The sequence below is a fragment of the Talpa europaea genome, assembly GCF_964194135.1.
Source record: "Talpa europaea genome assembly, chromosome: 4".
NCBI classification, from domain to species: Eukaryota; Metazoa; Chordata; class Mammalia; order Eulipotyphla; family Talpidae; genus Talpa; species Talpa europaea.
In genome coordinates, this window is record NC_140070.1 from 42,302,893 (window position 1) to 42,374,981 (window position 72,089).

Sequence of the window (72,089 nt, forward strand, 5' to 3'; positions counted from 1 at the left end):
TACCTATGCCCACACCCTATTCCAGGTGCCTGCCATCAGGCATGCATTCAGGACAAGGATCCATCATCTATCCTGATGGCGGAAGGGCAGAAAAGCCTGATATTTTCTTTACCCTACAAAGACCAAGTATATTCACTAGTGTATATTAAGTGAGCATCTACTATGTGTTCATAGGTAAGTCATGGTATCCTGTGCTGGGAACCTCACATAGATTATGAGAGCTAATTCCCACAATGCTTTGGGAGATGGGCACTAGGTATCCCATACTAACCATAGGGGTATTTATATGTGCCCCTGGATGTACCTCTTCTGTTTCCCTGTGCTTGATTAAAAAGCAAAATGCTTATATATAATAGAAGTTAAGTATAGATGGATGGAGGAATACAGAAAGGAAGGTGTAGGGTAAAGAAAAAATGTCAGGCTTTTCTGCCCTCCCACCATCAGGATAGATGATGGATCCTTGCGGTCCTGAATGCATGCCTGATGGTGGGCACCTGGAGTAGGGTGTGGACATAGGTAGATGGGATTCACCTGGGCTGAGACTGGGCTTTTAAGGGCGGCGTCACGGGGATGCCAGCAGAAGCCAAAAGAGAAGCCGAAAAAGCAGCAGCAGCAGAAGAGAGAGAAAGAGAGAGAGAGAGATTGAACGCTGGAGAGCCCATATAGAGTGAAGACTTGATGGGGGCTGGGAGGCCTACCAGCCTCCCGCCCCCCCCAGTGCCCCTGCCTGCTGTGTACCTGGTAAACCCCAATAAAAGCCTGCAAAAAGCCACTGAGGACTCTGACTTCTCCTTTACCCGGTCTACATGGGATCCTAGAAAACCTGCTCAGTGTCCATTCCTGACTTTACAGAAGGGTAGATTAGAAATTTAGGTAGTTTTCATTGTTGTGTTAACATTGACCTTTATTGTGATAGGGAAGATAAGTAAAAGCCAGTTTTCCTAACTCAACATACTTTTTACATTCCCATCAGCAATATATGTATGATAATTTAATTCCTACATTCTCATTAAAATTTGGTGCTAACCAATTAATAAATGTTCTTAACCATTCGGAAAAATCTGAAGTGGCATCTCATTCCTGTTCCTCTTGTCTCTAGGAAAAATGAAATTGATGCTATGAGACAGGGATATAGAGACAGAGGTGAATACTAGTCAACCTTTTAAAAAAAGACATCTTCCCATTTGGGACAGCATGGATGAAACTGGAGAATATTATGCTAAGAAGAATAAGGCAAATACTGTATCATCTCAATTATATATGGAATCTCATAAGGTCAATCTCATCAAATTAGAGCAGAGATGTGATTGCCAAGACTTGACTGTAGGGGAAGTGGGAAGTGTTGATCAAATGGTACATGAATAAACAAAACAAAGGAACAGACAATACTAAGCATAGAAATGTGACTGCAAATAGTGATAGTTTGACTTCTTTCCCTATTTGGATTCCTCGTATGTCTTTCGCTTGCCTTATTGCCTTGGCTAGGACCTCCAGTGTTATATTGAAGAGCAGTGGTGAGAGAGGACATCCTTGTCTTGTTCCTAATCTTAAAGGAAAGGCCTTCATCTTTTCACCATTGAAAATAATGTTAGCAGTGGGTTTGTCGTATATGGTCTTTATGAGGCTGAGGTATGTTCCTTCTAACCCGAGAATTTCAAGGGCCTTCATCATGAATGGATGTTGAACTTTTTGAATGCTTTCTCAGCATCTATTGATATGATCATATGGTTTTTATTTTTCTTTTTGTTGATGTGTTGGATTACGCTGATGGATTTTCGTATGTTGAACCATACTTGTTGCCCCTGGGGTGAATCCCACTTGATCGTGGTGTACTATTCCTTTGATGCATTGTTGGATTCTGTTGGCAAGGATTTTGTTGAGGATTTTTGCATCAGTGTTCATTACGGAGATTAGCCTGTAATTTTCCTTTTTTGTGCTGTCTTTGTTTGGTTTTGGTATTAGTGTAATGTTGGCTTTGTAGAATGTATTTCGTAGTATTCCTTCTTTTTCAATTTTTTAAAGAGTTTGTGTAGGATAGGCACTAATTCACTGCTGAACATTTGGTAGAATTCATTTGTGAAGCCATCTGAACCTGGGCTTTTGTTTTTGGGGAGTGCCCTGATTTCTGCCTCAATTTCACTGCTTGTAATTGGTCTGTTCTTTCTTCTTTGTCCAGCTTTGGATGATTATATTGTTCTAGGAATTTGTCCATCTCTTCTAGGTTGTTGAATTTGTTTGCATATAAGTGTTCATAGTAATCTCTGATTATTCTTTTGACTTTTATTGAGTCTGCTGTGATTTCTCCTCTTTCATTTATAATCCTATTTATGTGTTTTCTCCCTTTTTTTCTTTGTGAGCCTGGCTAGAGGTTTGTCTATTTTTTCAAAGAACCAACTTTTGGTTTCATTGATCTTTTGGATTTTTTTAAAATTTCCATTTGGTTTATTACTGCTTTGATTTTTATTATTTCCTTTCGTCTACTGGATTTAAGGGTTTTTTGTTGTTCTTTTTCTAGCTCTTTGATTGTGAGATTAGGTTGTTCTTTGAGTTCTTTCTTGTTTCCTGATGTGAGCCTGTATTGCTATATATTTTCCTCTTATTACTGCTTTTGCTGCATCCCATACATTCTGGAAAGTGGTATCCTCCTTGTCATTCAACTTTCAAAGTAGTTTTTCATTTCTTCTTTGATCTCCCCATTAGTCCAGTGATCTTCTAGTAGTGTGGATTTCAATCTCCATGAAGTAGGAAGGTTCCTTGTTTTCTTTTCATGATTTATTTTCAGTTTCATGCCTTTATGCTCAGAGAAGATAGTTGGAATGATTTTGATCTTCATGTATCTGTTGATGTTTGTCTTGTGGCCCAGTATGTGATCAATTCTGGAGAATAATTGTGCACACTTGAGGAAAATGTGTACTTGGACTTTTTTGGGTGCAGTGTCCTATAGATGTCTGTTAAGTCCATGAATTCTATGACTTTATTTAGGGCTCTAGTTTCTTTGTTTATTTTTTGTCTCATTGATCTGTCCATTTGTGAGAGTAGGGTTTTGAAGTCTCTCACTATATATGTATTTTATTTAATGTCTGTTTTCAGAGCTGATAATAATTATCTAATATATTTTGGCATTCCTTCATTTGGTGAGTATATGTTGATGAGTGTTATTTCTTCCTGGTGTATTGTCCCCTTGATCATAATGTAGTGTCTGTCTTTGTCTCTTTTTACATTTTTTAATTTGAAACCTATTTCATCTGATATAAGTATAGCTGTTTCTGCCTTCTTTTTCAGTGCATTTGCTTGTAGGATTGTTTTCCAACCTTTTACTTTCAGTCTATGTTTAATCCTACAAAGCATCAAAGGGATAATACACCACGATCAAGTGGGAGTCATCCCAGGGGCACAAGGATGGTTCAACATAGGAAAATCAATCAGCGTAATCCAATACATCAACAAAAAGAAAAATAAAAACCATATGATCACATCAATAGATGCTGAGAAAGCATTCAACAAAGTCCAACATCCATTCATGATGAAGTCCCCTGAAATTCTCAGGATAAAAGGAACATACCTTACCATGATAAAAGCCATATATGACAAACCCACTGCCAATATTATTTTCAATGGTGAAAAGCTGAAGGCCTTTCCTTTAAGATCAGAAACAAGACAAGGATGTCCTCTTTCACCACTGCTCTTCATTATAATACTGGAGGTCCTAGCCAGGGCAATAAGACGAGAGAAAGACATATGAGGAATCCAAATTGGGAAAAAAGAAGTAAAACTATCACTATTTGCAGACAATATGATAATATATGTAGAGAATCCTGAAAACTCCACAGAAAAACTACTCGAAATAATCAACCAGTTCAGTAAAGTGGCAGGATACAAAATCAACACACAAAAATCCTTCTGAAGAAGAAGAAATCAAGAAAACCATCCCTTTTATAATTGAAACAAAAAAAATCAAATACTTGGGAATAAACCTAACAAAAGAGGGGAAAGACCTATACAAAGAAAATTATAAAATACTATTAGAAGAAATAGAAGACACAAAGAAATGGAAAGACATCCCCTGATCATGGATTGGAAGAATTAACATTATTAAAATGGCCATCCTACCAAAAGCAATATACAGATTGAATGCTATTCCAGTAAAAATCTCAATGACATTTTTCAAAGAAATAGAGCAAATACTGGGCCTCCCCGGTGGCGCAGCGGTAGAGCGCTGGGTTGCGAAGCTGCCCGCGGCCTCTGCGGCGCCGGTTCAATCCCCGGCTGCTCCCCGGCCACCAAAGGAGGGTCCCACATGGCGCGCAGATCTCTCCTGCCGCCCGCTGCTCCCCTCAGCAGTGTACTTCAGTCCTTCTGCCTGCTCTGCTTCCCGCTCTGGCTCTGGTGAATTCTCTCACCCTCCCGCGCTTCTGACTGTACCCAGTGCATGTATAAACAAAACAAACAAACAAATAAATAAATGAAAACATGCCTCTATTAAAAAAAAAAAAAAGAAATAGAGCAAATACTGATGAAATTCATATGAAACCACAAAAAAATCACAAATAGCCAAAACCCTACTGAGGAAAACAAAGGAGAAAGGAGGTATCACACCTACAAACTTCAAGCTATACTACAAAACCATAATAATTAAAACAGTTTGGTACTGGAACAAAAACAGACACATAGACCAATGGAACCGAATAGAGAGCCCAGAAATAATACCACACTTATATGGACAACTGATCTTTGACAGAGGAGCAAAGAACATGCAATGGAACATGGACAGTTTGTTCAATACCTGATGCTGGGAAAACTGGACTACCTCATGCAAAAAAATGAAACTAGACCACTACCTCTCACCATACACAAAAATCAACTCAACATGGATAAGGGAACTGGACATAAGACCTGAAACCATAAAATATATAGAAGAAAATATAGGTAAAACACTACAAGACATACATCGCAATAACATCTTTAAAGACTCAACACCCTAAGCAAAGATAGTCAAGGAAAAGATAAATACCTGGGATTACATCAAATTGAAAAGCTTCTGTTCAGCCAAAGAGACATTAACCAAAACAGAGAGACATCCCACTGATTGGGAAAAAAAAATCTTTGCACTCCATTCAACGGATAAGGGACTGATCGCAAAGATATATAAAGAACTCACATGACTCAACAAAAAACAGAATAAACAATCCAGTCAAGAAATGGGTAGAAAAACTTAAAGGACATTTCTCCAAAGAGGAAATGCAAATGGCCAAAAGGCATATGAAAAAATGTTCAACATCCCTTATAATCAGGGAAATGCAAATCAAAACTACATTGAGATACCACCTTACACCAGTAAGAATGGCACATATCACAAAAACAAGCAACAACAAATGTTGGTGAGGATGTGGTGAAAAAGGAACTCTCCTACATTGCTGGTGGGAGTGCAAACTGGTCCAATCATTACAGAAAGCTGTCTGGTGGTTCCTCAGTCTACTAAAAATGGAGCTACCATATGACCCACAATTTCACTCCTAGGGATCTACCCAAAGGACACAAAAACATTGATTCAAAGATCATCTATACACCTATGTTTATTGCAGCACTATTTACAGTAGGTAAAATCTGGAAACAACCCAAATGCCCCATAATAGATGACTGGATCAAGAAGATGTGGTTTATACACACAATGGAATATTATCCAGCAATCAAAAAAGATAAACTCATGCCATTGGCCTTGCCCACTGCTCCCCTCAGCAGTGTCCTTGGTCGGTCTGCCTGTTCTGTTCCCTGCTCTGTCTCTGGTGAATTCTCTCACCCTCCCACTCCTCTGACCTATACCCCAGTTATTTTATAAATAAATAAATCTTTTAAAAAATGTGACTACAGAGTTGAGGGAGAAAGTGGGGGTCGGGTCGGGAGTTAAGGGGGAGGAAGCACATGATCTGTGGTGGTGAATTATAGGTGGTGGGTGTGATGTGACAACACACATCTAAAGTAGTGCTGTAAGCCAACGTTGCCTCAATTAAAAAAAAGTCACAAAAATAAATATTTATGGGGCCTCCCCTGATGGCGCAGTGATTGAGCTCTGGGCTGCGAAGCTGCCCACAGCCTCTGCAGCACAGGTTCAATCCCTGGCCACCGGCGAGGGTCCCACATAGTGCGACAGACCTCTCCTGCTGCGCCTGCTGCTCCCCTCAGCAGTGTATTTCATCAGTCTGCCTGTTCTGTTCCCCTCTCTGACTCTGGTGGGTTCTCTCACCCTCTCATGCTTCTGACTATACCCAGTGCTTGTATAAATAAATAAATAAATCTTTAAATAAATCTTTAAATAAATAAATAAATATGGTAAAAATAAATAGAAAGTAACAAATGTTACAACAAACATTTAGACAAATGTTTAAAATGTTACAACAAAAAAAGACATAACAGTGAAGGGCAAAATGACAAATTAAAGTAAAATTAAGATCTCATCAAAATTTCAAGTGGTAGAACTAGAGGGAGAGAGGAAAGACAAGCTCTTGTTTCTGGCACAAAGAACTAAAATTATTAAGAATTACTAAGAAAAAGATATACTTCACAGCAGAAAAAACAGGCAAAATAACTAATATATACTTCATATGAAAAAGGGTATGCAATGGCTAATGCCTAATTCCATAGTAACAGGAAGTAACAGGAAAAAACAAATAAAACCACAACATGGTAACATCACATGCCAACCACAAAGCAAAGAGAAATATGACAGTAGTTGCTGAGTTTCAGTAAGTATGTGGATAATTCGGAATCCTCTACACTGCTGGTGGGTGTGAAAATTAGCACAAAGATTTCTGAAAACTGGTAATACGGACTAAAGCTGAACATATGTAAAAATAACTACCAACAATGTTGCTCCTACATGTATGTATGTCCAGCAGAAATGGGTGCATGCTACACCCAGAGTCGAGTTCTAGACCTTACATAATACTACTATTTATAATAGCCCAGTGTGAAAACCACTCAGGAGTATCATAACAGTAGAATGATAAAACCAGTTGCTTGATTCTCCCACAAGGGACTTACATGCAGCAATTCTAATGAATGACTCTCAATGGGTGTGCACTAACACAGGTAAATTCACAAATAATGTATGGAAAGGATTGATGCAAAACACGAAGCAATCCTTGTTGCAAGATTACATCTACAGAAGTACAAACACAGTGAGAGAAGTCTATTGCCTTAGACGTTAACACAGTGCTGACATTTGGAAAGAGTTACTGTGAGGAGTCTGGACAGCAGTTATTTCTGATTTAGGCCTTGTAAAGCAACCAACCCATTCCGGGCAGGTTTATGAACGGTTCTAGCAGCCACATGCTCTTCGCCGTTGTTTGTGGTCGCTGTACTCCTCTGTACACTCCACTTCTCCACCCTCAACACCGCACTACCACCACACCGCACTCTGCTGCACCACCCTTATAAATCAGTCTCTTAGCTCAGGTGTACCCACCTACGCATGCCCACACCCTACTCCAGGTGCCCGCCATCAGGCATGCGCTCAGGACCGCAGGGTTCCGTCATCTATCCTAATGGCGGGAGGGCAGAAAAGCCTGATACCTTTTACCTACCCTACAGGCCTCTAGGTAAGGTGACCATTCTATGCCCCCAAAAGGACAGGGAAGGGTATTGGAAGCCCTGCCTGACTGCCACGCATACCTCCAGCCCCATGCCCTTTGGAAATCTGGGTGGCCACAGAGTACATCCTGCAGCCCCTCGGGGCAGGGAGCAAAGCCAGAGCATTGACCTTGAGCCCAGCCTGGGGAAGCCTGCAGCAGTAGACACCAGCCTGCAGACCTGCCCTTTAGTTGAATACAACCTTGGGCTTCCATGTTCAGGGCGTCCATCCCAATCACTGAGCCCAGCAGCAGCCCCACCTAACCAGGGAGCTGATGGTGATAGCTTGGGAGACATTTAAGAGACCAGTGTTGCCAAAGGACACAGCTCTGGCCACTCTGTGAGCATAGGAAATGAAGATGCATCCAAAATGATGGAGAAAATATTTCAAGTAAAAGCTGTCATGAGCTCTTGGTTTCCATTAGAAAGAATAACCAATATTGGCTATATTCCCGTAACTGAGAATAAGACCTGAGCATCTTAGGCTGGTTCCGCTTAACTAAATGACAAGATAATGAGATAAGAATGAGAAACTGCTGGATTTCACTGAAAACCTGGACCAATTTTCAAATCCACAGAGGCCATTCTGTTTTTTTCCAGGATTCAATATTCACATCAGAGGATTAAACATGGCATCATGAATTGTGGGCTACCTTTTCCATGAAAAATAAAATCCAACGTTTTCCTTTAAGTCTGCTGTGTTCTCTATATCATGTTTACAATGTTTCTCTCTAATGCTTTATCTGTTGAACATGTCTAATGTCACAATTCTGTGCATTGGGACTACAAGTATTTTCATTTTCCTAACAAGGATGATTTAGTTAAAATGAGGTTACTGCCTCCTCTAAATGTTGGCCAAGTTTTGGTCCTGGCTACGCCACATCAACAAGAGGGACTCAGGTCAAACCTCCTCCCCCAAGAAGACCTGTTTTGGGGTTCTTTCACTCCATAACACTCAGAGGTTCACAGAGACCAGGACTCCATGGTCTGAGACTTAAATTTAAGTTCCAGCCCAGGCCGCACATGTATGACCAAATGGATTACTCTGCAGCTCAGTCCACAGATGAAGCCACTTTGACAGCCCAGTAACCAGGACCGGAGTTCACTGACAGCTGCTCACTGATATACTCATCAGCACATCCTCAGCACCCACTCTGCTGATACCCTCGCAGGTGGCAATTATAAATGTGCCCTTAGCCCTTGGTTCCCATAGCTGGGTACCTTGGCAGCCACCCTTGGTATCTGAAAATTTGTAAGGAAGAAAAATTGTTGGGCTGAAGTAGAACCACTAATTCATAGCACCGAGGAAGGGTCTAGCAATCCCTGATTTTACCATCTCTCCAAGTGATTTTGATGTTATGCAAAATTTGATCACCTCTGCAGTAACTAAGTCACAGTCCATTCCTGAATTATCATCAGAAAAGTCGCTCTTGGAAACCCTGTATGCGTCAGTTGATATCAGTGTTGTGATTAAAAAACACATTAGGTAGGTAGGTAGATAGATAGATAGATAGATAGATAGATAGATAGATAGATAGATAGAATAAAAATAGCCCTGACTCTAAATGTAGTCTTTCTTGGCTTTCTCTCTTCGTCTCACATCTCTCACTAGCCTCCTTGTGCTTCCTGGGATCACTCCCCAAATATACCACTTCCCCTCACATTTTTGCATCAGCATATTTAAATTTAAAACAAAGTGGAATTTATTTAAATATTTTATCAAGTAAGTTATGAAACACATGGCAGAAAATTAACAGATGCTATATTTGATAATGGAGTCGAATATGCCATTCTCAGTATCGTATTGTGCTTAACCATTTTTTCCATAAATTCATAAGTGACATAATTGTATGTGTAAACAGCACTTTATTCTCACCTTGAAAGACAAAGAACTCTATTTGCATATGGTATGAAATTTGTATGAATTGTGAATACCAGCACCAAATTGAGGGTTATTTCACAACAGCTTTCGGAGCACAGGGGATGACCTTGGATCAAATTTGGTGGAACAGTTTAGGTACTGGCAGTCATTATCAATGTCTTCTGAAGTGTCCCTCTATGTGACACAAATGCTTTCACTTTGGGTTACCATATACCAGACTTCTAGTCAGTGAGAGATAGAGAGCAGTGCTTGAGAAGGTGGCCTTGCCGAAACTGAAAAGAAACGTCTATCCTATCAGCTGCACCCTGCCTTCTTGCTGCATGGCACATGGTTTGATGCCTGGCAGAGCGGCAGCCATCTTAAGGCCATGAGGGAAAAGACATGGGTTTGCTACCTGCCTTAGACACTGTAAGAGAGAAGCAATGAAAAATACAGGGGTCCTCATAGCGCTTCAGAGCCACTTTTGTCAGCCATGTGCTTCTGCCTGGGTACTTGGTCCACAGGACAAAAAAGACATGTTTTCGGTAAGTAGGTATCAGTCCTTCTGGGAATAGCTAAATATAAGCTGACAGCTGCTGAGAGTCTCATTATTATATTTCAACTGTAGCTATGTGAATAGAGCATAACCTGCTTCTCTGCTTCATTATATCAGTTCCACAACAGGGAAAAAATTCTTTCTGCTTGTGATGGGACAGGCGAAAGGACAGCAGGGGCTGTAAAAGAGCTGGTGGACTTCTATCCTGAAAACGGGATAGATTGTTTCAAACAGAAATGCTCACTGCCTCTGACGGGCCAACTGCTCCCCCAACCTCCTCAGAGCTTTCACAGGCCAAGACTATATGACTAGATTCATCACCGTGCCGAAGGGAAGTGAGGGAGCTCCCTCAGGTCACTGTCTACTCCCTTGAAGGTCACCATCTACAGAGCTAGAGGAGTTATATTCCTGGGACGGGACGAGGCTTGTGTGTAACCACACGCAGAATGTGCTGATTGTGCCTTTTACAGTGTCAGAAGTCTCTTTATACCCAACATCTACTCTACCATGTGACATTTAAAGTTTGTCCACAAAACTTACTTCATCCAACACCTACCTCTCCATTGCATCGCCTGATCTAGGCTGGGAAGTGCAACAATCTCAATCTAAAAACAGCACCTGCTCCTCCATATTGCCCAGTAATTCATTCAAATCCAGTTTTATGCAAATTTCAATGCAGCATATATTTTCTCCATGTCTGGAATCTCCATCTGTAATCTCTAATAGCACACTTGAATAGTAAGCCTTTCTTGTTAATATAGCAGGCGGCTCCGTTCTAATTGCTCTTCTTTTTTAGAACATTGAGTTTTTCTGGCCCATTAGTGCCATCCTGCTTAATGTGTGTTTTCTTTATTCTGTTGCACAGAACTGATGTTGCATCTATAAGAAACCCAGAATCTCCATTTCCCCCTTCTTCACTCTTACCTGAACATTTACCCAACCCTGGTAGGGATCTTGGATATCAACACCTCATGTTGCTCTGTCACAAAGGGAATCTTTTCAATAGTTGAAGGTAATTAATTCATGGTGAGACTTTTTTACGCCATGTAGAAATTCTGCAATCCGAAAACGGAGAATTAGCTGTGGGATACATGGGAAACAGAGAAAGACCTTGGTAATCACAAGAAGAAAAGGGAGGCAGCAGTTCTTCTGCCTACCTGTGACTATGCAGGTGCTCCTTTTCATCAACTCTCTCCCTCCACAGGGCAGCGGCCTATGTGCCTGCCGTGACTTGCACCAGGCCGGGGCTTCTCTTCGCTGACCTTCCTCAGCAAAGGCCGCGCTCCTCAAGGCCGCCCACCTGTGACCATGCAGACCTCTTTTAGCAAACCTGTCCCTTTCGGGGCAGCTCTTTCTGTCCACTTGCTTCTATGCAGTGTCCTTTATTCTTCTCCCTTTTTTTTAATAATAAACCCGCCCTTTCAGGTTAAAAAACAAAGGGAGGAAAGGAAATATTGACCCATACTAGGAACATCAGGAGTAGAGGTCAAGTTTGCAAGTTGTAGCTCTATTTCAGGAGCAAGAGCTGACACAGACCCTTACCCTGGACTGGACATTTACCTGAGAACAAGTCATATCCTCCTCTTCCTCCTCCTGCTCTCATTTCTTTCTCAGGAAATACTATCTCAAGGAATCCTCTGCATCTTGAGGGATATCCCTTCAAAGGTGTCAGCACAGCCACTTCACCTGCTCCCAACCCCACCCACAGACAGAAGGACTTTGAGCTGCACAAAAGTCCACCTTACCCTGTCCTTTGTCTAGGAGAGATTCACAGGCAAGTTCCTGCAGGGAATTCAAACTGTCTATTTCTCCTTCCCTTTTTTCTGGTGCTCTCTGCTCTCACAGAGGGTCACATTCTTCTACAGATGGGGAAAGTGGGCTGCACTGACCTGCCTCTACTAACTCATAGAGAGAGCAGACCCTGTTCCCCTTCAACCCAAACTTGTACTCCACTCACACAAATAATCCCGGAGTCCTCTGCTCATTCCTGGCTTGTTAGAATCACCTGAAGAGCTTAAAGTGTCTGTGCTTCTGCCCAGACCAGTGGACAGTCTGTGAGGGAGGGCTCAGGTGTAGGTAGTTTTTAAAACTCACCTGTGGGACTTTATTGTATTGGAAGAGATTACTTAGGAAGCTGATGTGTTGGGATGTAATGTGCACACAAATCTTTTGATGTTTCAGGCCCCACTGAAGAAATTGTGCTTCTACAAAAGAGGACTGAGGCCCATGAATTGGCATTTTTTAACATGTTCCCTGTTCATGCTGATGTTGCACCCCAAATCCATTTTAGTAGCAGTATAGTAGAGGAAGCAGGCACAGCACACTGAGCCCCTCACACCCACCATCTTATTTTCGTACAACTACTGTTGGTTCCCAGTAAAGGCCACCATCACAGTCCTGAAGTCACTTGCTTTTCTGGCTCTTTAAAGTTTACAGAAGACTAGTAAGGACAGCAATGTCTGAAGTTTTCTATTTGTAAAACCACATATACATGTTCATTGCAGCAGTGTTTCCTGAGCATCTACTATGTGTTCACAAGTCTGTGAGGACGCCCTGTGCTGGGAGCCTCACAAACACCATTGGAGTTAATTCTCATAACACACTGGTTGTAGATATCCCATAATAACCATGGGGTATACATCCTGCCTTTCTATCTTGTCTTCCATTTTGCTATCATCGATTAAAAAAAAAATTGTACACAATAGGTGGTGAATATGGTAGCATATTACAGAAAGAAAAGTTACACTAAACATTCAAAGAGTTTTCATTCCTGTATTTGCATTTGTCTTTATTGTAATAAGGTAGTTCAAAGTCCAAATTTGATGAGCAGTTTTCCTAACTGGATGTATTTTTTATATTTCCGTCATCAATATATGATTGTTTAAATTCCTCTACGTTTTCACTAAAATTTGATATTACCATTTTTCTTTTATTTAGCCATCCTAGAAATCTATAAAGTTCATTTCATTATTGCTTCTCGGGTGTCTAGGAAAAAATGAATAAAGAAAATGAACACATAAATAAGTATAAATTTATATTTATGTCATGAATGCAGAGCCAAAAATGGAGAGCTTGCTGGTTTAGTTAAAAAAAATTCCTCCAATAAATGGACAAAAGATTAAATGAAGGCACAGGCAAGGAGGCCGGGGTCTCTGCTATGATGTTTTCCCCAAGACAAACCCAGTGGGAACTAGTTGTTTACTCTGTTGCCAAGCTACTAGCTGTAAGGATTCACTCTGACAATTGGGTATTAGTAGTGATTTTTTTATGGATTTAAATCTAAAGGTAATTTGAGGAGGAGTTCACCTTCTGTTCATTTTGAGTGCTGAAACTACCAGGCCCAAAGTACCTGCATTTCTGTAGCTGACTGGTGCATAGATGCAGCTGATGTGAAGACGGGTAGAGACTGGAGTGATGTCCCCGCGCACCAAGGGGTGTCAGCAACCAGCAGAAGGTGAATGAAACAAGGAATGGATTTTCCCCTAAAGTTTTTGGAAAGAATGGCCCCAGCTGGTATCTCATTTTAGCCTGGAGACGGATTTTGCTCATCTAACCTCCAGTACTAGAAGTGAAAACATTACTGTGGTCTTAAGCCACCAAGTTCTTTTGTCGTCATTTGTTTTGGTGGACATAGAAAATGAGAACAAGTAGGTATTCATTAAACATCAATGAAATAAGGGAACAAGATGTAGATTTTATGTCCATATAACTGATATTTAAACTGGAAATTGATGTATCTGGTCCAAGTGCACTGTCCATGTTTACTGAAAGGGAAACCCAGGTCCAGTGATTCAGTGGTTTTCACCCCAAATTCACATTTGAACCATCAAACTGGGCTGTGGAGCTGATGCATGTCATGTTTGAAGAAGTTCCTCAGGTGATACTAATGTGCAGCTAGGGTTGAAAGCTGCCCAGTCCATGCAGTCTCTTCATAGATCCTGGCTGAGCCTCATGATGAACCCCAGGGGTTTACATGTGTGAGTGGCTTCAGAGTTTGCAAAGTCCAGCTGATCCTTTAACATCGCCCCCATCCCTGCTCCATGACACCCAAATGCTGGGAAGCTGCAATGCCTTAGAATCAGTCCTCTCTGCAGGTTCAACTTTCATTGATTCAATTTAATCTGCATTCTATTGAATTTATATGAAATATATGTTAACTAATTAAACCAAAATCTGTGTTAATTGTTATTCTATCAGTAAGTTTCCCTGTCAACAGTAGGCTGGTACATGCTTAATTTGGAGGGAGTTAAATTGTGCAGAGGTCAACATCCCCAAACTCCAAGCTGTGCAGGGCTTTTACTTGACCTGTTAATCTTACTGGTTTCCTTTTATATGGTATCTTCTAGTCTTTTATACAAATGGTTAATTTGAGTTATGCTTTTTCACACATTAGTCTCCCTCATCATTTTTAATGACTGCACAATACACATTTAAGTTTCTTCCATTTGTTACCATTAGCGGACCCTGGTTGTTTTCAAGTTTTTGCTGTTCTAGAAACATAATACTCTTAAGGTAATTCTTCCAACATGAGATTGGTCAAAGGGTATGAACCTTCTGATGATTCTTGACACACGTGTAGCAAAATTATTTTCTACAGTTTGTTCCTAGTTCACACTGCTCCCAAGACTATAGGGCTGATTCTGGTTTGACTGTCTCACCATCTTAATGAGGAACTTAAAAACAAGTTCATTATAGCTGTAAGCGGCACCCCCATGTGTAAAGCCTGCTACATCAGGGAGTCAAGTCAATCATTTCTAGACCCTTCACACATCAATGTACTTAGATGTTTTATAACTGGATGTGGCAGCACATTAAAGCCAGATTGCTTACGTTCAAAGTCTGCTTCACCAGATATTAGCTGTGTAAATCCTTTGACAAATTATTTAACCACTTAAGTGTTCCAGTTTCCTCATCAAGGTGAGCAACTACTCTTGAGAGTAGGATTCCAAAGGATTTTTCTGCGTCTTGAATGTGGTACTTTCCACATTTTGAAATTATTTTCTTTTCCATATCCTAAGTTGTGACAAAACTTAGGACACATTTAATGTTGGTGACAGCCAAAAGTTCTGTAAGCAAGCTCATTTAAGCTGGGCCATGTCTTATCTACAAAAAAATGTTTAGCATTTTTAAAATATTGGCAATTAAACAAGTCATAGGAAGAAAATTCCTATCAAGTCCTTGTCATTGACTCAGTCATTTGCTGTACATCGATGCCAGGCAATATGAGTTATAGCTGTTTTGTCTGTCCTTAGTTCACCTGTGTAAGTTTAACTTATTCTCTTCATTAAATGGATGAATATAGTACCTAAGAAAGCAAGTAGAATATTTTATTAGCCTTGAGCTCCAGGGAAATTACTTGTATATGTATTTAATTCTTCTTTAATTCCTCTCCTAAAGAAAGAGCTATTACATAGATGTTAAAACTTTGACTTCTTCCATGTCTCAGAGATTTCTCCTCATACTTTAATGATGTCTGAACTGTGCTCTGGAGGACCAACTCAACCCCACACCCCACAACTTACTCATTTGCATTCATTTCTTTGACTCATATATTTACTTTTATGATTTATTCATTGAGCCAACAAACTTTTATTGACTGCGTCTATGGTACCAGGGACTAGATGAAAAAAAAAATTGGGGGTATTCCCAACTTTTAGAATTGCACATTCTTAAATCTGATTAAATTTTAGTGTTTCCCTTCTGTTTCTATGATTTGCCTATTCATCTTTGTCATTTGGGATCCCTGTTCATTCTTTTGGGGTTGCTAGTTCAGTCACAGGCTGCCTACCTTTGTTGATTTTGGGGGAATGCCAGGACACACTGCCACATGGGTGGGCTAGAGATTCTTTGTGCATGTGGGCTCACCATCTAACAGGGACCTGTCTTTATGGGTCTGTGGGTCTTGTCTGGGCCAGTGCCCACATTCATTGTTTTGGCCTGAGTTGAACAACTGCTGGTGTGGCCTGATGCCCAACCCACGTTTAGGAGAGGCCGCATGGTCCAGAATGTTGAGTGTAACCTCCCCAAGGAATTCTCCAGGATTTTTTCCAAGACCCTTTCCTAGTTTGGGTCTTTCCTCTGGTCATTTCTATAAAGTCATATTTTCTTCTGATTTATATTGGGGCCCATTTCCGTCCTCAAAAGCACTGGTCACTCAACACTTCTGGTTTCTCAATACTATTAGATTTCATTTTCTTTATTGCCATTAAGGCAAAGAATTTGCTCAGTTTGACCAGCTTTAGCTAATCTCTCATTTATTTCAATTCTGTTAAGTGTTCAGCTTGTGTCTTGGAATTTAAATCAGGAGTTTTATGTGTTTAATTTAGCTATCATCTGTAAGTGCCATAAAGAAAGTACAAGTGCTATAGAGTTCAGAGTTCTAGCTAAGAGACAATATTGGATTTGGATCTTAACAAAAGAACTGACCCCATGGAGACAGGTGTAGGATAAAAGAAGAATGATGGTTACTTTGATCTGAAGTGTTGGAACTCATGATAGTACCTGGTTGCTTAAAGTAGTAAGAAGAAAAATCTGCCATTTTTTTTTTTTTTTTGATAAACTATAAAGAAGGTACAATAGGAAAAATGTGTCCAGAGCTTTTAAAAAACCAATAAACGATAATTACAGAGACCACATATCACATTAGGGTCAAATGATAGAGCCCATGAATTTTCATTACTATATGCATGTCTATGCAGAGGGACCATGTAATGCTCAGTGTGTAGGCACATACATTACAGATGTGGATTCAGCACCAGCTAATGCCAATTGCCATCTGATATATAGATATATATATATCTATTTTGAGAACTACATAGGTAAAGTCTTCATTTATACTACCCATATACTACTTAACAAGCACTTAAAAGCTTTTTATTAGGGGCTTTTGAAGAATGGCCCATTTTTGAAATGATGCTTTTTGCAAAACTATTTAACAGATAGATTTTCAATTAGCTTTATTTGTAGGGGCAAAGGGTGGTCTTCAAGGCAATTATTTTTTAATACATTTTTATAAAATGTTCAATATTAATTCATTTATATTGAAAATTCTAGCTGGGAAAGGGGTTGAAATGGTCAAGTCTGTTGAACCACGAGGAGTCTCAAATGGGGGTAGCAGTGAAGAATTTTATCTTTATCCTACAGGGACATGGATTTTTAAAAGGCTGAAAAAAAAAAAAAACACTTTAAAGAATAGTTTGAAGACCTAGCACCTCCTTAAAAATGCAGTGTTTAGCACAAAAATGACCCAAAAAAGTATTTTAAAAAGTAAAGCTTATGTCTTGTGTCACAAAACAGTGAGTAAGCAGAGTTCATCTTTTCTTTACTCTGTGCAGTATGACTGCTTCATTGATCTGCTTTTAACATGGACCTAAAATTAAAAAAAAAAGTTATGAATTTAGCTTTTATTCAAAATTAAATAAGCAAAAGCAAAAATTTTAAGAAACCTTTACAAATTACTTACATAAAAGAAAGTTAATAGGGACAGTCACAAATTTGCAACAAATAATTACAAAAGTATCTAGGGCAGCATGAATATAAACCATGTCACAGCATGGCCATCTAATTGTGATATGAATAAGGCATAACTAACATTTGCACCAAGACCAGAATTTAAAAATAAAACATACTTTAACAGCTTAGTTCTACATTAAGCTTCTTCTCTTCCTCCATATCCTTAATGGGCTTCTACTATGTAATTTTTTTAAATGAATACATCATGTTAAACTCTAAATTACATAGACGGGCAATTAATGTGTAAAGCCCCCTAAAATGTACAAACTAACTGGTACTGAATTGAGTTTTCCATTTACCTTTATGTACAATTAAATGTAAACCATATTTTCACAGTTTTAAGTGTTTTATGAATAGATGCACAGTACCATGTCAGGTTTGCAATTGTTCCTGAAAACTGGCTCTAGATTCTGCATCCAATGCCTGTTGGCCACTAGGACGCAAGTATTTACATAAATAGGAAACTGTGTCATAGTCAATGGTCAAGACAGTTCAGCAAGAGCAGTGTGCCCAACAAAGACTGATACTTAATACCATAGTTTACATACTTGTGCAAATATAAGCATTAGGACAGATAAATCTGAGGCAAATTCAATTTGCAAAAACTTGTATCGCTACTGTTGTAAACTTGGGCAATAAATGACCCTCGGCAAGTTCTGCTCTCTATGGCTTTTTTTTTTTCTTTTAAAATTTTAAAGCCAGAGAAAATGCACACACACACATGCACACACACACGCTCACACGCACACACACACACATCCTGCACACATACACAGAGTTCTCATTTCATTTTAGAATATGGTACATAGTGCAACTTCATCACAATGTAGAGGTTTAACACACATTCAGTGCGTGTTTTTCTGTGCAAGTTCTTAGTGGTCTAAATCCTAGTTGAAGGTATTCATTTGCAGAACCACATGATTCAGGAGGTTGAAGGAAAAAAAAAAAAAGTTTTGTTACATTTCTCAAACCAGCACTGGATGTGCAAAGGCAGCGGACAACCTGGCTGTCAACACAGCCAGATTTGGGTAACTTTAGAGGAAGATCCAAGCAATTAGTTACTTAGATTGGTCTCTAGAAAAATAGGTCAGTATATGCTGTATCTTTGTCAACCGTTCCTTCAAAGACTTCATTGACAAAACTGATAGCTGATACCGGGGATCTACAGGAAGAACTGCCAGAAGCCACCAACACCATGCGGGTCCATTAGGGGTTGCCTAAAATAAAAAAACAAAAAGACAAAAAAAACCCAGTTTCTTAAAGTATTAATAAAACGAGTATTTATTTGTAACAAAGTAAAAAACCCACCAACAAGCTACTCTTTAATGTGTCAGGCCTATCTCAAATTCTTTTTTAACAATGTCAAGAAAGCTATTATGATGCCCTATTATAAAGTGGGGAAAATGAAACCCAGAAATGTAACACAAACTTTCCAGGACTCTCAGTCATGTGTGGCAGAAAAAGATTCAAATCCAGACTTGGCCCTACAGCCAATGCTCTTTCTACTGCATAGAACCACTTAAAGCAGGGTTTCTCAATCTGAAGCTAACACTTGGGATGCCAGCATTATTTGTTATGGGGACGGTCCTGCGATTAAAACAGGCTTAGCAGCATCAATGACCTCTAGCTACTAAATATCAATTATGCCTACTCAGGTCTAACAATCAACACAGCCAGCACCTCATGGGGGCAAGATCATCCCTAGTTAAGAATTGCCTTCTTAAAAAATATATTTGAAAACATTAGGAAAATTTAACTGATATTAAAAATTTTCTTCAAAGAATTGTGGAATCTCAGGAGAGCTATAAGAAAAGGGTCTTGGCTTCTAGTTTCACTTGAAAAATCTATCTCTAGCAAAAAAACTCTCTCATGGTATAAGGACTGACTACAGGTTATTGAAAAAAGTAGGAGTTTATAATAATATAAAAAAAGTAAGCAACTTTTACTACACATTGAGTTGCTACTGAATCTGTAACATGAAATTTTAGAAGGACTAAAGGAGCAATCACATCAGTGGTGATCACAATAGGATCCTTCTAGAATCAATCTGGATTTCTAAATTTATGTACTGTTTGTTCTCAAAACAGCATTACTGCCACAGGAAGCAGTGGCAGAGGACTACAGAACAGGTGGTGATAAAGTGGTAGAGGACTATAGAAGGGTGGTGATAAAGAAGATGGGGAAGGCACGTCAAACTTTTCTATAAGGTGGCTTGTTAATATCTACAATTTACTTATTCAATTGTGTGCATAATAATGGCCATTTCTACCAAGTTCAATCAGATTAAGGTAGCCAGGATAAAACAAACATGGCAAGTGATAATATGAAAGACACAAAGTGACTACTCAATTTGGAGAAGGTCTGATGTTGAAATTTCAAGTTCAGGTGAAAGATTCAAAGGGGGTTCAGAGAGATTTAGGCCAACCTTTGAAAACTGGAATGAGAGGCAGTATCCCTCACAGTGGGGTCTATTATCTCTCAATCCTCATATATTTATTTATAACCATTACCTTCTGACCACAAACTTTTTATTCAATTCCAAATGCTAATACCCAAAACTAAGTACTAATACTTAGATGAGTAAAATCATATTTCCAGGAATGGGACCGTTCCTTTATAGGCCCTGCAGTACCTGCTTTCACTGAGAGTGCCTGCTACCCATTACTTACATTTAGCTTAAATGTAAACCCTAAGTACCTGAGCAAGACTATAAGAACAATAGTTTCATGAAGAGTGAAGTTTTAAACATGGAGAGACAAAAATTAACTAAAATAGAAGGACAAAGGGATAAAAGGAGCAGTGAGAAAGGATTTTTAAAAACAGAGAAATGATACAGTTGTCAACTGTCAAAGAATCATAGTAACAGGTGACTGACCCAAAGGCACAGCTGTCTCATAGTCATAATTTCCTAAATGGCACCATGTCTCATTTTTAATATCGTATCCCTCCTTGCAGAAAATCCTCAGTTAAGGACTTATTCCTTCTCTGGCATGCACTCCTATCAGCTTTTCCATCCCCTATATAAAATGCAGTGGACACCACCGCTCTAGAGAAAAAGGTCATGATTTTAAAGACAGAGGCTCAACGAAAATGCTGCAAAAAGGAAACCCAAAAGAAAAACGTCAAAGACTACTAATTTGAGTTTACAAAAAAAGAGAGAAACTTTTGGAAATAATATCAAATCCATCATACCTGAAGGTTTTCTTCCCTCCCAGGCATTGATCCAAAGTGCTGAAGAATTTGGCTTCGAAATCTGACTCGTAAATTCTGAAACCAGCTACAGGCTTGAGAGTATACCAAATCATGAAGCTGTCTGAGATTCTTTATCTCATCTTCATTCTCAACCTAGAAATAGAAGATTCAGTAAAGACTTCTGTGTCTAATTTTCTTGTCCACATCACCAATCCTACAGAAACGATAAATTAAAAACCCATAAAAAGATAGGGACTACCTACTTCAGGGCTGGATCAGAGAGTTCTTTTCATGCTACATACATCATATGTTTCTGCCTTGCACAGTGCCTGTGGGCCAGACTGAAGAAAGACAGTAACAGCTGACCTCCACCTAGTTTTGCTGAGTTAGCCATGCAATACCGCAGAATACCCAACTGAGAGAGGAGGAGGAGAGTAAATTCTTAGACAAAGGGCTATGTGAATCTGGAATTCCTTTTGTCTTTATAGATCAATGGCTTTTGAAAGTAGTGAAACAAAAGAATACAATTGCTACAATAAAAAAAAAAATAGAGGTGTTTAAGAGACCAATGACATGGCACTATAAAAATAGGGACTCGATATTTCAGGACTGCATAGTTACATCTTTTATCAGAAAACTCAGTAAAAAAAAAACAAACAAAAAAACCCAAAATGCAACAAGTGACTTAGTATATAAAGCCAGCATGTGAAAAGTAGAGAATAAATTGTGTAATGATGAACTTGAGCTATGAAGGCCGAAGGCTTGCTGCTACTTCCACCAGCCCTTCATATACCCTTTAGACTACTGATTCACCAAAATGCAAATATAAAATTAATTTATCAGCCTTCTAGCCTAAGATCCAGAGGCATCACATAGAACACAGGTGGGAAGGTAGAAAGTTAACCCGTCCATCGTACTTCTTTAACACACATTTACGTCTGCACACTATGTGCCAGGGAGTGCTCTATTTCAAATGCTTTAATTCATCTGAAAAAACTGCAGGTCTGACTCAGCCTTTCATATTTCAAGGCTGACTAAATATAAAACAACAAAGGGGCTCTAAAACCATTCTGAAATAATAAAAGGTAACACTATAGTATGCAAGAGAAAAGAGAACATACTTTTTACTTTAGGAAGATTTGAAATAAATAAAACACAAGTTTAAAAAAGTATCTGCTTTTTGCATAACATAATTTTACTTAATGCCACTGAAGTATATACTTAAAAGTGGTTAAAATAGTAAACTTCATGTTACATATAAGTCATCATAATAAAAATAAATTTACAAAAAGATAAGAGTGGATCTGCTAATCCTAAGTGGCCCCTGCGGACACCCTTTTTGTTACCTACAATTCTATACTCCTATACAAGATCAGAACTGCCCCGTCAATCAGTTATAGTAGCCCAACCCTGTAAGGTGCCTTTCAAATCAATCAAGATAGAAAGCTTGATCACCCTGGGAAGGCTATGTATCACCAGGTATGACCGGGAACGCCAGGGGGATAGTTGACTGATGTATGACAAGAGACCCCAGAGGCTGATCAGTGGAACGCCTTGGTAAGATTAAGACTATGGCTGGGGATCTAGGACTTCATTTCAATCTTAATACTGAGTCATCAAGAAGATGTGAAGTGCCTGGGGGGGAGGAGGGCGGCAGACTCGTAACCCTTAATGTTATAGATGACATAGCACATTTTCTAGTTCCACCCCTCCCTTTTCTCTTTTTCCTCCTTCTCCACACAACTGATGCTGTATGATTATTCTAAAAATAAAAAGGCCAGGATCTTGCTCTTTCAGCAGCATCCTGCATCCTACAGCTTGCTCCTTGACTCTTGTTTATCAGTGTAGTGTTGTCACTGAACAATAGAGGGCACACACAGTTGAAGATTCTGGTGTTGGAATATTTAGCCCTCTGATAACACATAATGGGCCGGATCTAGGCAAGAAAAAACTCAAGATTTGTTACAATCATCTTTAAAAAAAAAAAGCATTTCCTGTGCTCCCTTATAAAATTCAAGGAAAAAAACCCAGGGTTCTCGTAAACAAGAAATGATAAAAATTATAGGGGTCTGAGATGGAAAAAGGAGTCAGTTAAGAAACAGGCAGAAATTCTTTTGAAAGCAAGCTCTCAGTGCCAAGGAACTTTACTGCAATATAACAGAGCTTAAACCTTCATTAGAAATCACAATCTCCACACAAGAAAAAAAAGACTTTGATATGAAAAACAAATTTGAGAAGATTTTCCAGAATGTTATGAACTTTCCAAGAAGTTTTAATATAGATGAGGACACTTAGATGAAGAAAAATTACTAGAAATTCTTAAGACCAGAAAGACATGGAGAACTCAGTTTCCTAAATATCAAATCTATAATGCTTTTAATAAGCTATTCCATTGCCATGTGTGTATGTCTATAGTCATATGTTTAGCCACATACTCAAGGGACTGTCATTAAATTTGAAAAATGGATCTGATTTATACACTAAAACAGGGTTAGTTTTACAAAGATTATGCCTTTAGCAAATAATTCATCAGGCATGTCTAAGGCACAGACTGTATCAATCAACTCAAACTTTCAATTCCCATAATACTTTTTGGCCTACTACACAAATAAAAGTATCTTTAGCATTTTAATAAGATAGAACAAGCAATATCAGGCTAATCAAATTTATCAGCAGAGAGACAATATGATGACATACTGATAAAGTAGAAAGGCTGGGATCAGAGTCAGCTTTAAATCATTTTTATAACATTACCTATAGGATCTTGGGTAAAATAAGACTTCTAAATTTTATTTTCCACATCTGCTATTTCCTAAGAGTTGTGAGAAGTTATTGAGCTAATGTTTGTAAAAATGCTTAATTCCAACATTTAATAAAAGCTGACTGAAATGAATGGCCCAACCAGACAGACAAGCAAGAGTGTAAGATCTATATTTTTATAGTGCCTTTCCAAAAGTAAATTGCCTTTAATTTGACATTTACTGCATCACAAATCATTTTTCTGGCACATAAGCCAATTGCAGGTGGTAAATCAGGTACTGAAAACATCAAAAGGGACACATTAATCCTATCCAAGAAAGCAACAATAACCCACCCCAGGTAAAACATCACTCATAAGTATACTGACAATGCTTTCTCTGTGATGCCCAACAGTTTGAACACAGCACCCAAGTGTCTAGTTTATCATGATGGTTATCTTTAGAATATCTCAATATAAAGAACAATTCTTTAAGGATTTTACATGTTCACTTTTATATCAAATCTCAACCTGCAGATTACATCAACTTGGACTGCTAATAAATTAAAAAGTGCAAGGATTAGTACTTTCATAACTTAGATGGGTTGGAACTTTCAATTCAGTCAACTCCTATTATTAAGTACCTACCATGCATGTACACACATGCACATGTATACATGTGCACACATATATTCTAGGCATTGTGCTGGTTGAAATGAAGATCTAGGTTCTGGTCTCCCAACTTCTCTTGTAGCTCACAATGATTAAGAGCAAGATTTTTAAAAAGTAACCTGGAGCTAATTCTAGTAAGTATCATTACAGGTCTCTAATAGAAATAACTGGTTTGTGTGCCTAGCAAAATATATCCTGTATGCCTATTAACTGCCTGGGACAGAATATACCAAAGTGTGTTGGAAAAGAGTATGTTTTAATACCTTAACATCTTCCAGATATTCAATGTCTGCGGTGCAATATCCATCTTTCATTCCTCTTTTTAAAACCCTAAACCGCTTTCCTCCAACTGTATCAACCACAGACCTTCCATCAGGTAAGAAATGTACATTTCTAATTTGTAACATACAACCATAATCTGCAAAACTAAAAGAAAGACTGATTATTGTCAAAACTCAAACGAAACGAACACAAATTCTCAACAATATTCAAAGTGAGTTCCTATATAAATAAAAATATTCAGGTACACAGAAAGCATACCTATTTTGTGCATCACTGACACACATCCCAAACTGTTTAGTTCCAGTTTGTATACTTCTTCGAATCATCAGTCTGTATCTTGGCTCAAATACATGAAGAGGGCAAGGCACAGTGGGGTAGGCCATAGTGCAAACAAATATTGGAACATTCTTGGTCAAGCTGAGGAAGAAAAAAGTTTCATTAACATGTTTCAGAACAGGGAAAAAAATGAGGCTTATAACATTACTACATTAACATGAGACAAAAGTAATTAACTCTAAAGAAGGTGATTTTTATTCTTGACAAGAACAAGAGTCAGCTTCCCCTATGTTAAGCTCACGCTGATGCAATATTATTACTAAAAATCCTCATTTATTATAGTAATTCTGAATTCGAGGCACTACATTATCATACAGAGCTAAGTGTCTTAATCAATCAAAAGGCAACAAATTACAATTAGTATTTTATATTAAAAATCTATTTAAAACATTTTGAACCTTTCACCGCTAATACACTTATTACTCTCAGGTAAGAAAATTTTTAACTCCCACAAAAGACTAAAAGTGAATTATTAAAAATTCTCAGGCATTAAAAATATTTTTAAAAACAAGTACTAACATTTTTTCCAGATTATTAAAATGATACAACAATTTCTTCAGTGTCAGACTGGCAGGAAGTAAGAAGGGTAAAGACAATGCCCAGTTTTGGCAAGGGTATGGGAAAAACTGGCAGTGCAGACTATTTAAAACAATACAACCATCCTGAAGGAACATTTGGCAATCAGCGTCAAAACTTAAAAAAAAAAAAAAAACAACTTCATATACTTTGAACAGGCTCACCTTTAGAAATAATTCCACAAGGAGTGTGAGAATGACCACTGCAGTAATGAGTAAAGTAGCTAAAACTCAGAAGCAAAAAGAGGGGACTAGTAAAACTATGAATAAAATGGGATACTATATTTCAACTAAAGATGTTATGTACGTATCATCTTGACTTCAAGAAAATGAAGTCATTTCCAATGAGAAATAGAGATTATAGGATAACATAAGTAAAATGATCCTTTCTTTAAAATATATCCCTAAATACTAAAATTTGGAAGGACATATGCCAAAATACCAATGATGATTCCTGGGGTTATAGAACATGGCTTTTTATCCCCTACTCATATTTTCTAGTTTTTCTTCAAAAAAAAAAAAAAAGTCTAAAAGTTACTTATGTAAAATATTTAATAAAAATGTTTAAAATACAAATACTAGTTCTTCAACTTTACCTATGAGCACTTTACTTATGAAGAACTGAAAGAAAAAACCACCTCAATACAGCTATTAAGTAGCAAAAGTTGTAAGTGCTAGGGCATCAGCTATACCTTAAAAAGAAAGTTCCATAGGTAGGCAACAAGATTCCCTCACACTGCTCTCCTTCTCATTCAGGTTCCATCACATTACTATTCCATCAGACCCGTGAGCTTTCCACTCTCGTGTAGGGGGCCTGCTTGTGTCACTACATGTAAGATTTCAAAGGTGTATTTGTGGCTCTCTCATAGCCAGCTTTTGTCAGTGTTGACCAAATAGGTTCATAATCCTCACATCACAATATTTCCTATCATAAATCACACACTAAAAATATCAATTCTATGAGAACACAAATCTATTCTGTAAAGAAAAGATTGGATCGTAATATTTTCTTCTACTGAAGGCCACTGGAGCAATAAAGACATCTGAAGGACACATATGTTAAAAGAAAAGTCTGTAAGCACAATTAGTTTTTTTCTTGGAAAGTGGGAAATAGAAAATGTTCCATTTATTTTGAATAACAGTAGAAACAACATATAAAAATTAGTTTTGTTCTTTAGTGTGTTCAGTTCAAAGAAAGTGAAAGAAAAGGAGTTAAAAAGCTAAAAACTTATGAAAAAAAAATTTTAAGAGACACAAATGACTGGTGAAGGAGGAAAAGACCTGAAGGGGAGAAGAAAGGAAGAAAACTACAAGGAAGAGAGATACACAGAACAACAAAAACAGGTCCAACATACTACCCAGCCCCAATTAGCTAACATGTGTTGTTAATAGTGGTCCAAACCATTGAATCCCAAAATTACCTCCAGGTTTCTCACCTTCCTGTTACGAACCCAATTCTGCCACCAGTTCATATTTTCACTGATTGAGAATTTGGACACTATCTCATTCCTTCCAATTTCAGTCTAGGCCTCAAGGTCCCCACCCCCTTCTAAATCTCTGATTAGTTAAAACCTCCCGCCCATTGAGGCCCTTCATTTTCAACTCTCCTCCTGCAAGGCCATGATACCTGAGGGGTGCTGTTTCCAGAAGCCAGTTACCAGCTCTATCTCTTTTTCCCCTATTCCACCAAGTGTCTCTGTAGGAAATCCCTTTTACCTAAAATAAAGCTTAGAGCTGATCAATAATTCCCAGAAGATGATCTACCTAGAAGTTATCAAATGAAATAAAAGAAAAATTCTGTCTGCTGAGGACAGGGGATGCTGACCAATATTTGTTCATAATATGCCTATGACTAGACTGGGCTGAATTAAAGACAGGATTCAGCTTGCCTTGCCATGAGGTTTCTCCCTACTATTTTAAAGGGTCATAGTTCATAATTTGATCATGTTAATTTTTATGAGAAGAAACTTACTGTGAGAGTTCAGCAGTTTCTTCATCATATATTTTTTTTCTCTCAGACAGCTCATCAGGCAGATACTTCACTATTAATTCTTCCAACAGCTGTGTGACACAGTACCTCCTATCTGCTAGATACTAAAAGACAATATTATTTTACACCCAGTTTGTTTTCCTACAGTATAAAACAGGCAAAACAGTTTAACTGATATATTAAAGCCTTCATGACATATTTATACAGTCAATTCTGAATTAATTTAGTGAGGGGGAGTATTACAATGGACAATGCTTAACAGGTAAAACCTGTCTGAGGCTCTGCTCAGCAGCGTTAACAGTACATGGCTGCAAATTGAACCAGCACTGATGACCCAAGTATTGCTACGTCACAAATTCTCTCTTAGCACTAGTCAGCCCTGCCCTGCCATCTCTCATACCATAGGCTGATTTACATTTAAGAGCACACAGGTGTCTAAAATGATCATTTTAACTGAGAAATAAAATTAGGGTAAGGAATAAAAAGAAAATGATGCATTTGCCTTATGTAAATTAAATGATTCCTTACTTGTTCCCAATTTCAGTGGCAGTCTCCAAATCATTTTTCTTTCAGATTTTCCTTTCAACATTAGCCTACAATCACTCAAACCCTTATCAAGACCTTACTTTTCCTATAGGGTCACTGCTCGACTCTATTTAAAATGGAACATTTGTACCATTCCCTGATACTATGGAAAACTGCTACCCTCATGTATTTTTGTGTCATTCTCTATTCCAGCTGCCAGAAATTTTCTCTCTCACTCCTGCTTATGAAAGTCCATCAACCCTTCCAGCTCTGGTGCCAATTTTACCTTACTCATAAAACCTCCCTTAATTATTTTTCTGTCTCCCGAGAGCCCCACATTCACTCTCTCTAATATCACATGAGCAAGGACACATTCCATCTCTGTAAAATCTTCACAGGGCTCGGGGCCAGGCCAGAGTGTCCATAGAACTTTGGACAAAGAAAATGCCCAATATGTATTTATTTAATAAAAAATAGTGAGGAAAAAACTCCTGGGCAATAATGACAAGATAAAGAGAAGCCATCCTTTAATCTGTGGGTCCAGCAAAAACAAGTACTCATCTTTATCCAGTGAAGGCTAGATTAGGAAAGTTCCCAACAGGATGGGAAATGGGTTACAGTAGTGGTTTTTAAAGCTGAGCATGTATTTTTAAAGTTTAGCTTGGTAAAATGCAGATTGCTGAGCCCAACCTGAGTTTCTGAGTTGGTCAAGAGTGGGATCAGAGAATTTGTATTTCTAGCAAGTAACCTGGCAAAACTATTTTGCCCAGGCAGGGAAGCGCACTTTGAGAATCACCAACCTCTAGACCTGAGAGACATACCCTTGAACAATTAATATATAGACAGATAACTTAAGTTTACTATAAAGCTAATCAAAATACAGCCATTATAAAAGCAATTTTATTACTATTTTCTATTAAATTTTCTATCAAAAGTATTCATATTAGATTTGGAAAAATACTGGCTTTCTCATATTACTGATAGGGATCTAAATTTGTGCAGCACTACTGGAGTCCTAGACAATTAAAGAACCCTCCAAATATATGGCCTTTGATCCAGTATTTCATTTCTCAAGAATTTATCCTAAGGGAATAGTCAAAGATCAAAGCACAGTACAAAAAAGAGAATAAAACAACTTACATACCCAACAATAGGGAAATATTAAACTATTGGACTACTATATTGCTATGAAAATTGTCTCTAAAATACATTTAAATGAAAAAATGAACAAAATAAAATGACAAGTAGGAAAAGTATAAAAGTGTTATCAATCTTATTTTTTTAAAAAATATATATAAATTTTACCAAGTATTTTATGTAGTGTTTTCAAAATCAAAAAACAGAATAATGTTCTTTTTAAACAGTATGCTCATTATATATTTAAGTCATATGCTTGTTTTGTTTTTCTTAAAACTTCAGGCATTTTTAAGGTGTTACAGCTCTAAATTTAGTGCAATGTTATGTAATTCTTAATCTAAAAATTATGAAAACATAATAAATTAGAGAGGATCCCAAAACTCTGGAAACACAGGCAAATTAGCAAGTTTAGACTTCACCTAAAAATAATGAACATATTAGTTGTAAAAGTAACTCTTTCAAGAATGAGTCTCTCTCTATTTCCTGACTTTATAAACATTCTGTATGTGGCTTTGTGTTTCCATATCAGTTTGTATGTAAGACTTACATCTAATGTTAACAGTACACATCTATGATTATGATATCTGTAAGGAGCTGTGCTTTCTATGTATTTGAAAGATGTTTTTCTTTAAACAATTTTGTCAGAGAGAATCACGCTTCTTGATCAGTGCTACTACCAGGTGGTTGGAGCTCAGAAGGATAAGGCTTTAGCCTCACCTTAGGGCTCTGCCACTCACATGTGATGAAGAGGGTACTATCTTCTATCAGTTACAGAAGATACCCACCTGCAATCTAGGTTTTTTCTTAACACAGGCTTTATCAGTGCTGACTCTGTGAGGAGTGTGGGAAGCTGTGCCTCTCTTCTTTCTAGTCTATCACTTTCTAAAGCTTTGCTGTGCAATGTGCTTGCCACTAGTCACAGTACTTAAATTTAAAGTAATTAACATTTGCAAAATGAAAAATGCAGTTCCTTAAGTCACACTAGCCACATTTCAAATGCTTACTTGCCACATGTGGCTAGTGGCTACCAGCTGGACAGCAGAGATATAGAGTAATTCCACAGGAGAAGAAAGTTCTATTGGACAGAGTTGTTCTAGATGCTAACCAGGCTGAAGAGGCCTGAGATACAGCCTACTATTGGGGGTGGGAAGTGGGGCAGTTGGGTTTCTCCAATACTGATTAAAATCGAACCTATTCCTGACCAGAAACCTGACCACACCTATTTGTTTAAAAAATTAAATATAAGGGACTTGGCCTTTAAGAGTCTCTGCTTTGCCATGCCTCTCTGATCTCACTAAAATGAAGGTAATAAAACATCCATTTGGTCGTTAAGCATATATAATTCACTGTGAATATGATATTCACTGTCTCTATGGCTGAAGAGAAATCAAGTCATGTCATCAAGCTTAAGACCAATAAACAGATAAATATACAAATGCTTACCTCTTTTAAGCTTTCTTTGCAAAGGGGACAATATGGTGTATGATCTAAACAACGCTCGAGACAATTCTTACAGAATGAATGTCCACAAGGGGTTGTTACTGGCTCAAAAAACAACCTGAAATCAACCAACATACATGTTAGTTTCTACATAATCATGGAACCATAACACTGATCTCTACTTAGAAGAGAAAGGAGGCTTTTGAGTAGGATTGAGGGAAGTGGTGGTGATAAATACAATCAGACCCTCCTGAATCTGAAAAGTTCTCCATCAACAGAGGTCCTGCCAAGGACCCAGGGCTGTACTGACACATAGCCACTCACCACAGGTTGCCCCCAAGCCCCTGAAATCTGAGTAGTCCAAATGGAAATGTGGAGTAAATGTAAAATGCACACCAGATTTTAGACTTAGTCCCAAGTAAATAAAGTAAAATATATCATTAATAAATAGTAATTAGCTGTTGTGTCAAATTTTTATTTTGTCCTCCTTTTAAAGTTGATTTTTTTAGTAAGTTTATAGAAGTCCACCTGTATAAAATTAGTTAAAAAGAATAATCCAATAAATACTGTGTTGAATCCTAAAGAAATCTAAGGCTAATACCAGCTATAAAAAACAATACAAAAAAACTATTTTTACTTGTATTGTAATAATTTCCTGAAACATGAGACTTCTGATCTCCCTAGAAAATCAATTGCATAGGCTAACTATAGAAATCAATCATCTGGTCTAATCCCCTCACCTAACTCAATGTTACTTTAACATGACTTTATGGGTAAGATACATAAATAAGACAATCAAATACATACTGAACATAATTATGTAGTCTTTGTATATAATTTTATCTTTATGAGACCATGGATATTGGCTGAACTTATTGTGACAATCATTTCACAATATGCAGAAACCAATTCCTAAAAAAATGTCTATAGCTAAGTTTCAGTAATAATACATTTAACTTCTGTAGTAGTTTATAATTTCCCATATGTTTTTTTATAATTAAGTTACTGTATTCTTATAATACTGCAATATGGACTCTGCAAATACTGACCACACTTTTTTAAGCAAGGAAAACAAAGGGTTCAGAGATTGTTATTTGTCCAAGGTGGGAAAAACCTATGACTATCTTTTGATTTTTAATCCAGTATTCTGTTACATTATATCACCTATTATTACTTTTATCTGGTCTGTAGTTCAATTATATTAATAGAAAATATTCACCTCTTACAAAGTTTCATATACTTACCTCATGCAGAGAGAACACTCAAAATCTGAGACATCTATTAATTCTTCCGGGATGTCACCATAAGTTAATGAAAATGTACAGGTAGTTTCTATTAAAACAAAGATAGGGCTTTCTTTAGGAAAAAGTTTAAAGGTCATTCTAAATAAATAAACATATATAAAAGCAGTGAATTTTTACCTCCTTGTTTTTTAAGTTTATTTCTTCCATCTTCACTTACAATCACATCCTGCTCTACAAGAGACAACTTTCTTTTTAACAGAGCACCTTTTTCTTGAACAGAGAGCAAAGGTTCTGAGGACACTCTTTTCAAACAATCCTCTCTGGCAGGCATTTCTGTTGAGTTTATAGCCTGTGCTGACAGAGCACGGTTTAAGCTTCCTTTGACAGGCTCTGAAGTGACCTCTGGTATTTCTTCATTCTACAAAATTACAATAAAAAAGAGTAACTACATTTCTTTACTATTCCCTATTCTCAATAAGAGTCAAATGGAAACAAAATTTTGATGCCTCATAATGTTCATTTCATAGTTCATTTATCATCATTAACTTTTAATTCTAAACCCAGGCAAGCAAATACTTTTTGCCATCCTTATATAAATCTAGACATCAAGATGGATTATGTTATAATAATGTTTAGAGTTATGCTTACAGTTGTTCCTACTCTAAGGAAACTAAAATAAAATATTCTACATTTTCTTAGAGACTAAAAGTTTTCTGACATTCAAGTGACTTTAAACTATGATTAAAGAACATTTTAAAGATTTTAGTATAAAATAAAAAGTTACAGACAAATCCTATTAAGACAGCACTTACCAGGCTAAAGTTTGTTAGAGGCTAGTACTTGAAATGAGGAAAAGTGAAGATCTTAACTTGTCAAGAACATACACTTGAACCCTTGATAATCTTTTCTCACACCTTACCTGCTCTGAGTTAAGCTCACTGGGAGAATGAGACTCTTCCATTACTAAAGGAAAACCAAAAGGTTTGTTTTTAATACATGATAATGAACTCCAAGAAGAGTCCTTCAGGCCTTCTTTTAAGTTTTCAGGTGATAATAAATCACATAAAATCTGTAAGAGAAATATACAATTAAGGAAAATTAAAATATCTGATTAAGAATAATTTACCTAATGTTTAAGAATTTTTACAAAATCTGTAGCAGTTTTTCATGAACAGGAAAGCAATCAATTATTAAAAATAATATAGAACTGACAAGCTGATTAAAAAATCTTCCAAAACCAAGGTGTGCCGCAATGGTATGATTCATTTCAAAGAAATGATTCAAAAGGAAGGCATGAGAATGGTTAGACTGGTATCCTGGGAAGGTATCCAAGGTAAAGGTTGCCTTTTTTAAAGAAAGATTATAAAAAAAAGGAGAAATCTTAAAAAAAAAGAAAAGAAAAGAAAATATTTATCTTTGAACATCATTGAGTCTTACTCTGTCGAAATAGTTCATGGTTCACTCCAATGTATATTTTAAGAGTGTACTTAGAGTGTTTATGTGAAGCAAAGAACTTAGACCTTTCACTACAAAACTCTAAAATTCCATGTATTTACACTGAATTTAGCTTCAGCGGAACTGTTAACCTGCCCTGGCCATCACCACAGCCCAGCACTTGGTTGGAAGCACCAAATGGCAGTTATTCCAAAAAGATGTAAGTTAAACAGGAAGGTAGCTACTGTTTCAAAATTTCAGGTATACATCTATTACGAGTACATCTAAAACACTTAATGGAACAAAAGATAGGGGCTAGAATGAAACTAGCTAGAATGAAATGAAAGGTATTCAGTGTTTTTTGTTGTCAAATAAGCTGCTAAATTAATACATACAGCACAGCATTTCTTAAAATATAAATTCAGGTTTGGGTTTTCAAATATACTATCTCCAATAAAAAAATCAAAATTATTCATGAATCATTACAATGCAAAGCAAAAGGAAACAAAGACAATGTAATTAAAAGTGTGCATCACTGGTAAGCATTAAAGCACTACATCATTTAATGAACAAATATTTACAAATCTGTAGGTTTTTACTTTTTTGCCAGTTTAAAAAAAAGTATTAAACAGGGGGGTGGGGGGCGGGAGGGGAAGGATTGGGGTCAGAATGGGGCGTTTGCAATTGTATGGGGGAATATAAAAATAAAATTTAATATAAAAAAAAAGAAATATAACAAGGTTGAATTAAACTAAAAAAAAAAAAAAGTATTAAACATACATCTACTCTAGATCCTAGCAACACCACTAGGTTATTTATCAAAGAGATACAGAGCATATGTCCACAAAATGACTTGTAAAAGAATATTCACAGAAGCAGCTAGAAATAATCCAAATGAAAATTACACAATCACTACAAAGTGTGGTAAGTTCATACTATGGAATACGAAGTGAACAGTAAAAAAGAAAAATTGCTAGATGCATCTCAAAAATATGTTGAGCAAAAAAGGCCAGACACAAAGATGCTCACTAGTTGCCTGAAAAGGAGATAAAGGAACATTCTTAAGGTATTGGAAATAGTCTGTATCATTTCATTAGATGTAAATTATATAACAATTTACAAAAAGTGTACTGGAGAAAAACAAGTATTTCAAAGCATGAATTGTTTTGCATTTACCTAGCCTTGTTAACCAACAGACAAATATTTAGGAAAATATAAGAATATCCTGCAGCATGAAAAATGCAAAATTATAAACCCACTCACTAGGGTCATAATACTAACATATACAGAACATTCATAAAACACACAACAATAAACAATTATTTGGTTAAATCAGTAGGCTAGAAGGACCTCCTTGGTGGTACAGGGGTTAAGATGCAACCTATGAAGCTATCTGCAGCACAAGTTCGGCCCCCGGCCAGGAAGCTGACCCACATGGCACAGCAGACCTCTCCTGACTCACCTGCTGCTCCCCTCAGCAGTGTTTTTCAGTCAATCTGCCTGTTCTGTTCCCCACTCTGTCTCTGGTGACTCCTCTCACCCCCCACACCTCTGGCCTGTACCCCAGTTCTTTATGTATAAATAAATAAATCTTTAAAAAAAATCAGTAGGCTAGAATGGCAAATACACCTCACAGAGGACATTCCAATATCAGCTGGATTCATAAAGCATTTGGGTTCTGAGAAAAATTTCAAAGTTCTCATAGTTCAGAGTACATAAGAATCTCCTTCAGTGCTTGTTAAATTATATTATACCTCAATGCCAAAGATTCTGATTTCAAAGGCCTATGGTACGGGCCCAGGAATCTTTCCATTTAGCATGTACAACAAGTGATTCTAACAAAACTCCACAGTCTAAGAAACCAAAAATGTAGTAAAGTGTGGCATATTTTGAAGAGGCTAAGGAGAGTATCATGACTGGGCACTGAAATTGTGTTAAGGTTGATAGTTTCTCCAAAATAAATTCTGAAGACTCTACTCCTTCCAGATGTTCTGTGAACAAGTCTCACAAAAGTTGAATGCATAGCACAGCAAACACTCTTGAGAAGTTCTGAAGAAACCTGTTTAAACCCAATGTTTCCCAAAGTCATTTGATCAGAAAATCCCCTTCCCTGTTTTTAAATTAACACCTACTAACACATCACAAAACAAACTCAGGAAAGTGATAAATGAAATACTGAGAAAAATGAGGCTAAACCGGTTTACTATCAGCAGCTGTGGAGACTAAGCAAAGTTTAGACCTGAAATGAAAGGCAAAAGTCAGGCCAATAAAAATTCCTTAGAAGGCACATCATGACAACAATGTTTAATTAAGGATGATTAGTCTGGCTAGGATCAAACAATTAGGGGACATCTAAATTTAACTAACCAAAACAATACATTCAAATATCTGTGAAGGAATGTTTTGATTTTGGTAAGAATTTCATACACTAAATATATGAACCTGAAAATCACTTTTGAAACTGTGACTAAATTTGACTTATGAACTCCTTATGTTCTTATGCCAACTTTCTAATTAGCATTTTTATTATTATTGCTTTTTCATTTTTTTAGTGTTGTGTTTCTTTTATTGCAAGGCATTGCAAGGTCAGAAGATTCAAGCAATACCCCACTTAACGAACAAACATTTTACCAACTTACAGGTTTTTACATTTCTGCTGAAACTACAAACTGGGCAAATTTCCTTTATCGACTCAAAAAAGGCATTAAAGACAAAGGACTAGAATTTCCCATTACAGCGATATATTCTGTAGTGATTATACTGAAAATAAATGTTGGGCCTCCCCTAGTGGCGCAGCAGTTGAGTGCTGGGCTGCAAAGCTGCCTGCAGCCTCTGCAGCGCTGGTTTGATCCCCAGCGCTGGTTTGATCCCCGGCCGCTGGCGAGGGTCCCACATGGTGTGACAGACCTCTCCTGCCGCGTCCGCTGCTCCCCTCAGCAGTGTATTTCGTCAGTCTGTCTGCTCTGTTCCCCGCTCTGGCTCTGGTGAATTCTCTCACCCTCCCGCACTTCTGACTGTACCCAGTGCTTGTATAAATAAATAAATCTTTAAAAAAAAAAAAAAAATAAATGAAGAAATGTTGACATTTGAGAGAGGATAAAGAGCCCTCAATTAGACATGTACATATATATTTATGATACTCTAAGCAAAAACAAAAAACTCTATATTGTCCAGAAAAACATTATTTAGTATTTTTTTTTAAACTGTTATTTAGCTCTGTCTCAGAGTTAGTAAACTGATTACCTTTTCTACTTCTAGCTTTGCAGGTGCAAAATCTTCATCAAGGGCTAAGCACTGAAGAAACAGTTGTAAGGCATCACCTAAAAAACCAGCATCATGGAGTACTTTTCCTTTCCTGAAGTAGACCTTGAATAAAAAAGCACAGATGCACAACCGTTAGAGACAGAATTGTTTTTTTAAAAATCAATACAAGGATTTAAAAAAAAAAGCCTGCTCAGAAATTGAAACTCTGGGGAGTTTGGACTCTAAGGACCGTAAAGCATTTTAAAGATATATTTACACATTACCCTAGAGAAGCCACCTAGGGGAGAAATGAGGCCCAGAAAATAACTTCAAAACCGTACTTCCAATTATATCACTTCAGTGATTAAGTCCAGAGGGCTCTTTCTTTTTCAAACAGGTTTAAATCTATCTTGACAGATCATCCACTCTCTTAATATATATTTGCCTTACACTAACCAGTCATACCAGCAAGGGACTGATTCAGTTTCCCCATTAATAATTTTTACAGCATCCTTACTATAGTGTTCTCAAAGATACAACCTTGAATGGAGGAATAATTGACATATAAGACTGACTTCCAGTTAAAGAACATGTTACGGGAGATGGAATGATTTGCTTTGGCAAATTTAGGAGCTCTTTTCTTTTCACACATAAACCTCCTCCACTGATGTCCAGTTTGGATCCATCTTAACAGTAGGACAGATGTAACTCCAAGGCCAATTCTGTATAATATTTTTTTCTGCGGCTTGAATTCAGGTTCTTCTTTAGTTATTAAAGAAAACCTTTTCATAATTTAAAATATTGCCACACGATGTTCATCCACCCAAAATATTGACCCCAGATTTCTAGAACTCTGTATTTTATCTAAAGGGTTAACCAACCATTCTGTTAAAACTTAAAGTCATAATTGAATGCATGTTCCTTACAGTTGAAATTTTTAAATTTATGCAAATACAAAACAGTGAATTTACCTCAGGCCAATTTGGCAGTTGAAAGAGAACTGCATTTAAATCTTCTATGGCTGCTTTAAACTCTTGGAGACCAGCATATGATTCAGCTCTGTAAACTTTCAGAGTCAAGTCACTGGGCTCTGAAATATTTCATAAAGATCTGATTATTGATAAAAGACTATTTTCCACAAAATAGATCACACTACATTAATAACTGATTTAGTTAAGGTTGTGAACCAAGTATAGTATATAGGTATAACCCAAGTACATGCTGAATCTTATCTAGAAGTTACATCAAGCCATGAAAAATAGATTATTTTAATGGAGGAAACTGTGTTTTCAAGAATACCTTAATCCAAAAAAAAAAAAACAAAAAAACTTAATCCACTGATCTACTTGTAATGGAAATACTTCTATAACAGTCATTACTTCTAAGAAAACATTTTCTTAAAACAGGGCCCTCTATAAAGATTTAAAAGACATAGTCTTGGGTATTTTGGATTTACTTTTGTACTACAAATTTTAATTTTTCTATATCCTAATTTCTAAATCCCCATAAACAACTGTAAGTTTAACTACTGGCCATGGTATTCCCATGCCAAAAAGACTGACCAGGGCTTGATTTCATGAGGCTATATAGCAGTCTGGAGGAAATGGTTTGGTAAGAATCAGTATTCTTAAGATCTCAGAATTTTAATTACTGCCATTAGCAAGAATTATATTGGATAGTCCCAAACAGACTTAATTTCAAATATTTCTGAGGAGAAATCTTTGATAATCTCACTAACCTCTGCATCTCTACTTGACAAATCATTTAGTATCCAATCTGAGAATTGTAAGCACTAGTTGGCTCACCTATGATACTATAATCAATTACTACAGATAAATAGATTCTGATACTGAAGTCTAAGCCAGAAACTAATGACATCTACAACATTAGCTTGACTCTTCTTTTATTTAAAGCTTTAATCTTTGAAGCCTTTAAAATTGTATGGTTATAATGTACTCCTTGTGAAATGGGTATAAAGACCTGTAATGTCTCATTAACAGGCAGATTAACTGAAATACACTGCTGAGGGGAGCAGCAGGAGAGACAGGAGAGGTCTGCTGCACCATGTGGGTTGCTCCCTGCCCGGGGATCAAACTTGTGCTGCAGTGGCTGTGGACAGCTTCATAGGTTGCGTCTTAACCCCCTGCGCCACCAGGGAGGCCCCTTAAATGACTGTTTTCTAAAGATAACTCTCAATTTAACAATTAGAGAGCCCTCTTTCAACTGCTGGTGCTTAAGAATTGGAATTATATCAAATTTATACTAATGAAAATTTGTAAAGAATGAAATTAACATTTCATGAAAATATTTCTTACTTTCTAAATAAAAAAAGACACGTCAAGAGTATTTTGCCTTTTCTTGGTGTCTATTCCAAAGCAATGTAATTGTAAATCATTATTCCTGAACCAAAAAAGCAGAGAAATTGAAAGTTCAATATGATTAATCAATCAAGAATTAAGAGTTGTAACACAAAGCTAGACTCTAAGTGTTCAAGAGTTCACTTTGATAGTCTTTAAGAAGCTCACAAATCTAAAGATTTTTACTTTATTGTCAAACAGTCATCATGTAATCCTGACCTAACAAGCATAACTATAGTTCAGACAATGGAGACTAGTATGTGCCAAGAGTAAGCATTAAACACATCAGCATCAAAACCCCTGAGCTGTGAAGGTCTGTGGCCCAGGACGTGCAGCTCTCCATCCACAGCTGGGGTATTTCAGAGAGCATCCCAGAGACCACCCTGTCCTCTCCAGGACTTCCAGGGGAGGAAACTCTGTCTCAACAGGCAACTTATTCCACTCCTGGATCACTTACTGGGTTGGTTTTTGTTGGTTTTTTTTTCCCAAGTTTTTTTTTTTTTTTTTTAAACAGCAAGTCCCCACAGCATCATACTTGATGTTGTGCCCATTCAGAACTGCTGACTATCAGAGCCTTTTTATCAATTCTCAGTAGTCACTTAGGTTACACTTCCTTTAAGGCAGTACTGAAGGAAGTAAATGAGAAGAACTCTGTCTTTGAAAAACCCACTCAGGGCCTCCCTGGTGGCGCAGCAGTTGAACGCTGGGCTGCGAAGCTGCTCGCAGCCTCTGCAGCGCAGTTCAATCTCCGGCCACCTGCGAGGGTCCACAAGGCGCACAGACCTCTCCTGCCGCGCCCGCTGCTCCCCTCAGCAGTGTATTTCGTCAGCCTGCCTGTTCTGCTCCCTGCTCTGGCTCTTGTGAATTCTCTCACCCTCCCGTGCTTCTGACTGTACCCAGTGCTTGTATAAATAAATAAATCTTAAAAAAAAGAAATATCAAAAAAAAGAAAAACCCACTCAATATATCAAATTTCTCCACTCTAACCAAAGCAAGAGTACATTCCCTCTCTGCACTCCTCTCCACACAAAAAACAGGCTCTTGAGACTCCTTAAAGGGGATCCTAAAAAGTTAGTGTGTACTGGGATAAGAGAAGTATATCCTAAGTAGAGATGATAGGAGTCAGATGTTACAACACTCTTGCTCCCAAATTCCTTACAGGTAATGGTTTTATTGAGAGCTTCAAACATTAATACATTAACTATACTGAATGACATTTTTTTTTGCAGGGAGCCTCATCAGGTAAATTCAAATTCCCGATACTGTTTTCAAAAGATGAGAGCCACCCCACTTAGTTACTTCAAACCCTTCCTAATGCTAAAAAAGAGCCAGGTACACTAACTGAGGCCATTCTGAAGTCAGAAGCATACAGAATATGTACCCTTCATCTAAAGGCATTTGTGAAAAAAAGCAATCAGCCCTGGCCAAGCCATCAACGCGAGTTTGAAAAGTCAATGAGTATTTACTGCATGCTCTCTCTACATGGCCTTGAAGACACTGAACAGTTCACTTCCCTGTGAACACTATCAGGGAAAGGGGCTGTCTCTCAGCCAGGTAGCCACAGTGCTTTACCAGTGCCTGGATATTGTAGCGTCAATTTGTTGAAAAAGAAAAACTAAGACATGCATACATTGTGAAAAAATGAAAAATGAAGTAAAAAATATAAAAAAGAAAAACTAAGACATGACCGGGACTAATAGAACCGAACATGATTAAACTCCCTAATCTTCTTTCTACCCTTACTTTTCTCACCCTACCTTCAGATCCATCAAATTTCCTATAGTACCTGCCTTCAAACACACTATGTTTCCCACCCCAAAATACATGTTCTCACTGTGCTCACTACTAACGATATCACTGATCATCCAAGTCAAATCCTTAACTTTGTCAATTCCACCTATAGTTTCTCTCAAATCTGAACCTAGTCTTTTTCAACCCTTCTTCTAATAGCCCCAGTTAAGGCTCCCAAAACTTTCTTAATACTATTGCAATAGCTTCCTATTTTCCATTACCTATATCCTCATGATGTTAGAGAAAAAAGGAGTTATTTAGTGTAACATACAAGTTCCTCCAGGCCCGCCCTTCTGTCCAGCTTTCCTATCAGTATCAATCCCTACTTTGTCTCAAAAATACCTTACTACTGATCCTGTCCCTCATATACCATCCTAGTTCATACCTCCTCTCTGCTCAGAGCTCTCTCCTGCCATGCTACCCCACTTTCCTTTCATCAGAATAGCTTTTTCTTATCCAATAAGACTCAGTTCACCAATCTTCTCCCCAAATCTTTCATTCAAGTCTTCCTTCTAAGCATACTGTAAAGATCAAGAGCATGAGCTGTGAATTCAAACTGCCTGGGTTCTATTTCTGGCTCCTCCACTTTCCCTGTGACCTAACTACTAAAGACCTCTGTACCTCAGTTTCCTCAGGTATAAAAACCAAGAATGATTTTGAAATTTACTTTTATTTAAGAAACATCACTTACTGCGTACTATCTAAATAATTTACCACCTCTGGAATATACCTGTGTGGGACTACCATTGTCAGCATTTTTTATAGACAAGGGACCTGAACACTTAAAGAGTTTTCAAGTAACTTGTACCCAAAAAATCAAACAGCTAGTTAAGTGATGGATTCAAGATTGTACCTTAAACAATCTGGCTCCAAAATTTTTGCTTTTTGCCTCCATGCCAATAGCGGTACCCATCACACAGGATTCCTCAAGAGAGTAAGTCAGTGTGCATAAACTACTTGGAACAGGGTTGGTATATTGTAAGCACTATTTGTTAAGACTGTATTTCTTCACTGTATGAGCATAGACTTTATTAGTTTTAAACTCTATGCTGAGCTCCCTCTATCATTTTCTTTGTTTCCTCAAATCCTGGTTTTAATGTTTGCTAAACTAGGGGAGAGTCATTAAAATCTGTCTCCTTAAGCTCAATTCATGCTCTTATTTTCTCTTGTCTTAGACACTGTAATGCAGTGTTGTGAGGCAAATACAAAAAATTGAAATAAAGTTCTGCTGCCCGTCTGAGAAAATTATTAAATTGTCCAATATATTCATGTGCTGAGGAACAGAGTTCTCTAGAGTCCCAATCCTTAGGGAACAAGACTAGTAATAAGAGTCTATGAAGCTCTCTGCAGCCCGACCAGGGAGCTATCCACATGGCGCGGCAGACATCTCCTGTCTCGCCTGCCACTCCCTTCAGCAGTGTATTTCAGTCAATCTGCGTGTACTGTTCCCCACTCTGTCTCTGGTGAATCCTCTCACACCCCGCACCTCTGGCCTGTACCCCAGTTCTTGTATGCATAAACAAATAAATCAAAAAAAAAAACTTGCAATGAATGAGCAAAGTACTAAACAAATTCACTTACAATTTTACTTGAATCTAGCCAAACCTCTTAGAAATATTCCAGAAAACAAAAAAATGATTCTGAATAAAGAGAAAGTTAATATAAAAATAACTAGAAATCTAAGATTAACTGAGTTTTGGTAAATTTTGCATTATCCGATGAAAAAACAAAGGTAAAAGCAAGGAAATTGTTGACTTAACACAGGACACTTATACATGTATGTAACTTTTTTAATCTTTTTATCAGTAACAATATGCTATTATTGAAATAATAAACTACCTTCTGAATTGAGAAGAGATTAGCAGCATATAAGCTTTTGTCAGTGAAGCAAAAAGTTCCATTCTCTAATGATTTTCAATAAATATGAATTTGCTACAATTTTAAAAGAAAAAATATACTCCATACATACAGGGACTTACTTTTCTTCACTTCTGCCTTTCTAGCACCCAAAACAATGCTGAGTATACAGTAGGTACTCAATAAAATGAATAGTAAGAATACCTAAGAATTATGTTACGCAATTTTGTTAACATCAACTTTATATTTGGAAGCAATGTCCATATGCCAGTTTCTATTTTCAATTCCAGCTTGGTTTTTATTTACCTTTAAAAAGCCACATAAAATTCTTGGAGCTCTTTTCTTAAATCTGTGAATTAGAGATACTAAAACTTGCCTTCCTATCTCACATGATCTTTTATGAGGAACAGTTATAATGCAAGTGAATGTATTTTGTGAATATAAAACACCAGATAGATGTCAGTGCTTACAGTTTCAAGTCCTCTGCACAATAAATTAGGACATACGTTTGTTTATTGATTAGATTCAAGTCTCTTGGAGTCAGTTAAGATATAAAAAAATCCCTTTTATTTTCTTTAAATGTAGTCAGTATTTACTTGTAATTTGACTACTCTTTTTCTAACTGAAGCTTTGTAGCATATGCATTTTATTGATGAAATCTGACAATGACTACTAATTAACATGGATAGGCCAGAATCAGAATTTAACTTTCACTATGGTTATATTAATGTGGTAGAAAAAAAATAAAACTTAAAAATCACAAGGTTTAGGTTTTAACTTTAGCAAAATCATCATCTTGCTGTAGCATAACTTACAGTTTTAAATATTTTAATTAATATTTACTTGGGCATTTACTCACAAAACACTTTACGTGTTTTAACACAATTCTCACAACACTTTTTGGTGGTGGTTATGATTAGTACATATCTGTGAAGTAGATATTATTCTCACTATTCAGACAAGGAAACCAAAACAGGGTAGACATCAGGCCCAGGGTCCAAGAGTAAGTGGAGGGCTGCAATGGGATTTAAACCCACGCAGTCAGCGTCCAGCATAACAGCTCAAACCACTAGGCCACAGAGCATCTCTCTCCAAGTCTCTCCCTTTTGTTCTGAGGATAATAGTACCCCTCAGGACTCATTGTGGAAGTTAGATTTAAAAGATGCAAAAATAGTGGAAATAGTCAATAGCTATATAAATAATAATAAAGCAAAAATTTCCTCCACCAAGTATTTGATTTAAAAATTCTACCCTTGTGAACTTTTCAAAAAATCATTTTAAACTGTAAATCATACTGTTCTGTTATCTTTTTCTAAGGGGAGAGGGCTGTACCCAGGGAGGAAGCAAGTCTGGAAAAATTCATTAAAATAAAAGCATAGCAAAGTGGGATCATTTCAACAGACTCTTAAAGACTTACTGCTGAAAAGACTTTTATATAATATCCGTGAATACTAAAAAGACAGAAAGTTATGAAACATCTGAAAGTTAATACCAAAAGATCAATGGATTAAATGTTATCTAAATATATTTCAATTCAACAGAAACTTATGTAATCTCAATGGGAAACTTCTGATTTTGGCAAAGGTTTCCAAGCTTTTTCTTGTTGACAGGGATAAATTTGGATGTGTGTGGGCTAACTGTAGACCAGATTCTCCTTTTCTAGTTAATAGTATTTACTCAGCAATGTTGAGAGCGTCATTAATAAGTACAACTGGACAACTATACAAAAATACTTCAACTGCCCATCTAGCTAACCAACTGTCTCTCGGAAAGTTAAAGCCTAACTGTACAGATTCACGAGTCTACTAGCTGACTTTTATTTATGCCTATAAACTGTTACACACATAATAGCTGCACTTTACCAACTATGTTAGAGTTCTAAGATACTTTCCTCTTGCTTTCCACTAAAAAACTGAAGGATGAAAAATGTCGCCTCAGTGGTTCCATTTAGACAAATTTTCAAGTATGGAATTAATAATTTCTGAAAGACCTATCAGGGGAAAACAGGCTAATAAGATGAAAGTCAGGAGACTGGGGTCTTGTCCTGCAAAACTAGAAGCAGCTGAATGGGCAAACTGAAAAAAGGAGTGAATCTTCAATGTCTTTTTCCACTAAAAATAATATACTTAAACCCAGGCTTCAACTCTGTCTTAATTAAAAGATTACTGGCCATAAAACATTAAGTTAGACCTTCATTAGTAAATATGTTTAATGTTCTCCCATGGATTAGGACACAGACAAATCATTAAAAGGTCAAATCGCTAAGTAGGTAGTAATTAATACTGAAGAGTGCTGTGGGTAAATTTTATGTGCTTAAGCTAGTGATTAAAAAAAAAAGAAAACTTCCTTGGAAATTTGTTAACTATTTCAGGGGATGACCAATAAAAGCAGGATGAACGCTGGTCCCACATTTAAAACTGGAGGGGAGAGTGTTGTCTCAAGAGCAGCTAGTCGTGTGACTGTGCACAAGTCATTTCAATGCCTTAGCAGTTTCTACTTCTTTATTTTTAAAATGTGGAACAATTATTTATTATCAAGTTATCTATACTGCCAGGTCCAGCTTCCCTACTCTCAGTCTATTCACCACAGAGATAGAGTTGTTTGCATCAGAATTTTGTATTCCAGATAATTTTCTTTTGCTCTGGGTCAATGTAACTGCCTACTCCCCACAAAGATAAAGAACATGAAAATTTGCCAGGTTTGTCCTTTAAACACAAAAGGTATTAAGTAACACAATATCTCCTCAGCTGGAAATGAAGCCCTTAAGGTAAAAGACCCCCCCCCCCACACACACACAAGATACTTTTAATTACATAGTTAACATATAAATTTACTTGACATTAGTTTATATTTTAGATATCTTTTTCAGGAACTACTGCCAAGTATTATTTCATGCTGATATAGACACTAGGCTCAAATTATGCCTATTTAACGGAAGATTTAACAGTGACACTATTGACATTTTGGGTTTGATAAATGTGTGGGAAGTTGTTCTGTTCGATGTTGGATGTTTAGCAGCATCCCTGGTCTCTAACTACTAGATGTACCAGCGCCACCCCCACTGGGGACCACCAAAAAATGACTCCAAATATTGTTCCAGGTAATAGCGGGGTGGGCGTGGGGAACCGGCTACAAGCTGCCCCCCCCCCCCATGGAGAAACAGCAATTTGAAGAAGGGCTTTTCAATTTCCAGAGTTAAGTTTGGCAATGTTCCCTTCCATAGCTTCAAAACATCTTAAGAAAAGTGCTAACCTAGGTTAGGGGCTCCAAAATGCTTGCTGGAGGCAAAGAAACAGACCAAAGCCCTCCAGGGCCTCTCCCCAGAGCTTGGATCAAGAATGGAAAGGCAAACAGAAGCCTGACCAACAACTCCATCAGAGGCTACTTATCTCCACAGTGCGCTAAATTTAGCCTCTGAAAGCAAGCACACGTGTGTTTATGAAATAAGTCTGATTTCAAATCGGCAGGTTGGACCCCTCAAAAGGCACCACTTCTGCAGACACCCTCAGGTTAGCTCTGAGCACCCCGGGGCGGCTCCGCCACCCGCCCGCAGCCCCGCGGCCGCGGGGTGCAGGGTGCCGGCGCCGCGCTCCCGCCACGCCCACCCGACGTCACCCGTTACACAACGCGCCCCCCCACCCAGCTTATGCAATTCTGCCCTCCCGCGGCTTCCAATTGCCCCGGTGACTTTTGTGGGAGACCAAGGTAAACGCTGCCCGCTCGGCCTCGGCTGGGGATCCTCCCTCCGCCCAGGCTGCGGTTCCCCCGCAGGGACCCGGCCCGGCCCGGCCCGGCCCGGCCCGAGCGGCCAATTACCGGAAAGAGCGCGGCAGGAAGCGAACGGCCGCGCGGGCCACCCAACTCCCAGCCCATCCTGCGCCGGGGCGGCCTCGCCCGGCCACACTCGACTCGGGGTGCGCCCGCCCGACCGGCCGGGCCGGGGCAGAGGGAACCCCGCGCCCGTGTGCCCCTCCCCGCGCCGCGTCACAGTCGGCTCCTAGGGCGATCCCCATTGTGACCGAAGCACCCCGGGGCGCCGCCCCCTCCCGCACCCCGGAGGACCCCGAGACCCGACAAGCGGGGGTCAGGCGGGGAAGAGGAACCTCCCCGGGACGCAGAGCGGAGCCGGGCGCCGGCCCGTGGGGGCCGGGAGGGTGGGGTCGGCCGGGCCCGAGCCGCATCCCGCGCGATCACCTGCTCGCAGCGCCTCGCAGGCGGCGGCCAGGGCCTCCCGGTAGCGCCCCTGGTGCAGCAGCTCCCCGAGCCGGCCGGCCGCCCGGGCTCGCGCCCGCTGGCCCGGGAACCACTTCTCGGCCAGGTGGCTGAGGACGACGCTGGTTCTGAAGCCCGACCCGGCGATGGCGGCGGCCAGAGGCGGCGGCCGCGGGGCGGTCCCCTCAGCATCCGCGGCGGCGGCGGCGGGCGGCAGCCGGTCCCGGCAGAGGCGGCAGCGGGCGCGGAGCTCCCTCCGCAGGCAGCGGCGGCAGTAGCTGTGGCCGCAGGGCACGGTCACCGGCTCGTGCAGGAAGCCGCGGCAGCCCAGGCAGCTGAGCAGCCCGCCCGCGCCGGCGTCCGCCTCGGCCCCCGGGGTCGCGCTCCAGCCCAGCCCGTGGCGGAGCCGGTAGTTGAGCACCAGGCAGTCCACCAGGGTGCCCAGGCACTCGGGCCCGACCGGGGCCCCGCGGCGCAGCGCGGCCGCGTACGCCTCCAGCGCTCCCTTCAGGTGGCCGCCCAGCGCCAGCAGCTCGCCGCGGCGGAGCAGCAGCTCCCAGCGCTCCGACTCCGCGGCCGCGCGCTCCAGCCGCTCGCCGCTGCCGCCGCCCACTTCCCAGAACCGGCCCTGGCCCCGCGGCCTGGGGGCCATCTCCTGGCTGCCGCCCGGGGAGCTCCTCGCCACGGCCGGAGAAGACATGGCCCGCGGAGGGCTGCTCCGCCGCCGCCGCCGCCGCCCGCCGCCACGGTCCCGGAGCCTCCGGGGCGCGCGGCTCCGCACGCGGCCCGCGAGCAGGGGGGCGTGGCGCGCGGACTCGGCGGGGCGGCGCGCGCCCGGGAAGCCCCGGGGCGGGGCCTGGCGGGCGCGGGGCGGGGCCGAGCGCTGCTGGAGGAGCCCGGGACTCCCTCGCGCCGCCCGCGCCACGGCCCCGGAGCCGCCGAGCGCCCGGCCCCGCCCCTGCCGAAGCCCCTCCTGGCCGGGGACGCGCGGTCAGATGATCCCCCAGCGGGGATCCGATTGGCTCCTCGCGAAAGATGGGCCCGGCTTGTGGGTGAACAAAGCCGAAGGAACTGGGACCTCCATCCCCCTCGCCTTGCGGCCGGGGGCACCCCACCTTTTCGGCCTATCGGTGAAAGCCGCCTCGTGGGCGCTTTTCTGCCGGGCGCCCGGCCTTGCGGATCTAAGGTCCCAATCACCAACTCGCCCGCGACCTACGGGCCACCTGAATGGGAACCCGCCCCTCGTCCTAGCCCGCAGGAGCCTCCCGTGTAGTCTGTAGGTTGTCAGGTGCAACTTCATTTTCGTGAGGTGACGACCCAAGTTACAGAGGAGCGGATGACAGAAGGCCTAGGACACCCCACGTCAGTCTGATGACTTGGTGCCTCGAGTGCAGAGTCGGTCAACTTTAGAAACAAAAAGCCCACCCACGTTCCTGAGGTGGATCGCCACAGGAGGCAAGACAGTTTTCCCAGGTGCCAAGTTGCTGCTGCCCGTCCAGCTTAAAACTCCCCCGGCCCTCAACTCACTTCTCTTAATCCCAGGGAGGAGGCCCACGCGTATCTGAGGTATCAGCTGTATTCTCCACAGCTCAATCACTTCCCACAGTTGGCTAAGGCCTAAATTTGGCATTGTAAAAGAGAAAACAGCATTGTTACCATTATCATTGTTACCATTATCACTATAACCCAAATAGGGTCTGCAATTTTGCCAAGAGAAGAAGAAAAATGATTTTTTTTTTTTTGGTTACATTTCCTTTAAACCTAAAGGCAGTGGATTTAAGGTTCTCTGTTGAAAATATATATTTAATTACAGGGTCCTGGATTGTTAACGCTGGATGTAGCTTAGAATTTTTAGACCTTTTACAAAGGTTAGAAATAATGGTCCAGAGAGGGCAAGGTACTTGCCTCACACTACACAGCTAACATTGTACAGAGATTTTAAGATCACCTAACTTTCATTCCATTGTTATGAAGTATTTTATATGGGATTTCCAAAATAAAGGCAGTAGCTTAACAGAATATTAACGTGAGCACGTCAAGTCTGAAATTGGCTTTTAATGAATATCCCTTGTAATGCAGAACAGGCAGCTAGGCTCAAAAACTGCTTTTTAGTTAGTGTTTCTACTACACATTGAGTAGATTGTGTAACTTCAAAAAAATTATAGAGATATTGCCCCAAAGGGAGTGAGAGACCCCTGTTCCAGTAGGATGCAGAGGCAAACAAATTTATTTTTCATTCATATTAGACCTGAAGCAAATTGCAGCAAAGACCCAAGGAGCAATTCCTAATCATTTGGGGTGGAGACTGTTGATATTAATTTACCAGCATAAACTTGAATCTAATCCTAACCCTTTAAATTACTAACTTCCCTGACAAAGTAGGATGACTTTAATTAGATGCCCATAAACTCATCTGAGACTTGAAACCCTCCCTCCTCGCCCCCACCCTCGCCCCATACCCTCTGTACATGGACATTAACTTTTGGGATACATTCTTGTCCACATCAACTTTTAAAGGTACAAGAGTAAAATACACAAGAATTATTGTGTTCACAAGAATTATAATTAATAAACATGCAGGTATTTCTTATCAAATAGTTTAATTCAGGTTTTATTAAGGAATTAATCCCAAAAGTAAAATGTATGGTTCAGAAAGTAATGTGAAGTATCATTTCTCCTTCAGAGGTTTTTTTTTTTCCCCCTAACAAATGTGACAACCACATGGGATTCTGGTGTGAAATAAAATGGTACAATTATGATAATGTGAGGGGGGAAAATGGGACTGTAGGAGGAATCTTGCCGTGTTCTCCTTGGCATTTGTGAATGGTTATAATTCATGTTTGCTGCTTTATACATTTACATAACTGGTTCTCATTTATGTAACTTATTTATGTAAGAGGCTGTACTGCCTCTGTGGCCTTTGTGTGCTGCACAGTTTCCCTCTGAATCAGGAAGTCTGGGGCAAAACAATCACCGGCTCTAGGACAGGTCACTCTTTCCTCATTCTGTGCCACCAAAAGAGGATTTGCACTTTGAGGCAACTGCTTTTTAAAGTCAGAGGAGAGAAAAGTTAGTATCTTCATTCATTTTCTAAAATTTGGACTTTGGTCTCTGACTCACCCAGCAGACCCGGATGGAGTAGAGGGAATCCTGCAAAACAGCTCCTCTCCCCCAGCCCCACCCCCTTCCTTCCCTCCCTCCTCCCCCCCCAACCCTCTCCAAGAGTAGTATGATGGGGTGACGCTGCTCCCCTCTTCCTTCCAGCATTACTTGCTTGTGTCTTTGCTAACAAGTAGTAAAATCATGAGATTTGTATTTCATTTCAGTTTTTCAGTGCCTTCTAAAATAGATCAGTTATGTAAGCCAGTAAGAAGAAAAGCATATCTGTTTCCTAATTTGGAAAATGCTTATCACCATCATTCCCCACATATCCCTGCCCTCCACCCCCACCCCCACCCCACACATACACACACCAGGAGACTTTCCCTGATATAGTTAAGTAAACTAAGAATAACGTAACAGTGCTTTTCTTGTACACAAAGTGAAGACGTGTATTTGAGCCTCCTTTTAGCCACTGGGTAAATTTGCCATTTGTTTCTTCACATTCTTACTTACCATTAAAAAATGAGAGAGTGAATTTAAGCTTTAAAGAGCCAAGCAAAAGTATATCCTTTTACTGATTCATTTCAGCTGGGAACATTCTAGTCTATACACTGAAAACAAAGAAATATTTTATATAATCAGTATCTACCCAATAACACAGCTATACATAATGCAGAGAGAAGGGACTTTAGAGACCACCTTGTCATAATCCTTATAAATATGAGAATGCTGAGATCTGAGCATCTGCTGGTTTTAATAGAAGTTACTGACCAGGAAATGCAGAGACGGTGTTGACTGGATTTGTGTCTCTATACCTGAGAGGAAGTCACTTCTGAGCCTCACTTGCCATCTGTGTAATGAGGGAACTGGAACTCTCAGGTGACTTCTGCCTCAGGAGCCAAGCCCTTGGGGTTTGTTTGAACACAAAGAGAGGAGGCAGAGTGTCTCCCAGACACAGGAACACAGCAATGTGACACCTGATGAAAATGTAACAGCAGAAGGTGAAGGTTGAGACTAGTACAGGGGGGTGTGAAGGAGGGGGGAGCATGCTGGCTTGGCTGGTACACACCCAGCCCAGTCCACAGAAGGGGAAGCAATCTCTGGGATAAGAACTTTTCAGTCTCCAGACAGGGATCCCCTACCACACACAGCTCCCCGCCCCACTATACATCTGTGAGAGGCTGGAGGAAAGCCTGGGGAGGGGGGAGTTATATAACTTGGGCATTTGTGGGGAAGTTTATATAAGATGCTAAAAATACAGTATATGATTGCTATAATGGTGTTCGAACTGGAAAGCCCTAATGAGGACGACCTGAGTAGGTTAAATAGAGGTGATGCTAAGTAAATGTCTACACACAGTTGACTGAAATAACTATATGCTAACCAAGTACAGTTTACTACCCATGACTAAAATCTTCCATTATCCCCATGGAGAACACTGTCTAAGTGCTCAAGAGGCACTCTCCTCACCAAGGGCACTGCTCTTAATTCTTCTATTCTAGTACCCTGAAAAGTCTAGAAACACTACATAATCCATATCCTATTTTCTTGGTAGTCAAATTGATAAAAATGAATGCATTTCCCAGTATGAAGCTGTTAAAAAAAGAAATTGATGTAGGAAAATATCTTAAAGTTCATTTAACAAGTTCTAAGAAATAAGTACTTATGAGTTCCCCTGGTAATCTTCATATTCGTCCTTTGACCCCCCCCCCACCTCCACCCTGGCCAGCACTGAGTCATTTGACATATTATATATTTATCTGTTCCTGCTGGCTAGAAGGTTAAGCTCCTGTAGAACTGGATTTCTGCCCACTGCTCATTCATGTGTCTCTAGCACTTGGGGCACCAAGAGGACACTAGATAGTCATTGTTGAATGAGACCACACACAACTGAATGATATCACCTCATCTATTTCAGTCTTGCTATTGACAATCCATTTACCATTAACACTAGAGGACAATTGACTTTTTTCATTTCTACTCTCTCTCATACTTCCCATCTGATCTAACAAAATACATTCAGTTCTACCTTCAGAGTATGTCCAGAATCTAACCCCTTCTCATTGTTCCCACCACCTCGCACCCCCTCCCATTCCCACTGTTCGTTCTATTATCCTGGCCCAAACCATTAGTATCATTCCTCCTGAAATCACACAACTGGTTTAGCATTCCTTAGGTAAGAGAAATAATGTTGCAAGTAGAAACAGATAAAATGAAAGTTTTATTCAGCCATATGCACCCATGTATATTAATCAAGAAAATAAAATACATAACATTATAGTATCGCAAATAAATCCAAGGAAGTTGAAAATTATATTATTCCCACAATTATTATTTAGAATTGCTTGCTAAACTCCTGGGAATATCAAAGTCTTTGAAGCCTTGAGAAGGTTTGGTGGAATGCAGAAAGGACCAAATTCTTAAGAGTCAGCCTCATCGCCTCTCTTGGCCTCACACTTCTGGTTCTACCTTCAGAATATATCCAGAATCTGACCCCATTCTCACACTCCGCGGCAACATCCCAGGCTAAGCCACCAGCAGCATCTCCCACTTGGGCTCTGTTGCTGTCACATGGAACCCAGCAGTCTTAGTGGCGGGAGCCAGCAGGACAGCGATGTCCTTTAGACCCTGCTGCTCCACCCTCAGCCAGTTGTGGCAGTTGTTCCTCAGAGCTCAATAACTGCCATTTGTAATGGACCAATCAGGTGCGAGGCGTGAGCTGACTGGCCCTAAATGGTCCAATCAGACTTGTGGGTGAAAGAGGATATAAGCCAGGAGCTGAGTACCCCCAACTGGAAAGAAGAGGACAGGAGCCCCTGAAGAAGAAGGAGTGATGATGCCAGCCTCCGAAGAGAAGAATAGCAGCATCTAGTAGATGCCCTCTGAGGAGGGAAGAGAAGCCAAAGGACTCTGTCACAGAGTGGGCCTCTGTCCTGTCTCTGACATTGCCTGAGAGGAGCACCAAAGGCCCTGGGCCTGGTGTCTCAAGGAGCTGTTTGTTGTTGGCATAACCCAACCACTCCCAAAGAGCTGTTAACACTGGGTGTCTGACACCACCTCTGAGGGACCAGTAGTGGTCATCACTACTGGCCGGTGCTGTCCAGCACTCCTGGTGACCGGTGGTGACCATCACTGATGGTACCTGGGTGAGATTGCTGCCACTTGTGGATACAGTAAGCTCTTTGTTTCCTCTGTTTGTAAATAAACCCCACGGTTGTTGTTCCTGGAGTCTCTTATAATTGTGCACGTGGGTGAGAATCCACAGGCAGTGACCTGTTGTCTTATCGAGCACTGTCCTTTGTTAGTCTATAGCTCTTGGTTTTGGTTTTGGCCTTTTGGGGCTTTTTGGTAGCTCTCTGGTCTTAGAGTCTGGGCAGGTGGGTGGCCATTCCATCCATCCGGCCTCCGGCCCTGTGGCCTCTCTTGTGGCCCTCTCATCCCTGTTTCAGTTATACCCCTTCATTCTGTTATCAACAGAGTGATCACTGTAAAAGCAGTATACTCCTTGAAACACAGAATCTTCCCTTTTTAGTTTGAAGAAAATCCAGTCTTGGATGTGACCCGAAACTCTTTGATTTTCCCCACCCTCTAACCTTTCTGATCCCCTCCTGCTGGTCTCCCTCTGCTCACTGGACACCCTGGCCTGCTCAGGGTCTTTGTCCTTTCTGTTCTCCTTCATGGGATGCTTTTTTGATGGATACACTCAAAGCTGCCTTCCTCTCTTCCTTTATAATTTATTAGAAATGGCATCCTTTCAATGCATGAGGTAGACTTGCCTGGTCTTCCCATCTCTCTTTCCTGTTTTCTGTGGGTTGTTTGGGTTGGGATTTCATTTGGTTATTTTGGCTTACAACAATAAATGTATCTTGCAGTTCTGGAGGAAAGAAGTCTGAAATCACAGTGTTCGACAGGGTTATGCTCCATCTGAAGGCTATGTGGGAAAAGATGCTTCCTTGCTTCTTCCAGTTTCTGGCGGCTCCTGGCATTCTTTGACTTGTGGTCACATCACTCCAATCTCTACCCCCCATATTCATGGCTTTCTGCCTGCATGTCTTTGTATTCACATGATGTTCTTCTTATGAACATCTCCGTATTATCTTCAGTATTTATCCCAAATATACCATATTTATTTATCTTATTTATTGTTATCTTCCCCAAAGAATATAAATTCTATAAGGGAAACTTCATTTATATAAACAAATGATTTATTCACTGTTGGATTTCAGTGCCTAGAACATATACTAAGTTAAAAATAAAAAACTGTTGAAAAAGAGAATAAGAAAGGGGCTTTTGTGCTACACACAGAAACATGTTTGCTTCATGCTTCACCTCTGTTTACGACGACTATGGTCACATGTGCCACAACGACAGGAAGAGTGAAGTCTCTGGAATTTAGAATGAGGAATGGAAGCTCTATGACGTCATGATTTCCTATGACATCATCTAACAAAGTAATGACTATATTTAAAAAAGATAAGAGCAAAGTGGTAGTATCAGGTCACTTAAGAAGGAATCACTAGTCCTAGTGAATAACATCGAGTGAATTTACTCTTTTGGAAGTTCATGTGTGGACTGGCAGTCTGAAAAACTCCCTATGCCCATCCTTTAGAGGGATCCTGCCACTGTTCCCCTCCCATGCGGTTTTGGTTCACTTCTACATCCCCGAGATTATACAACAGGATTGGGCTGTCACCCACTTTAGAAGATAAAGACATGTGATGTAATTTTTACCTGGCTCATTTTCAGCTCTAGTGTGATTATTTGAGAATATGAGTCATGAGATAGACTGCAAGGATTTAAAATTGCTGTTCATAAAACACTGAATGGCGAGGATAAAATGAATATTTGTGTAATTTTATCTGAAAGACTAGAGTAAGTTGGGTGGGAAGGGCTTTTGGGCTGGTGATGGAGAAGATCAAGCATGATAGGTAGAAAGACACCTGGAATAGGTCAGATGTGTCGTGTCCCAAGAGGACTACAAATTCAGTACCAAAAAAGGAGAGATGAGGACTTAAGATGATGGAGGAGCTCATAACCAGGAGATAAAAATGTATATAGATCAGTGAGTTAGGACGAGAATGTAATGGTAGGATAAGAAACCAGGTCAGTGGCTAAGTCAGGAGAAACAAGCACCAACCTTTGGAATACATCAGGCTAACAGGTATTCCAGATCATCTATTCAGTGTCCACGTGCTTTAGGTTAGGCTGGCTTAGGACTTGGGGCATCTCAGAGGGAAGTATATCTTTTCCATCTCTTCAATTCTCAAGTAGATGAGGGGACATTCTTTGAAACTTAGGTGAAATAAATGGAATAAACACCACGAAGGACTCGTTCAACCAGAATGGAAGACTAATTACCACAAAATATATTCAAATATTTTGGGCAATTTTAAGAATAATAGATACATTAAAATACTGCTAAGGTAGGTCAGACTCACGGAAATTTCACGAGTCAAGAAAAGAACGATGTTTTTCCATAAGCCATCTCTTGATATTTCTGTCAATAAGGAAACACTGGATGGGTGGCCAAGGATCTAACCCAGTGGGAATATGGTCCCCATATTCTTATATCCCTATTCAACCCCGTTAACTCCCAATGAAACCCCAAACCACATCACAAACACACAGTAATTCTTAACAAAATGCCTTGCAATCAGAAAGATCTTAACCAGAACACTAAGAAAATGTGAAGCATGTGTCAGTTTATGATGAGTTGCCCCACTCCTAGCTGACTAGCTCAAATGAACCCCCAAATTCTGACCATTCTGAGTGATCTCATTCCCACCCCTGTCTTTATGAACATTCAGGACCCAAGATCTCTGGCCCTGACTCTTATTTCTTAGGTGACAACACTTCCAATACAGTGTGGAGGGAAGTGAGACTTCCCACAGGCACATTTATTACCTAGGTAACTTTGCTACAAACGCCTTTGGATTTAGAGGATTTATTAATCCACTTATCACTGTTATCATTGTCCCCATTACAGCAACTCAGACTTAAAAGAATGAAGGTCTGTCCCCTAGAAACTGCTTCTCCAGATTTAAATCAAACCTTTCTAAGCAACAAGGGGCACTTTAAGTAACTAAACAGTTCCATTTCTGTTTCCCCTCAATTCCATGTAGCCAAGTTATCTGACTCCAAATATAACTGGATAGCTCAAACCCAGCCAACAATAGCTCAGTTTACAAAGCTTTCATCTGATTACGTAAACAATTGGCTTCAAAGAATGTTTTGGAATTCTTCATATGATAAGTCAAACTTGTTTTGTGTTTATCTGCAGAAAATAGAGCCACTTACAGGCATAGAAAAGTCTGTAACCACCAGGGATAGAGAGGTAGGACACCCTGCATGCACGTATTCCCCAAACTGGCTTACCCGTGGGTAAGCCATCTCGATTCTGTCTCCTCAAGGACAAAGTTTCTCCAACTCTACCTATGATGAGGGGGTTGTAATAGATCATTTCTTAAGTCCCTTTCAGCTCCAAAGGCTGTAATTTCTGAACAAACATAGGCTTGCCTTTTGATAATTTCCAGTGGAAAACCAACAGTTTGGGTCCACATGTGAAGTCTTTTCTCTTATAATTAAAAAAAAAAAGTGTGTGTGTGGGGGGGCTCCCTTGGTGGTGGTGTTTACTGGTGCACTCAATGTTTCTGCCAGGTCTTTTGGCTGGTGGAGGTATGTTAGGCGGTGTCACTGGGCTAAAATAATGTCCCTCTCCTGAGGGGGCAGGACTGGAAGCGAGGACAAAGGTCTGTGTCCTAGTAGTAGGTCACAGTGGTCAGGAGGTGGTTAAATGTGGTCCTGCAGGGTGTTTTCCATGTGATCATTGCTCTGGGTGAGGGGAGAAAAGGCAGAGGTGGCAGTAAACTGGCATGTCAGACTTGGAGAGGCCCCTCCAATGGCTCCACCTGTCTTGTATCCTACCATGGGCAAGATTTAGTTGCCAGTCTTGTCTCCAGCTGGCAAAAGGGTTTGAGTACAGTATGAGCTCTCCCAGTCTCTTTGTAGGTTCCCCTCTACTCACAACCACCGGGGTGCTCCGGAGTAAAAGGGTGTGATCTGGGTAGTGGCTCACTGCAAGGTCTGGTAAGGCAGGTGGGTGTGTAGAAGCCAGAAGCTCTGTCTTGATAGAAGATAGCCATGAGCAGTGATTCTGTGGGCTCAGCAACTGGATCTTGCCCATCGAAGGGTATAGCGGGGAAAGCAGCATGCAGTGAGCATGTTTATACTTCCATGGGGAAACTGCAGTGACCACTACAATTATTCAAATATGCTTCCATCCTTGAGAGCTACTTTATCCAGATGAGCAAAAGAGGTGAAGTGATCCATGTACACAACATGTGTGACTCTTGAGCTTCAAAATTCCTGGTGGTCATGCTGCTAACCCAACCAGCTCATGCCATGAGGAGCAGGCCACTTGTGTTGGCGATACCCAGGAAGAGGCCACAGGTTTACAAAGACCTTGGCGCTATCCAGGACACTCCACTAGAAGATTGAAAAGATAGTCATCTACAGTTTTGAGAAACAGTCCCATCTGAAACTGGCCACTGGCTACTTTTGCCTTCAGTGGTGTCCTCATCAGATGAAAAGGATCTTTCACTCACTAGGAAAAGCTTGTTACCCCAGTGGAGGCTTACATCACACCCAAGGCACCCCAACTGAGGACACAATAGACATCCTGTGTTTCATGCAGAGCCCTGGGTGAGGGGAGTGCCATAGAGAAGAGGATCATGGTTAAGGCAACATCTGGAGGCTTTCCATGGTCTCAGAGGTGCTTGGGGTCACCTCCTTTCATTGCTGAGAAGCAATCGTAGCATGCCTCCTGCACATACTGTGTTCACGGAAGCGCACTCTTCAAATCAAAATAGCTGCAGTGCCTGGTAAAAAAGATAGTGGCTCTGAGGACAGGCACTATAGCGCTTGTGAATGTGGAGGCATTGGTGTTTGAAGACTTGGCACATAACGAATACCGCTGGCACATACAGCCTTCATAAAGCCACGTAGAAGTGGAACCAGCAGATCCAAGGCTGGTGCTTCTGATGTGTCCTCAAAGGTCTTCACCTACTTGAAACAAGTGCTTGCAAGCAGGTGCTTCTTTACAAGAACTGGGGTGCAGGCCAGAGATTTAGGGGGTGAGAGGATTCACCAAAGACAGAATGGGGAACAGAACAGGCAGATATACTGAAGTACACTGCTGAGGGGAGCAGTGGGCAAGTCAGGAGAGGTCTGCCTCGCCATGTGGATTGCTCCCTGGCTGGCCGGGGATTGAACTCGTGCTGCAGAGGCTGTGGATTGCTTCATAGTGCGGTGCTTAACCCCTTGCGCTACCAGGGAGGCCTGCAAGCAGGTGCTTCTTCCTAAAGAGTATTTCCAGCATGTCAGCAGGAGCTGCTGGTCCCTCCCAACCCTCCCAGAGCTCTGCCTGCCAGAATGTGGTGATTGCAGGAACAGAGACAAGCATGCTTGCTTCAAATGTAAATAACGATCCCATAGCAGGACCCATCTTCTCACCTTAGAGAATAAAGACTACATAGTAAACAGGTTGGAAGCCAGAGTCTCCCAACCCAAGGCTGAAGCCCAGAGGGAGAGAAAGGAAAACGACAGATTTTCCACAAGAAGTCAGTCCCAATACTATAGCACTGGAATGCACAAGTCAACCCTAGATCATCCTTCTGCTTCTTAGCTTGCCACCACTTGAAAAAAACACAAGCAATCCAGGGAGCCGAGGACACCATACATCCCCCATGAAAATACCAGCCTCAGCCCTACCACAAAGGAGTCTAACTTATCTCAAAAACTGGGAGGAGTTAAACTATGTCTAGTTGTGTCTTCAAGCAGAAATCTCTCTCCATGAATTTCAAAGCACATTTTACTGCACATGATAAAAGGACATTAAGTCCAAGGTGGAGGAGAGCAGCATAGGAGCCATCATGCAGTCAGCAGATTGTGGCTTGGGCTGGGACTCCTGGGATTGTGCCTGAGACCAAGGAGGCAGTATTTTGAATTCCATATAAAAACAAGCCAGGATGTGCAGACCAAAGTGTTTTCAGTTGAGCTTGCTTTAGATTTAAGTAAATAACAAAAAAACGAATGAATAAAATATATTTCTAAAAATACATATATGGGGCCTCCCTGGTGACGCAAGGAGTTAAGCACTGCACTATGAAGCAATCCACAGCTTCTGCAGCATGAGTTCAATCCCCGGCCTGCCAGGGAGCAATCCACATGGCAAAGCAGACCTCTCCTGTCTCACCCGCTGCTCCCCTCTGCAGTGTATTTCAGTCAGTCTGCCTGTTCTGCACCCTACTCTGTCTCTGGTGAATCCTCTCACCCCCCACACCTCTGGTTTGTACCTCAGCTCTTGTATGTATAAATAAATCTTTAAAAAAAGAAAAATATATATATATATGTAGATATATAGTATGATTCAAAGACATAGCTCTTTATATTGTAAAATTCATGTACAAGTATTGGTAAGATTCTGTGTAGATAAAGGAAGAATCAGAGAACTATATACCTAGAGTGAAAAGTAGACTTGATGCACCTAAGCAATCAACAGACAAATTTTTTACCTTTTGTCTGAATCTGGACTGCTATAACAAAAACACCATAAACCAGGCCTCTCTTGTGGCCTAGGGGTTAAGTCACAGGGCTATCACCACGACAGCCTGAGTTCGATACCCACCAGGGAGCTAACTCACGGATGGTGTGGCAGACCTCTCCTGTCTCCCCCACTGCTCCCCTCAGCAGTGTATTTCAGTAAATCATCCTGTTCAGCATCCCACTCTGTCTCTGGTGAATCCTCTCACACTGTCCCTGCACCTCTGGCCTATATCCCAGTTCTACACACAAATAAATAAATCTTAAAAAAAACACACACACACACACACACAAAAAAAAAAAAAAAACACATAAACCAGGTATCTTAAAATTAATGAACATTTGTTTCTCACCATTCTGGAGACTGGGAAGTGTAAGATCTTGGCATGGGCAGGTTGTATCTGGTGAAGGCCCACTTCTTCCTTGATGTCTGTTTTCTTACTGTGATCTCATGTGGTGGGAGGGAAAGGGATCTCTCAGGTCTCTCTTATAGGGACACTAAATCCATTCATGAGGGTCCCACCTTCTAAAGGCCCCACCTCCTGATAACATTTGGGAAGTAGAATTCTAACATATGAATTTTAGGGGGACACAACAATCTAGTATTTTCCTTTTCTACAGAAAGCACACATTTCATTATTTAGCTTAGTAACTAAACAACTACAATAGACTTACCAAATGTCTGGGATGCTTTCTAAAATGTCAATTCCTAGCCTTAGACAAACTGAACCAGCCCAGATCTTTTAGCGTGAGATCATCTTGGGTGATACTGATGGAGATGAGCCAAGGTTTGCACTCAGAATATTCTACATGGTCCAACTGAAGAAGTGACCTTGAGAGTCAGCAAGGAGGCCCTGCAGCTTTTCATGTAAATGTCCATCTTTTTGAACTATGTCCTGGTTCACTTTAACCATGCAGTCCTTAACAAATACTGGTACAAGTATTTGTGCTAGATATTATTTGCGATGCTCTACAAGAAACCTTCCAAGGTTTCTTGATGCTTTTCTATAATGCTTCATATAGGCATGTTATTTTTTTTAAATGCTCCCTAATCAGCCATGGTGTGAGTGAGGACATATAACATTCCTCTGAGGAGGAAGAAATGGGATAGAGAAGAGAGAGACCATGGATAGCCCTCTTTATTCTTGTCCTTCTGACAACTACCTTTGCAGAATACAGGGCGTGCATCGACTTTCCAAGTCTTTGTAATGTCGCCAAAAATGTAAATAAGTATGCCATAAACGTTTAAGAAAACATTGGGTATGGGGTTGACATAATACAAAAGAAAATTATGTTTTCACATTATACTAAAGAAAATTACAAATCATTTCATTGTTTTTAGAGGGCACTTATCTCCCTTCCCTTTTAGTCAGTGACTGAAAACTAGGTTATAGGAGAAGAGTAGCATACATGTTTCAGGAAAAGAAATAAAAAGGCTTATTATCTTCAGATAACAAATAACTGCTTCCTCACAATGTTAGTGCCAGCTTTGTGGTGCATGTGGAAAAAATAAGGTTTCTACACATTATTGAAAGATTCGATTGCTCAGGCTTTATACATCATGAGCATGTTGTGATAGTGTTGACACGTCTTGCGTAAGGTGTAAAATTAAGGCTGAGTATCACATGCTACTCTGACATTGGTGAAATTGGGAGGAACTTGAACCTATGAATGGCAATTTTCCCTCATCACTCTGCTCCCACTGATAAGGTCCTTAGCAAAACAACCGTCCCCATCCAGGAAATCAGAGGCAGTTCCCATTTATCCTGGAGTAGGATACCTATCCCGGAATAGAAAATAGTTCCTACCTATCTTGTCTTAGAAAGTAGTGACTTTCAGTTCCCTGCTACCTGGTAGAATTATTCAAACAAACCAATCATATTTTCTGAGGAAGCAGATGTCGCCTCAACCTCTTGATCTACAAAGTCTGCTTCCCACAACCCCTGGTGGTCCCTCTATTCATGTGTAAACTTGCATGCATACAGTGTCCTCTTCTGGGCTGTGAGCACATGTGACAATAAATGATACAGATATCCTCTGTTCTGTGTCACATATCCTATGTCTGGCCATCCCTAGAACTCTGTGCACAAATGCTGTCCTCACTAATGGGATGAATAGAAGTAAATAAACCTATTTTCTTCACTGAAGTAGGATCTTTGCTGAAGTAAAATAAACTTCTATATGTATAAATTAAATAAGCTTTGAGCAATTTTAGAATGCGTTAGAAATGACGTATTTTATCATCAGGCAAAGGGGCCTACTTGGGTATTTTCTGTCACAGCCTGTCCTTGTGATGGACTGGCTATAAAAATATAAATGGTTGGCCATTTTTTGTACAAGGTCTGCCACAGATTATCAAGGCCACAGCAAGCCCAGAAATCTGTCTACAATGGGTCAAGAGGGCATCTCATCTCTCAGGAAGCAAACTAGGCAAATATAGTTGACCCTTTAATAATGAGAGGATTAGGGGCACAGTATATAGCCTGCATCTAATGTTTGACTCTCCCAGTGCTTAACTACTAATTGTCTGCTGTTGACCTTACTAATAACAAACACATATAAATTAACATATACTTTATATAGTATATGTATTATATACTCTAGACTTACAGTAAAGTATGGTAGAGAAAAGAAAACATAGTTAAAACCATAAGAGAAAACAGGTCTACAGGACTGCACTACATTTATCGATTAAGTAAGTTTGTAATCTGTTTACAAGAAAATTCAGGGCCTCCCTGGTGGTGCAGGGGTTCAAGTTTCTCACTATAAAGTTATCACCAGCCACTGTGGCATGAGTTGGATCCCCGGCCAGGAAGCTAACCCACATGGCGCAACAGACTTCTCCTGTATTGCCCACTGCTCCCCTCAGCAGTGTACTTCAGTCAATCTGCCTGTTCTGCTCCCCACTGTCTCTGGTGAATCCTCTCAACCACCCTCCCACCGCATCCCAGTTCTTGTACGCATAAATAAATAAAATAAATCTTTAAAAAGAAATTCACATGTAAGTAGACCCAGTTCAAGGATCAACTGTACAAGCAAATTATAGGTTAGAAGTGTGACTAACATAACACCTAAACACCTAAACACCTCAAAAATAAGAGCTAACCCCCAGGGGTCATGCAGCACAACAGACATCAGGGTGCCAGAAGAAAGGTATGAGTAGGAAAAAAAGAAGAGAGAGAGAGGCATTATCAAATCACATGTTTGACCCAACTCCACATGTTGCACTGGGGCATGGGAATTTTCTCCATCTCTTCCCAGGGGTTTTCTGCCCCCTATGTCAAGTGGCAAGGCAATGAGGCTTACACAGTCTCCCCAAAGAGTATGTTATGTAAAGGATGACCTGGGAATTGAGGGCAGCAAGTAACTGGAAAGAGGCCTTTGACCTCTTGAATGCAGATAGCAGCTGGGTGACTGCCACTGCTCCCTAGGGACAGAGTACCTTCACAGCGCTTTCCCAAGTGCAGCACAAAGGCTCGTTTGCACATTAGCAAATGCAACTGGGTGTTCTAGTTCCCAAGAAGTTACCATTTATGAACTGTGGTGTGCTATACACTAGTATATTATCTCCTTTAATCCACTTGTGACTTTTTGGAGCTAGGTGTATTATCCACTTTTTGCCAGGGAGAAAACTATATTAAATAACTTAACAAAAGTGGCAGTTTAGTCTGGGATAAAACCTAAATTTAAACCCAGAGCCATGGTTCTTAACAGCAACCAGGATGTTTCTGGCATTTCTGGAGGACAGAGACAACAGAAGGGGTCTACTTAGGAAAATTAACTCTAAATAAATTGCTAATAATAAGAGCTAGATCGTGGCTTTCATGCTAATATTGACAATTTTGATTTAGAGAAAAATAAATAACCAGGCGTTCCATTAGCATAAACTAAACCAAAACAGACAGATCCACATACAGGATTCAAATGTAGAATGTTCCTATTTGGTTATTTGGTATGATCTGGTAGGTTTTTTGGGAGGGAGAGGAGGAGAGAGTCTAGGAATGTTATTAAAAATTCAAACATGTTCCAGCCCAAAAAATCTACCAAATAAGAACATTATACTTTGGGATATCAAGGGAGACCTGGATAAGGAAGTCACAATCTAGTTAAAGAAGATGATTATAAATGCATATCCACACTGTGTATTTGGATGCTACTTTCCACACAGCCCGCAACTTATTGAACAGACATACTCAAGTAGGATCTTGTGTTATATGTAAAGTACAATCCAAAACATGTATGATCTGAAGGGCATTGATTGTCAGCCAACACATCAGTTGTGTTTTATTTCTCCTTTCCTTACATAATCATGTTTACGTAGCATCAATGCCCAGAGCAGTGCCAAATGATGTTGCTAACTGATGGGAACAGAAAAGTACTGCAGAGCTCAGCACTTCAGGACAGAGCTGCCTTCGATGGTGTGTAGTAATAAGAAACTTCTCACCTTGAAAGCATCCCTCCTAGAGAGTATAGTCAAGTCATTTACTTTTACCGATTCTCTGTTGATTTCAACGGTCTTTAATTACCCTTTATTAACTGGGTCTTTATTTAAGAAATGATATGTTATAAATCCTTCAAAAAAAAAAACTGATGTGACTGAATACTTGGTCATCTTCATAAACCCCTCTTATATGAACTTATTGTTCATATAAGATTTGAGCTGTTCATTGCAGATTTGAGTTATATTCATGCTAATTGTGTTTGCTCAAGAAAGTGTTCATATTGACCTAAGTCACTGTGTTTTGCAGACTCTGTCTTCTATTAAACCTGCCCATAATCAGACCAGGTTACTCCAGTTTCCCTGATCACTTCAGCATTTATTTAAATTAGAATTTATATATAGCATATAAATATGTAATTATCCCTACATATCTACTATATGACCTCTAATTTTCTTTGACTCCTTTTTATTACATTGAAAGTTCTATTTAGAATGGATATATATATATATATATATATATATATATATATATATATATCTTCTTCTTCTCCAAGCCTCAAAACTCCTGGCAGAATACTCTGAATACTGTGAACACACACACACACATACACACACCCCACAAAAGATTTTTGTCTGAGAGTAAAAGTCAAGTGAGTTAACAAAATTGTAGCTTTGAAAGTATCTCCCAGGAATCAAACCTAAATAACTCCTCCCAGATATATGTCATCCCTTGGGTTGTTTTTTGTCTTAGAGAAAAACACTTCCAATTACTAGTTTATATAATCAAATGGCATGATCTCTTCTGGGAGCCCATGATGGAAGGAAATTCAACATCCAAAGGAGCACTAATTTGTAAAAGATCTTATTGAATCTAGAGACTAGAGATAGTTTAAATGTATATTCAATTTCTAGGTTATGATAAAACACCACTTATTCTCTTTTTGCTCAGTATTTTCATGTAGATCAATCAATCAACACTTTATTTTCTTAGCTATGTCTAAAGCATTCCTAGACCTCTTCTGTGTCCATCAGATACCTTATAGGCATTTCTTACTTAAGAAACATCTGCAGGATGAAAAGAGCTCTGTGGATGGATGGTGATAATAATACAATGTGAAAGTACTTACTGTCATTGAACTGTACCTGAAATATGGTTGAAATGGTAAAAGTGAAGGTAGGTATAGTTTACCACAATTTAACACTATACATTATCGAACACCTACCTGAACTGTGTTGTTGGATGCTGAACTGGACTCTGTTGCCACAACACTAAGTGAAAGTCCCATCACTGCCCATATGGTTCTTAGTGTAGTGAGACTGTCTGGCCTAGTCTAGTGACCAAGTAATGCAGTGAATGTGGCATTGCGCTACAAGGGCTATGTCACTACAACTGAAAATCTTGCAGCTGGAATTTTATTGACGTAGGGGGACTCAGGAGGCCTAACATCAGGAGGTAATGTTCAATGAAGAGAGACTAACTATTTGAAGTACACAGGGTAGAGCTTCCGGGTACAGGGGTCAGTATGGGCAAAAGATATGAGGTGGGAGAGAATTCAATTTGTTGAATAACTGAAAGGAGGTCAAAGTGGCTGAAGAAAATTTAGGACATGGAGAAAGTGTGGAAAAAAAAGAAGTTGGAAAGGAGCAAGATCCAAATCATCCAGGTCAGAAGGACTTGGGCCTTAATCCACATAAAAGGACAGTCACCGAGAGATTTTAAGCAGGGAACTGATATGATTTTATTAAAAAGATCGCTTTGGCTGCAGTGTAGAGGATGAGTTGGTAGGGGAAGAGAAGAAGAAGAGAAAAGAAATAATTTAAGCACTTTTCCTTATTCTATCTAAAAATAAAATTTGACTTCAAGAAAGCAAACATTGTTTAAAAATGAACAATGATGTAAAATATAAATAAATAAACACAACAGACAGTATATTTTTCAGGTGTCTATTTAAGGTGAAATAACTGCAAGGCACATCTGTTGGCATATGTTTGTTCATATGGATCTAAATTTTTCTGTAACTTTTTCCTATCCTGTATACTTTAATTTCTTGCCTTTGTATTTTTCCTATGAATGGTTTTAGACCAATGAGATAACGATGATAAAGTTCTTTGTACTCTGTCTCACTTTGCTTATATGGAAGGTATTATTATTACTGTTAAGAAATATTTATATAACTTCATATCAAACAAATATTTATATAACTTCATATCAAACATATCACTTTCCAGGTGTAAAATTTCACTAATAATGCATTACACCCTCCACTTCTTGTTGAAATGGAGTACTATGCAAGCCCAGACTGGCTCTTAAAATTCAGAAATTTATTACTGTAGATATGTAAAAAGATTTGCTTATGAGGGTGTTCACTACAACATTGTTTTTTATTGTGAAAAATTAAAAATATGCCAAATTTACCCCAAAGACTATTATAATTTAAAAAATTGCTGCATCCCTATGGCATAATATTATGTTATCAAAAAGTGGTACTATCAAAGAATATCAAATAACACGGGGAAATTTTTCCCAATATATTAAGATTTCCATAAGATGTATTATAATCTCTTTTATTGAGTGGGAAGAAAAGGAAGAGCGAGAGAGAGGGAGAGAGTGAGAGAGAGTTATTAGGGATCCTAACTTGTTTTTGTGCTTACTTGAATTATTTTTTCCATCTAATATGAATTTTTCCCCCATTCTAACATGAACATATTAGGATTAGTTTTATAATTCATGAAAATAAACAATAAAAGCCCATTAAAAATAATTCCTTCATTAATTTGTTAGAGGATGAACAAGTGACATAAAGAGATGCTACAATTAATGATTCATTTATTTAAGAGCTATTTATAGGGCGTGTACTGCCTTTGTTCTAAACACTGTGTCAAACAGCAGTATCAAAGCAAACAAAGGCCCTGTCCTTTTGGAGCTTGCACTTTAGAGAGCAAGAAGGAAGACAGCAAGCAATTATGAGCATCTATGACATTTGATAACAGTGTCATGAAAAACATTATAACACCTTGAGTGTTAGGAAGTAATGGAGGTAGGAGGTACTGGTTTATGGAATGGTATTGTTTTGGTTTTTTATATCCTTGCAGAGAAGTGCATCAAAAATGGAATATTTGAAGTTCTATCAGAGTACTATGTTCTTTTGATTTTTATAGGAATTGACAATAACCTAAGATTTATAAATAGACTTTCAGTTATTGATGCTTATCCCACATCTATATTTCTATTTTAACACCATGACTACAATGAAATTGAGCAGCAGGAATATCCATGTAGAGCAGATGAAATTTGAACATTAATAAACACCCCTCTAATTCTTTGTAATGATTTCAAACCACTTTTCTTTATGCTGCTTTCAAGTCCCCCAGCCTAAGCAGGGACCCTTCTCCCTGCCTGAGAGGCCTAATCAATGAGAAATCTTGTTTCAGCAAGCCCTGCAGGTAACTCTGGTGAATGCCAGTGTCTGAGCAACACTGCCAGATACACAAGCTAGAGCGCTGGTATTATGTTTGGATTGTCACGGCAGCAATTGATTCTGACATTTAAGTTCCCTCTCATTGAATAGCTGAATATTAACTATGTCAATATTAAAAATTATGCCTTTGGAAACTATTCTTCAGTGTCAATTCTTCAATGTGACTTCTTCAAATCCAATCAGTTTAAACATTAAAAGAACTTCACAAAACAGACTACTTTGTTACATTGCTTTTTAAATAAAGCCTGTAAAATAACAATATATTGGGGATATAAGAAAGTAAAGTAGCTGGGTGAGGTTAAAGGTTGATGATGTTGGGCCTCAAGCCTTACTTACAGGTCTCCCCATGGCCTTAAATCCCTAAGCCTTCTCCATTTCTGCCTCCACACCTAGAACACCTCTCCAGAGGCTCTCAGGACATACCTTGAAAATCACTGGCACTTGGTATCTTCTTGTGGGATTTTTTTACTTACAACATTTCTCACACCAAGTGGGTGAGATTTCTCTACACAGACAACCAGCTCTCCACCTCTCTGAATATCAACTGAGTGCCCTATAATTCAATTCAATACTGATACTAACTACCCAAAGTTAGTGTTAGACTCCACAGGTTAAAGGCTTGGTCCCCAGAAAATTACCTACTTCAGATGCCAGTCAGAAGTCCCAAGCTGCCACCTGTATTTGTGATCAAAAAGCTATACATTGGGGATTCCCACCATACTTCCTAAGATTCTGTAGTTTTCTAGAATGACACACATATCCCAGGGAAACACTTTACTAATGTTTACCAGTTTATTATATAACTGGTATAACTCAGAAACAGTTTGATGGAACAGATGTATAGGGGAAGGTATGGAGGCAGATGGGGTGGGAGGTACATGGACTTTCCATGCCCTCTCTGGGTAAGGCACCATCCCAGCACCTTAATGGATTCACCAACCTGGAAGCTCTCGGAACCTTGTTATCTAGGGATTTTTACAAAGGTCCCATTATGTAGGATTAAGTCCCTTTCTCTGCTCTGGATATCCATGGGTTGCCCTTGAAAGTTCCAACCCTTTAATCATATAATTTGTTCCTCTGGTCACAGTCCCCATCCTGAAACTATCCAGAGATCCAGCTAGAGTCATTTTATTAATGTAAACTCAAGTACAGTTGAAAGGGGGTTGTTAAAAATAAGATGACATTCCTACCATCTCTATTACTTAGGAAATCTAAGGGTTTTTAAAAGCTCTGTGTCAGAACCATAGACAAAGAACAATCTATGCTTCTTATAGCATTTTACTAGTCACACTTGATTTGTGTTACTTTATTGTTTTTTGGTTTTTTTTACTGCTCACTTTCCTGAAGTATAAGCCCTACAATGAATGAGGCAGGAGAAGATATAACATATTGAATAGTGTTAGGAAAGCACACAGAATCAGTATAGCAGAAGCTAGCCAGAAGGCAGGGTCCCAGTGTGTGCTACATAGTCTTGTAGCACAGACTCAATGGCTTGTCACCCATACAGAAGAAGGGATACAATTGGCTTGTCAAAGATGTGGTTTAGCAAGATGATGGTTGAAAGTAGCTATTCAATTTTTTTAAATCAATCAGGACTATTTTTTCCCCCATGCATCCTATATTTAGGAAGATTTTATCCAATACACTGACTTCAGAGTACTAAGCAATAAATTAGTTTTTCCAAATTTACTCAATGTAGACCTTGACCATGTATTCTCATTAGAGGCAAAAATGTAAAACAGGTGAAAATATCTTACTCTTTATATATATTAAGCATACAGCTATAACTATAAATACATACAGTACATAAAACATCTATGGTTTTAAGATATCACAGGGGGTGAGTAAGAAAAAATATCAAGACTCTTTAAGGGGATGATGATTAAGAAGAAAAAGGTAATGATGTCCTCACATGAATGACTTTCAATCAAACCTTTGATATGTATGAGCTTACCACTATTATTACTCAGTTGGAATTTCACTCAAAAGCAAATGAAAGTCAAATCATGATTTTTGATAAATATCATTGTTCATTCAACAATGAGCACTTTCTCGGGCAATGTTTAAGATGATAGGAAAATCATCTAAACTCTTCCAGATTTGGAACTTACTTTCAAATCTTTAACTCATTTTGAGTTAATTACTGTGTATGGTATAAGATAGTGGCCCAGTTTCATTTCTCAGTATGTGGCTGTCCAATTTTCACAACACCATTTATTGAAGAGATTGTCATTTTCTTATCATATTTTCTTGGTTCTTTGTCATAAATTTAATTGAACATATATATGCATGTTTATTTCTGGGCACTCTATTCTGTTCCATTGATTTATGTGTTTGTTTTTATGGCAATGCCATACTGCCTTGATTAACATAGCTTTTTCATATAGTTTGAAGACTAATACTGTAATATCCCCAGCTTTGTTTTTCTTTCTCAAGATTGCTTTGCCTACTTGGGGTCTTTTGTGGTTCTTACACATTTTAGAATTATTTGTTTTCTTTGAAATTTTGGGATTATCTGGTCTATTTCTATCTCAGTGCAAAATGTCACTGAATTTTGATAGAGATTGCATTGAATCTGTAGCTTGCTTTGGGTAACATGAACATTTTAATAATATTAATTCTTCTATTCCATGAATGCAGAATAGCTTTCCATTTATGTGTTTTCTTAAATTTCTTTCATCAATGTCTAACAGATATTTGAAAATGTAAAACAGTAATCCCCCTGTAAAAGATTCCAAATTGAGAAATACAATATTATCCCAAAGTGCTACCAGGGCTTATTGGTAGGGCAGGGGGAATCTTTGTCTATTTGTGTACATATTAAAAACAAAAATCCTTCCTGGCAATGGTAATTCTTTAGGTTGGCAAAAAACATATCAGCAAATATCACATTTTCTTTCAAGGGGAAACTTTGTAGGAGGAATAAATTCCTACTTAGGCATGCAGTGGTTCTTATTAAAAGACAAGCTTTGTATATTTTGTTATGTAGATGTCCTTTACTTTAAAGCTGTCAACAACAATTCCATCATTTGAAGTGGTCTAGGTTGATGTAACCTGCTATATTGTGCAGCTTTTGAAGTACATTTGTACTTACAATTTTCAGAAGATGCACAATGAACATTAATGAGTCTTCTCAAGCAATTTTTAGCTCACTTCTGGCATTGATCAACTGTTATGCTTAGTGTGGTGAAACTTTCTTCCAGATAAAAACAGACTTTGGCCCTAAAGTCTGCTTTTCCAGTGACGATTAATCAATTTTTCAAGTTGTCTCAAATTCTTTTTGGAAATAGACTGTCATAAATAAGTTAAAATAATCATTGGTTGGTGCAGGAGTGGAGAAGTACAGGCCAGTATAGTACGTGCTGAACAGCATGGCTGAGACATAGTTATGCAAATGGAAAAGACTGATTCCTCTCTGTGGTTCCCTGGGTCAGAGCCCTTGTATATCACCCTCCTCTCAGTCTAAGGAAAGGTTGTAAACAGTGTGTAATCCAAGGTCTACTATCAAAACAAATGCTTTTCATGAGATGTGAGCTATCATTTCTCTTGAGCAATGACTTGACATCATGGGCTAGGGATTATTTAGAATGTTTTCATAAGAGGCCTGTATCTGTTATAAAGAGTAGGATTTACAGTGGAAAAGTTAACAAGACTTTTATAAACTGGCTTTCTTGTTCTTGGAATGCAAATAAGTTATATTGCTAAGTAACATGTATGTAAACACATATTGAGAAAATAGTTCTGCTCTATTAAAGGTATTGTTTGCTGCATGTGTAGCTGTGTTCAAATATATGTATATTTTTAAAGATTTATTTGTTATTTATTTATACATACAAGAACTGGGTGTAGGCCAGAGGTGCAGGAGGGTGAGAGGATTCACCAGAGACAGAGTGGGGAACAGAACAGGCAGACTGACTGAATACACTGCTGACGGGAGCAGCGGGTGAGACAGGAGAGGTCTGCTGAGCCATGTGGGTTAGCTCCCTGGCCGGGGATTGAACTCATGCAGCACTGAGACAGACCCTGCACAGGTTTCTTATCAAAGGAAAGGTAGGGACTAGAGGAAATTACAAAATTATTGTTCCAGTGTGCAATAGAATGTGTGGATAAGATAGAGGCATCCAAGTGCAGCATCCTAATTAGAAAAGCAAAGGGGGCCATCTGAGAAGGTATCTAGAAACCTCAGAAATCACTGAATAGGAGCATAATCTGGGAAAAATAACTAAAGCTGACTCCTCTTCCTCTCAATTTATAGCAGAAGAATGGGTGATCGGGCAGGTAACAGCAGTTCACTTACTTGGAAAAGATCATTGGAAACTTTTTATTTCTAGAAGTGATGAAATTTATTAAACTATTAAATTACTGTTAATATTTATATATAAAAGTGTCATTAATCCTCATAGGCAATGTGTTGTAGATTAAATTATATAAACTCTGAATCCAAATTCTAGCTCTGCCACTTAGGAGATACTTGCCTTTGGAAAAGTATTTCAACTTATTTAGGTTCCAGTTTTTTTTTTTAATTGAGAAAAAAATGGATAGAATATTATATTAGTTTCAGGTGTGCAACATAGTAATCTGTAATTTGTTTATATTACAAAATGATAACCACGATAAATCTAGTTAACACCCATCAGCTCAGTTATAATTTTTTTCATTATTTTGTTTTTTGAATTTGTTTTTGTTTTGAATGATTTTAACTGCAAAGCAATCAACAAAGTATTTTGCATATAATATGACAATGAATCAGTTACAGTTTAAAAATTCACAAGATGTATACTAAGCCAATTAACTACCCCATATTTCAGACTAGGTCTTGTCTTTTAAAAGGTTGCTACTTTCAAAAACGCCATGGAAAACAAGGCTTTTAAATAACAGCATGTGGGAG

At 39.3% G+C, this 72,089-nt stretch overlaps 1 protein-coding gene across 1 annotated transcript; it reads right to left on the reverse strand.

Moving 5' to 3' along the window:
* Positions 1-18,578: 18,578 nt before the first annotated feature.
* On the reverse strand, positions 18,579-47,279 carry LONRF1 (LON peptidase N-terminal domain and ring finger 1; the record flags this gene model as incomplete). The annotated part of the gene is made up of 12 exons (XM_084231050.1): positions 18,579-18,772; positions 20,748-20,900; positions 24,420-24,582; positions 24,697-24,855; positions 27,322-27,443; positions 30,445-30,559; positions 31,686-31,773; positions 31,863-32,103; positions 32,605-32,754; positions 36,363-36,485; positions 37,334-37,452; positions 46,562-47,279. The coding sequence occupies 12 exons, from the start codon at positions 47,277-47,279 to the stop codon at positions 18,614-18,616; spliced, it is 2,310 nt and encodes a 769-aa protein (XP_084087176.1). The 3' UTR covers positions 18,579-18,613.
* Between the last annotated feature and the right edge of the window lie 24,810 nt (positions 47,280-72,089).